The following is a 72089-nucleotide window of genomic DNA, read 5'->3' as shown; positions in this document are numbered from 1 at the left end:
TTTCCGGTCTGCACGCGCTTCATAGTAGCAATGAATGACAAGCTTTTCTGGTTCCCAATTTTATGGTTCAGTGGTGCACCCCAAGAAATGCTATCACTCCGGCAGAGGAAGGAACTTGTCCCTTTCACGTAAGTACCGTAGAAGTACTTTCGTCCAGCGAAGGTACTTCTAATTTGGAAGAAAGAGTTCAGCTTTAAGACTGTAAAGGTAACTCTATGAGCAGAGGTCTATTGGTTTTTGGACTATTTGAGATAAAGCAGGCACTTATTCGAGTTGGATTAGTTGATACCGGTATGTTTTTAAATATAATTTTGGACGAATTCAGTGTTAAAACACTAAGCTCTCTACGGGTCTTCGAATGGCTTGTTCTCAACCATTTTCTATTGCAGAATTAATGACTGTTTTATAAATGGAATGTTTAAAATTCGATCATTGTTAGCACACATTTATTGTCAATAATAATATTTATATATATGAACGAATAAATCTCAATATATATATATATATATATATATATATGTCATAGTAACAAACCAAACTAAGACAATTGAGGTTACAATAACAAATAAGACTACGAAGGTCTTAAAAACAAATAAGACAATTGAACAAATAAGACAATTGAGGTTACAATAACAAAAATGAGGTAATAAAAACAAATAACACGAATGAGGTAATAAGAACAAATAACATGTAATCACTTTCACTATAAAAATCATTTTTGGTCTGTGTAAAATTTGATAGTAAGACCATACCATCTGAATGAAACTTTTAATTCGCTTGTTATTCAGACGACTGCCACTTATTGCGAATATGCATGTGCATGTATTTAATTGTATGGAATAGACTTTATGTTGTAAACTGTTGAATCAGATGAATTTAATCCATTATTCATAAGGATTTGTAAATTTTGAACTATTTTGTCCCATGATGGGAAATTCAATAATAATAGGTATCATATAATATTGACTATCAGATACAATAGTTTCGCTGCAAAGATTAAAAGTATCTTCCATGGCCGAGAGTGTAAGATCATAAGTATCTTCCATGGCCGAGAGTGTAAGATCATCAGTATCTTCCATGGCCGAGAGTGTAAGATAGGTTCATCTTAACCCGAGCGTATGATGTTCTGCGGAAACGAAACGCATTTCTAACATGGTTAAATTATTGGATCTACTTATCTGAGGTGAGAGAAAAGAATTTCTAGCATGGTTAAGTTATTGGATATACTTATTTGAGGTGAAAGAAAAGAATTTCTAGCGTGGTTAAATCATTGGATCTACTTATCTGAGGTGGGAGAAAAGAATTTCTCCCACCTCAGATAAGTAGATCCAATAATTTAACCATGCTAGATATTCTTATCTTGCCCACGGGCGAAGATAAAATGCGGTATAGTTGCGGGTATCTGTCGTCCATCCACCTTCCAAGTAGCACATAACGGGTTTAAAATATGGCCTGTAGTCGCGATGATGAATGTCTTGCTTGTGGAATGCCTTGAAGAATTCGCGCATTTCTGCAATCTGGTCACTGACGTTGTGTTTGTTAAGAACTGATGGAGGAACGTTGGGGAACGGAATATCCTCTACCTCATTGTAATTCTTGCTTTTCGTCGATGGCATCTTGAGCTTGTAATCGTTGTGCCTGGTGCGGAACTCGACTCCATTCAGGACAACGATAAGCTCGCCAAGCCCTACTGTTCTGTCGTAATTGGAATGCTCGTGAATACCAGCAGCAGATCCAGCAGCATGAAGTGTGTGGTGGTAAGGTCTAGTCCCTGATCCACCGGCCCTGACCTGCTTAAGACCTGATCCACCTTCTGACCGTATTCGCTCTTCAACAAATAGTTGCTGCAACATCGTCTGTCTTGCAAGGCCTCCAACGGTCTGTTTAAGCTGTTTTAGCTCGTCATAAATGGTCTGCATCATGTGCATGTCCTGTTGGTGCTGGGTTGGAGCTTGGGTTGTTCCCGTGGCGCTGCCAATTGCCACGATGGCACTCGCCATCAATAGGCACATGAAATAATCCATGGCCTACCAATTTCTTCAAGAAGTATATTGAAAGAGTTGAATTAGAAAGATCCATACATATAGCGTACAGCTTATCTAAATGTATCGGCTTTAGTCTCGATCAGTTTTCATATGTAAACTCTTCGGTAGCTGTCAGAACCATTCAGTGAATACTACAAAATGTATATTAGGTTGAATCTATCAGAACATGTTTAAAGCGGTTTCTTCTAAGGAGTCAGGCACCAATTTTTGAGACTTTTAAAGTCTCTTATAACACGTTTAACCGAAGCTCGCGACTTTTTTTTTCTATAATTCAAATAATATATACTTCTTTTTAGACTTTAATTAGAATTATCTTTATGATAATCACGATAAACCACTTTTTATTTATCAACCCTAACCTAGAGTATGTATTTTGGCTAATTGAAATAGCTACTTAAGCCTGTTAAGCTTAAGAAGTTTCGATAAATTGGGACCGGACATCGAAATCTAGAGCTTGTGTTTCTACGTGAATAATTATTACAATAAGACCATGTCATACTAAGTTCAAAAATATTTTTCATAAATACATGATAATGGGGCAAAAAAAGGTTTTATTAACATTAAGTCCATTTTGAATGAGTCTATCTTTGAGTTAACCAAACAAAGTTAAAACAAAAATATATTCAAATGAAACTGTGCTAGAGTGAAAAAATGTTCTTTAATAAAACAAACTTTGAACAATATTAAACATTGATTGAGTAGCGTTATTGTATTTTGTTATTTTATCAAAGCAATTAAATCTAAAACAGTAAACATACGAACGTATATTAAAGTTTACTTACGTTGTGTTAACAAAGTGAATTTTTTCGAATGAGGCTACTTTGAAAGTGACGATCTTTTTGTTGTCAGCTAAGAGTGCATGGACTGATAAGGGAAAAATTATTTTAAATCGAGCTGAAGACAAAAAGATGACCTTTAAAGGACATTAAATGAGGTTCCAAAAGTACAGTAACATGGTCTACAATGCCCTCAGTCACACATTCAAAATGTATGCTGCTGTCTTTCCGATTAAATTTGTCAAAAGTCTAATCAAGATCATGGATTTGAAGCATTAAGGGGCACAACTATCTGTCGAAAGTACTTGGACCATCATGGGCTGGAAATTCAAACAATTGTAAAAAACAACAACATCTATTTACTTATGACAACAGCTCAGATATTGTTCAGGAAGCGTCCCGATTCAGCTGTTTCTAGCCGATTTCTTCCCGATTATCCGGTCCTCAGTCTGATTCTGATCCGATTTGCAAGTTTCCATGGTAAAAAAACGATCCAATCTGTCCAGAAAGCGCCCAGATTCCGATGAACGCGATCCGGAACTGATCAGACAGTAACCAAACAGTGAACCGACGCTGAAGGAATACATCTGCAAGCTCCGGACGCAATCTGGACCCAATTAGTGAGAAAAATGATATATATTTCCAGAGCATAAATGTTTTTAAAGGCAACGCCAAGACACCGTTCAGACAACACCGGATATAATTGCGATTTCGATCCGAAACAGCAGAATCATCCAAGACATAGTCACGATAGATATCCGACTATTGACACAATCGGCTGAGTTTCCAGAATGAAACGAAACGCACCTAACTGTCGGGAGTGCAAAAATCCAAGTTAATTATTTCTCGCTTCAAATGGCACCATAACAATGTTTGAATGCTGCATTCAAGAAATAATGCTGCACTCTCCTCAAAACTATTTTAAGAACGATTTGACTATTTACATAAACGGAATCACTGCGCGTATATCCATGACAACCACAAATTATCAGATATCTATACGCTAATTACTTTCACTAAGGACAAAAGAGTTCCAGCGAAAAAATACATTTTAACTTTAATTTGTTTAACTGAGATGGGAGAAAAAGCATCTACCATAGCCGCTCGTGCAAGATAGGTTCATCACAACCCTCGCGCATGGTGTTCTGCGGAAACACGGTAAACCTCGTTTCCATAAAACACCCTACGCTCGGGTTGGAATGAACCTTACACCTCGGCCATGGGAGATACTTACAATCTACCTCCCCGGACCATTTCCGATCCGAAGGACTCTGTAACGAGCGTATACGACTGCGTTTAGACAATGATGGGACTTTCCAGATCCTGCATCAAACAGTGTTTATTTCCACTCGCCCGACAGACCCTATTTTTCCGACCGACCCTATACTTTCTTTAGCCGAAGTGTGGATTTGTTTTTGTTAATTTCCATAAAGATGTGTATCTTTTGAGTTAACATGTTAAAACTTGACCATTTTATATTTAAAATTGTCTATAATAATGATATGACCATGATATAGGTTTATTTTGGACATCATGGTTGAAACAAAAAAACACACCTTTTTTGGCTTAATTGGTGGTATGCATATATGATCCTGTGGATCGTGCAACTGTTGCTTATGCTTCAAAACTAATCTGGAAACACTGTGTTTATAAACGAATTCTTTGCTGAATAATATATACATTTAAACAAGAATGGTATGGAAATGTTAGTAAAAAGTTTGTTTAAGCTATGTATAGAAATTTTAAAAGCGCGTGGCATATATAATTAGTACCTTAGGGTTAACGAATGGTTTCTGTACCCTATTGAGAATACAACATGTAATGATATTAAAATAATATACCTTGCTACAAACATATTTTTTTTATTTTTTTTTACGTCGTAATGGGATATGTCGCTTCGCACTGAAACGGGTTTGAATGTACATTGTATAATTATGCATTATGACCGTTCTTGGAAACTGTTTTACCGGAAATGTTTATGTACATGTAAAATTGTTTAAATTTTATGTAAGTTTTCATCGGACAATGTTTTTCGTAGAGAATGAAAAGAACATCAGCCAATATCAAACGTAACTGCTATGGTAATCAATCTGAGCTTAAGTCATGGTTAAAGATTATGTTAGTATACGTTCAAACAAAAATAACTGACTCAGTTGCATAACCGTCTATTTTGTGAGTGAAAGTACATACTATCAATCTTGAATTGCTTTTATGGTTTACAGTAGTTTGTGTATACGAGCCACTACCTTGACCAGCCACTGTTTATATCTACCGCTTCACTTAAATAAACTCAATAACGGCTGGCTGCTGATTTACCAAAATAAACGCTTTAGAAAACTTGAGAAATAATGCCTATCATTTGACAAAATATAATTTTTGCCGCTAAGATATTCTATACATATATGAAAGAAGCATTTTGTATTCGTCTTTTAGGTGAATACTACAGTGACCGCTTTAATAACTGGAGATAAGGTCTATCTATCTATATAAGGTCAATTGATAGTGCATACTCGACTTTCAAACGTCGGTAATTATGACACTGTACTGCATAAGGATTTGATATATATAGGTCAAAGAGGCGCAGGGAGGTAGGAAGTGAAGAACATGTCATTATATCTAGGAAAAATAAATAATAATCGATTCATTAAATAGTAAAATGTTGCAAAATACATAACCTTCTTTGTATACATAAAGTCGGTCGGTCCGTAAATTACTGTTTTTTGATAAAAAAAAAAAAACAGTTTGGTGACGTCAGCGGTCCACATCATATTTTTGACCGATCCGGACCTCGACAAAAATGTAATATGGACCGCTGACGTCATACAACTGGTAAGAGCGGCTTGCTATTTTCATAACTGAGAAAATTTGTGGCAAGTAAAATATAAAAGCTTTGTTCAATAAAACACATCTAACGCCTCGGTCCATATACCCTTTCGGTGGCTGACTGGCCAATCATTATCATGTCATATGACCCACAGTGGTGCGTAATATTTCTTAAACAGTCGGGCACTATACCGGGCGCCCATGCCATCTAGGTCTACAGTCGGGTACTATACCGGGCACCCATGCCATCTATGTCTACAGTCGGGCACTCTACCGGGCACCCTTGTCGTCTAGGTCTACAGTCGACTAGGTCTACAGTCGGGCACTGTACCGGGCACCCATGTCATCTAGGTCTACAGTCGGGCACTGTACCGGGCACTCATGTCATCTAGGTCTACAGTCGGGCACTGTACCGGGTACTCATGTCATCTAGGTCTACAGTCGGGCACAGTACCGGGCACTCATGTCATCTAGGTCTACAGTCGGGCACTGTACCGGGGCACTATACCGGGCACCCATGCCATCTAGACCTACAGTCGGGCACTATACCGTGCACCCTTGTCATCAAGACCTACAGTCGGACACTATACGGGCACCCCTGTCTTCTAGATCTACAGTCGGGCACTATACCGGGCACCCATGTCATCTAGGTCTACAGTCAGGCACTGTACTGGGCACCCATGTCATCTAGGTCAACAGTCAGGCCCTATACCGGGCACCCATGTCGTCTAGGTCTACAATCAGGCCCTATACCGGGCACCCATGTCATCTAGGTCTATAGTCGGGCACTGTACCGGGCACCCATGGCATCTAGGTCTACGGTCGGGTACTGTACCGGGCACCCTTGTCGTCTAGGTCTACAGTCGGCTAGGTCTACAGTCGGGCACTGTACCGGGCACCCATGGCATCAATGTCTACAGTCGGGCACTGTATCGGGCACCCATGTCGTCTAGGTCTACAGTCAGGCACTATACCGGGCACCCATGTCATCTAGGTCTACAGTCGGGCACAATACCGGGCACCCATGTCATCTAGGTCTACAGTCGGGCACTATACCGGGCACCCATGTCGTCTATGTCTAAAGTCAGGCACTATACCGTGCACACATGTCATCTAGGTCTACAGTCGGACACTATACCGTGCACACATGTCATCTATGTCTACAGTCAGGCACTATACCAGGCACCCATGTCATCTAGGTCTACAGTCAGGCACTGTACCGGGCACCCATGTCATCTAGGTCAGGCCCTATACCGGGCACCCATGTCGTCTAGGTCTTCAGTCAGGCCCTATACCGGGCACCCATGTCGTCTAGGTCTACAGTTAGGCCCTATACCGGGCACCCATGTCGTCTATGTCTACAGTCAGGCCCTATACCGGGCACCTATGTCGTCTAGGTCTACAGTCAGGCCCTATACCGGGCACCCATGTCATCTATGTCTACAGTCAGGCTCTATACCGGGCACCCATGTCGTCTAGGTCTACAGTCAGGACCGATACCGGGCATCCATGTCATCTAGGTCTACAGTCAGGCACTATACCGGGTACCCATGTCGTCTAGGTCTACAGTCAGGCCCTATACCGTGCACCCATGTCGTCTAGGTCTACAGTCAGGCATTATACCGTGCACCCATGTCGTCTAGGTCTACAGTCAGGCCCTATACCGGGCACCCATGTCATCTATGTCTACAGTCAGGCACTATACCGGGCACCCCTGTCGTCTATGTCTACAGTCGGGCACTATACCGGGCACTCATGTCATCTATGTCTACAGTCGGGCACTATACCGGGCACCCATGTCATCTAGGTCTACAGTCAGGCGTTATACTGGCCACCCCTGTCATCTAGGTCTACAGTCGGGCCCTATACCGGGCACACATGTCGTCTATGTCTACAGTCGGGCACTTTACCGGGCACTCATGTCATCTATGTCTACAGTCGGGCACTATACCGGGCACTCATGTCGTTTAGGTCTACAGTCAGGCCCTATACGGGCACCCATGTCGTCTAGGTCTACAGTCGGGCATTATACCGGGCACCCATGTCATCTAGGTCTACAGTCAGGCACTATACCGTGCACACATATCGTCTAGGTCTACAGTCAGGCACTATACCGGGCACCCATGTCATCTAGGTCTACAGTCAGGCCCTATACCGTGCACACATGTCATCTAGGTCTACAGTCAGGCACTATACCGGGCACACATGTCATCTAGGTCTACAGTCAGGCACTATACCGGGCACCCATGTCATCAATGTCTACAGTCGGGCACTGTACCGGGCACCCATGTCATCTATGTCTACAGTCAGGCACTGTACCGGGCACCCATGTCATCTAGGTCTACAGTCGGGCACTATACCGTGCACACATGTCATCTAGGTCTACAGTCGGGCCCTATACCGGGCACCCCTGTCGTCTATGTCTACAGTCAGGCATCATACCGTGCACACATGTCGTCTAGGTCTACAGTCAGGCCCTATACCGGGCACCCATGTCGTCTAGGTCTACAGTCAGGCACTATACCGTGCACACATGTCATCTAGGTCTACAGTCAGGCCCTATACCGGGCACCCCTGTCGTCTATGTCTACAGTCGGGCCCTATATCGGGCACACATGTCGTCTAGGTCTACAGTCAGGCACTATACCGTGCACACATGTCATCTAGGTCTACAGTCGGGCCCTATACCGGGCACCCATGTCATCTAGGTCTACAGTCAGGCCCTATACCGGGCACCCATGTCGTCTATGTCTACAGTCGGGCACTATACCGGGCACCCCTGTCGTCTATGTCTACAGTCGGGCACTGTACCGGGCACCCATGTCATCTAGGTTTACCGTCGGGCACTATACCGGGCACCCATGTCATCTAGGTCTACAATCGGGCACTATACCGGGCACCCTTGTCATCTAGGTCTAGAGCCGGGCACTCTACCGGGCACCCATGTCATCTAGGTGTACAGTCGGGCACTGTACCGGGCACCCAGGTCGTCTAGGTCTACAATCGGGCACTATACCGGGCACCCTTGTCATCTAGGTCTAGAGCCGGGCACTCTACCGGGCACCCATGTCATCTATGTCTACAGTCGGGCACTATACCGGGCACCCAGGTCGTCTAGGTCTACAGTCGGGTACGATACCGGGCACCCTTGTCATCTAGGTCTAGAGTCGGGCACTGTACTGAGCACCAATGTCATCTAGGTCTACAGTCGGGCCCTATACCGGGCACCCATGTCGTCTATGTCTACAGTCGGGCACTATACCTGGCACCCATGTCATCTAGATCTACAGTCAGGCCCTATACCGGGCACCCATGTCGTCTATGTTTACAGTCGGGCACTATACCGGGCACCCATGTCATCTAGATCTACAGTCAGGCCCTATACCGGGCACCCATGTCGTCTATGTCTACAGTCGGGCACTATACCGGGCACCCATGTCATCTAGATCTACAGTCAGGCCCTATACCGGGCACCCATGTCGTCAATGTCTACAGTCGGGCACTATACCGGGCACCCATGTCATCTAGATCTACAGTCGGGCACGGTACTGGGCACCAATGTCATCTAGGTCTACAGTCGAGCACTGTACCGGGCACCCTAGTCGTCTAGGTCTACAGTCGGGCACTGTACCGGGCACCAATGTCATCTAGGTCTACAGTCGGGCACTCTACTGGACACCCATGTCATCTAGGTCTACAGTCGGGCACTGTACTGGGTACCCTTGCCATCTAGGTCTACAGTCAGGCACTGTACCGGGTACACTTGTCGTCTAGGTCTACAGTCGGGCACTGTACCGGGCACCCTTGTCATCTAGGTCTACAGTCGGGCACTGTACCGGGCACCAATGTCGTCTAGGTCTACAGTCGGGCACTTTACCGTGCACACATGTCATCTAGGTCTACCGTCGGGCACTATACCGGGCACCCATGTCGTCTAGGTCTACAGTCAGGCACTGTACCGGGCACCCATGTCATCTAGATCTACAGGCGGGCACAATACCGGGCACCCTTGTCATCTATGTCTACATTCGGGTACTATACCGGGCACCCTTGCCATCTAGGTCTACAGTCGGGCACTGTACTGGGCACCAATGTCATCTAGGTCTACAGTCGGGCACTACACCGGGCACCCTTGTCATCTAGGTCTACAGTCGGGCACTTTACCGGGCACCCTAGTCGTCTAGGTCTACAGTCGGGCACTTTACCGGGCACCCTTGTCATCTAGGTCTACAGTCGGGCACTGTACTGGGCACCCATGTCATCTATGTCTACAGTCGGGCACAATACAGGGCACCCATATATAGCATCATATCTGTTATATTGTTAAGTTCTTTAGTAGTGCACTATATATCGGGCACCCCTTTAATAAAATATTGAAATATGTTTTAACAATTTAACAGTTTTCAAACAGAAAGACTTTCCTCATTTTTTGTTTATTAATTAGCGTAGGATAATAAAGTTCAAAAAAGGCAAATAAAATAAATAGGGCGAAATAATAATACCTTTCGAAAATGTAAAAACCAATGATGGAACGGTTCATTTGGACAACATAATGATTTAGTTGGTTGATGATATAGTTAGGAAGCTGAGTAAAATTTACTTTATTCTTGTGTGCTACCATTTTATGATTTGCAACAGTGATTTATGTTTTTACAGTATTCATATTTTTTAATATGATAAAATTTGGTATTATTGTGTCTGTCTTTAAAACCAAAAATGTAGAATTTCATTAATATTACATAAAAGGTATTTATATAGCTAGGTAAAGACACATTATACTCTCCCCTTGTTTCAACTTTGCCATTTATATACAAAGATTGCCTTAAGTTAAGTCTTAACTCAAGCTTCATTTCCAAGTATCCATGGTGTCATTTAATGACTTTAACCTTAAGCGATGATAAAGCAAGGTTTTGGTGTATGTATGATTTACTTTACATATTCAAACGATGCATACAAATCAACAATAATTGTAACAATGTGGTTTCCGGTGAGTATCAACGGCGGCTCCGTGATCGCTAGAGGGGGCCGCACTTTTGGGGCTCACCTCGAGGGCATGTACCCCCTTCCATGGGAACCCCCAAAATAGGCAGTAAACATGCCAAGGAAGGTTTAGGACCCCCTTAAAAATGGTTAATTTGTCTTAAGTGGTGCATTTTGTAATGTTTGGACGAGTGCCCCGCCAAATCTGTTACTGAGCCTTCAAGAAATTGCTCAGTTTGACATGTAAACTCGCAAAATCAGAGTGTACATTAGTGATTTTCAGTGACGCAAAAACTACAAAGATGTCAGGTGAGGAAATACGCCACATCGAGATCCCATTTCGGAAGTACGAGGGGACATCTCTGTTTTCCACATGCGAGATCGAGCAAATACAAGACATGACTGTCAGAGATGATGATGTGTGGGTTTTATCGTATCCCAGATCAGGTTAAACATTTGTCCAATATACTAAACCAAATAAATGTTTTTAAGTTCTCGTCGGATAAACCGCAACTTGTTTTTGGAAATTATAAACACAATTTGTATTGAAAAAAATAAGGGTCCCTGTAGCCCCCATTGTATTATCCTACAACACTGTAACTGCAACGCAACCATGGTTACAAATTATAGCTGGCTAAAACCCTGTTATATTCGGCCTCAATTATTTGGCACTATAAGTTGGTAATAATTGCTTATAAGTTCATACATGAATAACTTTGGACGATAGTTTATCTGACAGGAATTTGTTGTTCATGTCGCTGTGCGTTTACAAATTATACGTATTTTAATACAGTATCTATATGCCACATTAAGTATGATCCAAACAGTAGCGATTGTCATGAATCTTGCCCTTTGAAATTAACTAGTTGAACCAAGAAACCAGTTTATTTAAAGTGCAGTATTTGCCAGATGGTAATTCACATGTGTGCTTAATTTTCTCACTTAATATATATATAATCGTTTACATAAGACCGAATGGTACAAGTGCCGCTTCCGAATTATTGTTTTGTGTGACCCTCTTTTTCATTAAAGGGACAACGGTTACACAAGAGCTTGTTTGGTTATTGTTGAATGATGTGAACATCGATGCTGCGCGCGCAACACCTTTAGATATTCGGTTTCCTTTTTTGGACGTTAACCTACCGGATCTGCCCTTGTTTAAGGGTCTGAAGGTATTCGATAACACTAATATCACTTATTTTTTCAGAATTATAAAGTGTATTCACCTGCTTCCTGTATTTATTCAGTTGTAGCAGCTCTGTTGTGCTTCTGTATATCTGACCCACAACAATATATAAGAAAGTATCATGTGGATGGTATTTATCTTCCCTGGGAGTAGGAGGAACTTTGTTATTGGCCCCAGACCTAGCTTAAATTTAATTACATTGAAACACACATGGTCAATAATAATGCTCGTAGCAATATAAAAAGTCCTCTAATAGAACAATTTCCCTGGGAATATCCCCTCCAACCCTTATCCCCTATCAGGACGGGATCGTTACCCACGCCCCTGGTTTCAACCAAAGTTATCGTTCATTTCTTCGTCGTTTTGTAGCTGTTTTATTTAAACATAATTATGAGCATCATGAACTATTTCACCTTTTTTAAGTCGGAACGATGCTGTTAGCATTTTTTTTTACTTTAACGAAGTTCTGAACATTCGGCCCACTATTGGAAATAACTACTGTTCAACGTTCAGAGACACTCATGTTTTTTGTAAACAGGGTGTTGAAGACCAGACGCCACCTCGGCTTATAAAGTCTCATCTGCATTACCACGTTTTACCCAAGACCCTGTTTGAGAGCACGTGCAAGGTAGGAACTAAACGAAAGTGGCATGTCGTCGTTTGATAGACTTGCACGTCATCTAAAAAAAACTGTCGAGTACACTATCAAAATCAGACTAGTAATATAAAACTATGATCGCACATTGAAATATTACAAATAAGAAAGACGTGAGTTTTATGTAGGTCGCCATTATGGATACCAGCATCAGCACTTTCAAATATAATGCCACTGAGTTGGCTTGTTTGCGATTTCATCTTAGTAAAATACATGTATGAAAACATCATTTTATCATTATTTCATGTATTTCTTTCTCATTTATTATCTTTGTTTTAATCGAATGTATTGACTTCTCCTACATGCAGAAAGTCTACGTTCTGAGAAACCCGAAAGACGTGTTTGTATCGTGCTATATGCTGACCCAGTTCCTGCAGGAATACGGACATGAACAAACCATGGACGCCTTTCTCGACTCATGGATACAGGGCAACAGTAAGTTCACGTCTAAGGATCACAGGGTTAAATTGTATTTTGTATAAGCAACACATACAAAATGTAATAATACAGGGACAAGTCCAGGGGTTGATTTCTCGGACTAGAGCATGTAGCCCGATAATAATGATTTTTTTTGGTAACATTTTCAAGTGTACACTTTCTGTTAAAATGCACATGGATCAGAGACCAAAAGACGCTGAACGGGATATGAATATGACATGGACAGGTACAAATGACAACGACAAATGCACATAACAAAGAGAGATACCCATGACAACGACAAATGCACATAACAAAGAGAGATACCCATGACAACGACAAATGCACATAACAAAGAGAGATACCCATGACAACGACAAATGCACATAACAAAGAGAGATGCACATGACAACGACAAATGCACATAACAAAGAGAGATACACATGACAACGACAAATGCACATAACAAAGAGAGATACACATGACAACGACAAATGCACATAACAAAGAGAGATACACATGACAACGACAAATGCACATAACAAAGAGAGATACACATGACAACGAGACATGACACAGCAAGACAAATATAACACAGAAAGACACACTTGACAACGATCGACACACATGACTTATAAGTTACACACGCCACAGATATACACACGTGACAACTAGACATACCCTTGACACAGAGATACTCTTGACACAGAGAAATACACATGACACAGAGAGACATATATGACACAGAGAGAAACACGTGATACAGGGATACACAGGACAAAGAGAGATACACATGACGCACAGAGATACATACAAGACACAGAGATACATACCTGACACAGAGATACATATGACACAGATACACATGGCATGGATATATATATATATATATATATATATATATATATATATATATATATATATATATATATGTATGACACAGGGAGACACACATGACACAGAGACAAACACATGGCACGGAGAGACACACATGACACAGAGAGACATATATGACACAGAGATATACATGGCAAAGATAGATACACATGACACATGGATACAAACATGACACATAGAGACATATATGGCACAGATAGAGACATATATAACACAGAGAGATACACATGACAACGAGAGACACACATGACACCAAACACTAATTTATATTAAAATAGCGTCATCCATACCAATCGGAACACCTCGACCATTTTCTATCGAAAACAACCTAGGATGTATTCCGGTGCATTAGAAAAAAGATCTAGTTCGTAAAATAAATAATAACATATTTTTTTTATTGAACTAGATATAGTGTTTTAAAATTCCGCAGACTGCCCAAAATCGCAGTTCAGTGACCTATGCCATGACCAAGAGAAACTCTAATGCTTTACTAAAATTACACTTATAAATATGCTTTGGTAAAATTTCGGTGATTCGGTGATAGCACCGTGGTTTAATACGGTGATATCACCGCGGTGCTGCGGTGCTACGGTGCTAACTTCACGCACATTGTTGTAACTTGTAATTTTCATTTCTTAGTTCAAATTAATTACCAATAAAGTGTGTTATTACATAAATTATTTATTCCTATGTCTACTTAAGTCCTAAGTCTCAAGTGCATAATTGAGATTACTACGCGATCTACTTGCAGCGTAGTTAAGTAAAGAATTCTGAGATTGTAAACTTCATATACAGCCTATGTTGTTTTTGATGGAAAATGGCCGAGGTTCTCCGATTGGGATAACCGCCCTTGAATGGATAGAGAAAACAAGAGTTAAACCGCTGTCAATCTGATTAACGTTTTAATAGTGGTTGAATGTTCATGATCAATACAAGTATATGTTTTTGTAATACAAATTACACAAACTTAAGAAAGGGCAAATAAACCAACCAACACATTTTAAAGCAGTCCTAAATAGGGCTTATCAAAAGCTGGAAATAACCACATTTGAAAACAAATTCTACCGAGGGCTTATCAGTAGCAGAAAATAAACTCATATAAGAGTTGTACTAACTTATAAATAACAGAAGAAACGCATTTAAAAGCTGTTCGACCGCGGGCTTATCAATACCTGAAATTAAACACATTTAAAAGCTGTTCTTCCTGGGGATTATCAGTAGCAACAAAGTAACAGTAAAAATTTAACATCTATACCTGATAATTAAATAGGTGGATATTATTTCTAAATAACGAAACCAAAATGTGGTTTAGAAAATGAAGTGCGTTCATTTCCCTAAATACACACAGAAATTTAAATGCACTCAATTACTTATAAATATTCGTGATTTAATCTTCAGTACGAAGATAGAATGACAGTGATTATAATTTCGGCTGCTAAACCCGGTGACCGCATGACTATATAGATCAGTTTGGAAGAGTCTATTATAATTGCACAAAATAGTATAAATATAGTTTTGTTACAAAACTATATAATTTAAATCTGTATTACATACTGGTACATAGCAAACCTAATGTAAGTCGTGTTATTAATCAAAGCGCGAGGCGCTGAAAGACTATCTGCGGTCAAATATGCGAGAGTTGCAAATTGTATTTGAACTATGGGAATGGGTGAAGAGCACATAAATAAAAGTGAAAAATGTGCCGACAGCGCTTGTGCCCATACTGGGCGAAGAAACAAACATATCTATATCTTTATGGCGTCTTGTGTCATTTTGTTTTTTTGTAAATGTCACTTCAATCGTCGTAATCTCCCATCCATGCCATGTATTTAGTGTTACAATATGCCCCATTTCAATCGTTTCTAAAGGTTTTTCGTTGCTTTAATTAGATATCATACGATAGGTAAATACAATACATTATATATATCATATATCATTTCCTTTTATTAACATACACGTTTTGTTTAGGGAAAATCATTTGAAGTTACAGTAAATGCTCTTTTCAATCGCGTCTGAAGGTTTTTCGGTGCTTTGATTAGATAGCATACGTTAGACAAATTTTATGAACTTACACGTTTTAATTCTTTAAGGAAAATGATTTTATTTTTACGAGCAACTTTAGCAATAATACCTTTTAAAATGCAGAGTTTATCAGATGGTCGTTTTCCCGCGGTGAGGACAAACATGTGGGCAGTTAATGTATGTAGAAACTATGTTTAGAATATAGGTCAGTTCATGAAGTTGAAACTATTTTTTAGATTATCGGAACTAGTCTGTTATTATGAAAGAGAATATGATTGTGCTTTTTGTGCAAGTTTATTGATAAATTAAATGTTATTTATGTTTAATGTAAGTACATATGTAGAAACAGTACTAGTGATGTTATGAATGCTTCGTACTCTTTGGGTGTTAAACATGTTTAATCCGAACTACTTTGCTTCACCAAACGTATGCATGACTCACTGTCGTATCCGTGCATGTGTGCTTATATTAATTGAAAGCCTAATGTCTAAAACTATGCCAAGAATACACCGGAACGAAGCTTTTGTGCAAAAATGAAAACAGAAATAAAAATAAATTAGAACTATAAACGCCTAAAATCATAGAATGAATAGTATCTTGTTATTGTGTATTAGGTAAATTACAATTTAGTATTTGAAGCATTATCAATGCGAAACCTGAGATACAACTATTTTAACACTAAGGCAATAATTATATTTGTTTCTTATCTCATAAAAGTCAAATAAAAAATCGCCATTACAAATAATTAAGCGTGCTTCAGGGTCACGTCAGGTTTAAATAACAAATCCTGCAGGCGATGGGACACTTGCGGTCGGTAATAATTTCTGAAACATCATGGGCTAAACTAGAGTGAATATCAATACTGTGTGTTATCTTCCTACCAGAGCCTCCATTATATTGACCCTCATTAATCTGATAAATATAACGATCTAAAAATAGTTATATTCTGCTAAAAATAAAACGCCGGGATACAAAATCACAGTGCGGAAATAGCCGATGCGCGCATGCGCAGATAGTCTAAAAACCAAGCAGTATTCCGTCTATTTTCTTACCATGCAAATGTATGTATCTATCTTGTAGCCTATGCCAGTCCCTGGTGGTTACATGTTCGCGACTTTTGGCGTCATAGAAATGACAAGAACATACTGTTCGTATGGTATGAAGACATTGTTAAGGTGAGGGATAGAAGGATGTACATGACTGTGTATTTGTCTCTGCACAAACCACCCGAGTTATTGAATTTATGTAGTAAACACGGGTAGTGGGTGCGGTAACTGTGTTATGCCATAGGGCAAGCTTACCGTGCAATAAATTCTGATATGAAAGTTAATACATAAAGAAACACTCTCCAATACAGTGCATACACCATGGTAATGCTCCTTTAAAGATGTAAAGTTGCCAGACTAGTAGCAAAAACAATCCTAGGAAGTCACACTTCCACACTGAGAAAAAAAGTTAAATAAAATATGATATTTCGTAGAAAAATGTCTTTCCAAATTTTCGTTTAAATCGATAAAGTAACACTTAGTCCAAGTACGAATTTGGTTAATTCTAACTTACTAAACCAAAATACTTTAGGTGTTATGTAATTTAGAATAAATCATATTATGCCTGCACTCAAAACTAAAGTAAAAACCTCAAGTTGAAAAGCTTTAATTACAATGTATTACCAAATCATGCTGATACTTCAGGACATGCATTCAACTATCCGTAAGCTCGCCACCCATCTTGAGGTGAAGGTTAATGAACCGGACGTGACGAAACTAGCCGAGCACTGTAGTTTCCCCAATATGCAGGAAAACAAGGCAATCAATGCTGGCTGGATGGAAAATACTCGGACCTTAAACTGGAAATTTGGTGGACACATACGGAAAGGTAGGATAAACATTATCTCCCACTGAGGTAGAAGATTGATGCCTGGTTCTCCAATAAAGTGTTAAAAGGTTTTGTGCTAAAAATTGATGTTCTGTTGTCATTTTTAAACATTATTTAAACGCATTATTTTATAAATTGACAAGGAATATTTATACCGTAGATGGACTGTTCATGCTGCTTCTTGGATAAATGATAATAAAACATTATCTACATAAACCTTCATTAAAATGAAAAACCGATTAGCCGTATAATCGAAAACAAGACCGTACCCCTTTGTCTGCCATGGTTATTTTTCAGTAGATTTCATCGCATTATTTTTCGGAGTGCCAGGGTTAGAATAAGAATGTCTTTCTACTTTATAACCATACATTTCCTTCCAGAAACCCAACTTATTAGTGACCAGGATGTGAGCTACCTGTTGCACAATGAAAAGCCATTGTGTTAGGTAACGGAAAAATACAAATATAAAACAGGGGCGTAGCTAGCCCTCTATTCATGTGGATTCAAAATTGTGGTAGGGGGGTTCGGGGCATGCCCCCCCACCCCTTGGCAATGGTGCAATCTGGGGCACTCTTGGTGTTCTGTGGTGCTTTATTTAGTACTGGAAAATGGACATTTTAAGGATCATATATGAACAAATAAACCCTTAACTCGGTAGATGGTTGATCTTATTTTTGTCACAATGTTGATTCAGCCGCTTACTCGCGTATAGACAGCTACGCGTCTGTAAAAAATGTCGATTCATTTGTCCCTTTCAGGTATTGTGGGTGGATGGCGAGATCACGTGACACCAGAAATGAACACCAAGATAAACACCATGGTTCAAGAGAGACTTGGTGATATTGCATTACCATTCGACTACGGAGGCTAGCATCTTTCTGCTGCCTTTATGTACATATTATTTTATCCTTGTGGTAATAAATAGTGTCAAAAATATAGTTTTGTCCTTTGAGCATTTCTTTTCAGTAACAATGGATAGTTTATATAAAGCTACTATATTTGTCAATTATAGCTTGTACAATAATTGTATACCTGTCAAATTGGCCAGTTCAGCAATTATCAATAAAATATTTCCTTCTAAGACGTTGGTTGATTTCGGTCATTGAGCCTTGATTAATTTCGATCGAAGAGCCGTTATCACTCCTATTTCTATCAGCACCTTATATGACTATTTATAAATGAGACCTAACTTGCCTGGATAAAAGGCAAATGAACTTTACTAAGAGTACCACGAAGTACGTCCGTCCTAGAAGCAATCAGTACACGGCTATAATTAAAGGGCTCAATTAAATAGCTATATAATCGAACCCCTTTGGCTCGAACTCAAGGGACCGTCGAAAATACCTCGAGCCCCCGAAAACTCGAGCAAAGCGGGAATGCTTATCTTCAAATCGATCCTTCACATCCAGTTCGAGCCAACGAGGAATTCGAGTCAAGCAAGTTCGAGCCAACGGGGTTCGACTGTACTCCGGGAGTTACCTAAGCAAACTCACGGGTTATCACAGATATTATGACTATACAATAAGTTTGGTAAGAGAAGACCGGGAAAATGTGGTGTTAATATGACAGTTAAAGGACCATAACTCATGAGTGACTGAAGCGGTTCGGCTTTTTATCGAACCTGTCCACGATTTCATATTTTACAGTTTTTAAATTTAAGTTCGATAACGTTCGGTTTAAAAGTTAAAAACGCAAAAAAGACAATTTTATGACCATAGCACGAGAGTATTTGACTGAGATTAAGATCGATACAGACACAATAATATGCGTGCTTCATTTTGGATTTGGATGAAACTCGACTGAGTGTTTGGTACCTAGCCTAATTGTTCATACCATGATTTCGCTTGGATTTTTTCACAGAGTAATGGTCCTTTGTGTTTGTTTTACAATAAAGTTTGAATAGAGGTTTCTGTGCGCGCTTCATCATCGCAACCCCTGGATGGATCTATGATGAACTGGATGGGTTATGGCCATCTGATTGTTATAAAGTAGTATACAAAGATATGCTTGTGCGCGCTTTATCTCCAAAATCTCTGACTGGTCCTGGATGAAACTGTAGAAGAGTGGTAGTGGCGCATCCGGTCGGCAGGGTTCGCTCGGACTTGATTTCACAGATGATCATTTTTTTCTAAAACAAAATTATAACATATATTTAACATAGAGACCCTTATGTACATTTCATTTCCAAAACCCCTGGCTCAATCTGTATTAAACTGTAAAGGATAAGCATCAAGCCTTGTGTCTCATGCCGATGGGGCAGGGTTTGGTTGAATTATTTTTCACATGGTTATGGCCCATTTCTTTTTTGCTCAAGGTGAGCTATTACATGTGATCGGTCTTTGTCCGGCGTCCGTCCGTCAGTCAACAATTGCTTAAAAAAACATCTCCTCTGAATTTGCCTGGCCAAATTCAATGAAACTTCACAGGAAGTTTCCTTGGGTGACCCTCTACCAAAATACGTGAAGGGATCACGATTGATCAACAACAACAGCAACAACAACAAAATGGCTGACTTCCTGTTTTGCTTTAAAACATCTCCTCTGAAACTACCAGCCCAAATTCAATGAAACTTTACAGGAAGCTTCTTTGGACGACCTTCTACCAAAATACAACAAAGGGTCACGATTGATCAGCAGCAACAACAACAACAGCAACAACAACAAAATAGCTGACTTCCTGTTTTGCTTAAAAAACCCATCTCCTCTGAAACTACCACTCCAAATTCAATGAAACTTTACAGGAAGCTTCTTTGGACGACCTTCTACTAAAGTACAACAAAGGGTCACGATTGATCAGCAGCAACAAGAACAACAGGAACAACAACAAAATGGTTGACTTCCTGGTTTGCTTTAAAAAAAACATCTCCTCTGAAACTACCAGTCCAGATTCAATGAAACTTTACAGGAAGCTTCTTTAGGTGACCCTCTCTAAAAATACAACAAGGGGTCACGATTGATCATCAACAGCAGCAATAGCAAAAACAACAAAATGGCCAACTTCCTGTTTTGCTTTAAAAAATATCTCTCTAAAGCTTCCTTGGGTGACCCTCTACAAAAATGCAACAATGGGTAACGATTGATCAACAACAACAACAACAAAATGGCCGACTTCCTGTTTTTCTTTAATAAAACATCTCCTTTGAAACTACCAGTCCATATTCAATTTAACTATACTGGAAGCTTCCTTGGATGATCCTCTTCAAAAATATAACAAGGGGTCACGCTTGATCAACAACAACAATCTGACCAACTTTCTGTTTTGCTTTAAAAACATCGCCTCTGAAACTACCAGGCCAAATTCACTGAAACTTAACAGGAAGCTTGATTGAATGACCCTCTACAAAAATACAACAAGACATTGAGATTGATCAACAACAACAACAACAACAACAATAACAAAATGGCCCACTTACTACCAAGCCAAATTCAATGAAAATTTACATGTAGCTTCATTACATGACTTTTACAAATATAAAACAAGGCATCGTCATCAGTAGAGATATGTTTAAATTGCAACATTTTTATTAATGCTTTATCACAGAGTTGTGGCCTTTTCCTTAGGTGAGCGTTTTTTGGGGCCATCGTGGCCCTCTTGTTTATACAAAGTACTGTTATAGATATTCAATAAATATCATTCTGTCGCAAGGCTGTGTGTTGTGGAATTATCCTCATTCCTGTGAAATCTCTAGTTTCACCTGCCCGCGGTATAATGCTTATTCACATAGTGGCCTTAGTATGGTAAACAAAACGGATGTTTGTTTAGAAACGAGCTATTTGGTTAATACTTTACAATTAGCAAGAGCTATATTTCATTATTCAGACCAGGCATGACATGGAACTTATCTGAGAAACCATGCCTAAAATGTCCGGCCCGTAATCAATGTGACCAATATTGGTAAAGGTAATATGAAAAAAATGTATGGCCATTTATATAGCAGACAGCCTTTTTTTAAACTGTCTGCCCATCTAGCGCCCACAACCCACGCCGAATAAAGTTCAGTAGTCTTACAGAGGAAAGAAATGGAAAAAGGGCAGTAATTGAAAACAATATTGCATCCATAGTTTTGGATCTCGTGCTCTTTACTCATCTTTAGTTGTTCAATCTACGTATGGAGTTTGAAATCAATACCTCGAAGTCTTTTGGATTTACCCTCGGCACAAAAATAACGAAAAATGAACAAAGGGCAATAACTCGTAGCCAGAAGTATGGTTCGTTTTACACTGCATTTCCCATCATTATGATGTGATTTATCTTAATCCGAATTTTGAAGTAAAACCTAAAAATATTTAAAGTTATGCTTTGGACAAGAAATAAAGCATACAAAAGAACAAAGCGCAATAACTCGAAACATATAACTGCCAGAGCTATATTTCCTGTGAACTGCGCAACTCCGGACTATGATATATCTGTATATGAATTTTATGATCATGCCAAAAAAACAAAACAAATGAGTTATGCTCCGGACAAAACATATAAAAAAGAACAAGGGCAATAACTCAAAACATGTATCAGTTATAATCCCTGTGCACTACACATCTCCTCATTATGATATATCTGTATATGTAAGTAAGTAATGCTCCGAATTTGTTTTATGAAAGTACGTAAACAAAAATCATATAATAGCCGGGGTTATGGTTCTTGTGTACTGCACTTCTCCTCAATAGGATCCATCTATATGTGATGTTTGAATGCATTACCTCAAAAACTTGCAGTTATGCTTTCGGGTCATAAATAAAGTATGGATGTGAACAAAGAGAAATAACTAACATACTATCGCAGCCTGATGTATGGGTGCAGGTGTACATTGCACTTCTCCTCATTGTGAAATATTTGTACATTTGAAGTTTGAAGTCAATACCCGATAGTCAATTAAAACATCCACACGCCTACCATAATGTTTTCCCCTTTAAATTCGTAATAAAACTATTTGAGCTACAAACATTTAACAGAGTCAGCACTTCCTTATTTCCTTGTTGGGAAACCGAATACCCCTTTCTATACACGTGCTTTCATTTCCCACGATTGTTCAACTTCGAGTTTTAAATAATAGTGATGATAATAAATTTTATCTGGTGAATAAATTACACAAGCACATCTTATTGGTTTACTTCGTGGAATGCGAATATGACAAAATTTTAAACTCGTTAAAGTTGTGTTTCATAACATCTCAAATGTCTGTAAGTTTAAATAAAATATTCTGTTAACGTTTACAAATAATGTGTATAGCTCGGTGAAACAGTATAGTTAGTCCGGAAATGCTAACTTTCCTCATTTAATATTTATAACTGGATATTGCATGTCAGAATCATACTAAAAGCAGACGACAAATTACACTTAACATGAAGATTTACACAACAAACGGCAAGGAACCGTTATCGGATGTAATGAATTTGTCCAATACGTCTAATATATTCCTACGACGTAGCAACGCTTTTCGACGCGGTGGGTGCTCGGTACCACACGAACAGTTCTCAAAACATACTCAGAGAAATCCTAGCCGTATACGACCTGGCAAGCCGACGAGAAAAGCAGTCATAGTAAAAGTTGCGGAATGCGAAGAACAATGTGAGCGTTTTGATGAACACAGCCGTATTGAAAGTCGAACATGTAGAGGAGAAGCCAGGATTCTGTCTGCCGATTTGTCTATTACATTAAAGAAAACTGTTTTCTGTGAAGGGCCAGACCAAGAAGAAACAACAGACTTGCAAAGAAGTTTTCACAGGATGTCTTTAGGTACTTCAATGACATGCAGGAAAACGGTGTTTAGTGAAAATGGAGATAATAACTTGGATTTGTCTAATTGTCATCAGAATACAGCATTGTCACAGTGCAATTGTCCAGTGACCCCAACGTCTGATGTATCCAGGACAATGTCGTTTTTATCCGTCGGTATTACACAAAAGGACCGACGAAGTACCATCCGTCCCATTGGAATAAGGCTGAAAGGTCGTCGACGCAATGTTGTGTTTTTTGTTCAACAAAGAGAACGTAAAATGGTGGAGTGTCCAGGATGTGGTTGTAATTTAACAGTTGACGTGTCCAGCAGTTGTTCTTCGGGTTATTTTTCGGGCGATAGTGAGCATTCATTTGATTCACGGGGCAGTTCTTACCTTAGGGTAGGCGGTACAATGAACGCTACCAATGATGATGTATTCTACGACAGCAGCGATGTTTCTGACTCAGACTCGGAAAAAACAAGCACAGCCTTGAGGAAAGCTTTTTCCTGTGGTGAAATGACCTCAGTTATACATAACAGTTCTAAAGAGACGGAAATCTGGTAGTTTGTCTATTATCTTATATTTATAACAGTGTCGAAAATAGTTGAAATAATTATACCTGTACACTATCTTTTTTTTTCTTTTTGGAGTTAATACAACACGATAGATTAGTGTAAAGTTGACATTTTCCGTTTCAAAGCACAAATGTGAATGCAAACTTGATAATTTAAAAATGTGTTTGAATCTATATCATTTTCTATTATTAATTTGGTTAGATTTAAAATCGTGTCTTATGATAAGATATTTTCGTGATTACGTTGTGCATACACATAAACTCAACATTGGTAGCAGCTTTTTCTTCATGCATACATTGTGTAATTGGATATGGACAGCGATCATCTTCGCTGCCATATGAATACATTAGAGACGAGATGAAATAAAACAACTAGCAAACGATTAAGATGTTTCACTTTACCCTGTTCAATTACTTGCATGCAGTGGTGTTTCACTTAGACTTGTTTAATTGCTCGCATGTATTGGTGTTTCACTTGGGCCTGTTCAATTGCTCGCATGCAGCGGTGTTTCACTTGGGCCTGTTCAATTGCTCGCATGCAGCGGTGTTTCACTTGGGCCTGTTCAATTGCTCGCATGCAGCGGTGTTTCACTTGGGCCTGTTCAATTGCTCGCATGCAGTGGTGTTTCACTTGGTCCTGAGCAATTACTGGCTTGCAGCGGTGTTTCACTTGGGCCTGTTCAATTGCTGGCTTGCAGTGGTGTTTACTTAAGCCTTTTCGATTGCTCATATGCAAGGGTGTTTCACTTGAGCCTGTTCAATTGCTCGCTGCAGTGGTGTTTCACTTGGACCTATTCAACTGCTCGCATGCAGTGGTGTTTCACGTGGGCCTGTTCATTTGCTCGCTTGCAGTGGTGTTTCACTTGGGCCTGTTCAAATGCTCACATGCAGTGGTGTTTCACTTGGGCCTGTTCAATTGCTGGCTTGCAGTGGTGTTTACTTAAGCCTTTTCGATTGCTCACATGCAAGGGTGTTTCACTTGGGCCTGTTCAATTGCTCGCTTGCAGTGGTGTTTCACTTGGACCTATTCAATTGCTCGCATGCAGTGGTGTTTCACGTGGGCCTGTTCAATTGCTCCCTTGCAGTGGTGTTTCACTTGGGCCTGTTCAATTGCTCACATGCAGTGTGTTTCACTTGGGCCTGTTCAATTGCTCGCTTGCAGTGGTGTTTCACTTGGGCCTGTTCAATTGCTCGCTTGCAGTGTTGTTTCACTCGGGCCTGTTCAATTGCTCGCTTGCAGTGGTATTTCACTTGGGCCTGTTCAATTGCTCGCTTGCAGTGGTGTTTCACTTGGGCCTGTTCAATTGATTGCATGCAGTGGTGTTTCACTTAGGCTTGTTTAATTGCTCACATGCAGCGGTGTTTCACTTGGACCTGTTCAATTGCTCGCATGCAGTGGTGTTTCACTTGGGCCTGTTCAATTGCTCGCATGCAGTGGTGTTTCACTTGGGCCTGTTCAATTGCAGGCATGCAGTGATGTTTCACTTGGTCCTGAGCAATTGCTCGCTTGCAGCGGTGTTTCACTTGGGCCTGTTCAATTGCTCGCATGCAGTGGTGTTTCACTTGGTCCTGAGCAATTGCTCGCTTGCAGCGGTGTTTCACTTGGGCCTGTTCAATTGCTGGCGTGCAGTGGTGTTTCACTTAAGCCTTTTCGATTGCTCACATGCAAGGGTGTTTCACTTGGGCCTGTTCAATTGCTCGCTTGCAGTGTTGTTTCACTTGGACCTGTTCAATTGCTCGCATGCAGTGGTGTTTCACTTGGGCCTGTTCAACTGCTCACATGCAGTGGTGTTTCACTTGGGCCTGTTCAATTGATCGCTTGCAGTGGTGTTTCACTTGGACCTGTTCAATTGCTCGCATGCAGTGGTGTTTCACTTGAACCTGTTCAATTGCTCGCATGCAGTGGTGTTTCACTTGGACCTGTTCAATTGCTCGCATGCAGTGGTGTTTCACTTGGACCTGTTCAATTGCTCGCTTGCAGCGGTGTTTCACTTAGACCTGTTCAATTGCTCGCATGCAGTGTTTCAAAAACATTGTTAAATCAAGATATTTTTAATTGTCTAAAATCGTTTAAAGACTTTGTAAGACACAAAGGTTCAGGCGGCATTGGCAGTGACCTATATTGACTTTTTTGTACAATATGTTCACTCATACACCAATACTTAAAAAACAAATATTATGTAATACAAATAACAAGTACGCTATATAAATGTCTCATTGATATGTATATATATATATATATATATATATATATATATATATATATATATATATATATATATATATATATATATATATATATATATATATATGTTTGCAACGTTTTGTGTTGTATAATATTTGTCAATATTGAATACTAAAAAAAGGTTTGTGCGGTAATGAAATCATTCAGATTCATTTGACATAATAATTTTTATGCTAAAAAGTCATTATTCATGTTACACATCATAGGTCATTAGCTGAATCTTGTGTTATTTAAATGAAGTGAACGAAAACCAAGCCTTTCTAAATTATTAAGATATTGTATTGTATGACCAGTAAGGTTATTGACTTAGAAAAATGACTTAAGTAAAGAAAATAACTGAAGTTCAGAATTAATTCAGATGTTCAGGAATACCGGGCCGACATGTATGTCTGGTTTCACATAAAAACTTAGGTCGCACAGTGAGTGTGGTAATGGCGGCCAGTATCAGTCAGACAATTTATAAGCACGTGGGTTACACCATGGCCACTCACTTATACTAATAGTATATTCCTGTTTAGGTCATCTCTTGCAATTCGGGCAGCCTTGGTCCAGTTGTATTCTTTCTTGCAGGGTATGTTTGCTATTTCGAGCTGCCTTGGTCCCCGTAGAGGGTATGTTTCCTAATTAGGACTGCCTTGGTCCCCTTGTATTCTTTATTACAGAGGGTATGTTTGCTAATTCGGGCTGCCTTGGTCCCCCATTTTCTATTTCAGGTTGCCTTAGTCCTCATGCATTCTTTCTTGTAGATGGTATGTTTGCTCATTTTGGGCTGCATGCATTCTTTCTTGTAGATGGTATGTTTGCTCATTTTGGGCTGGCTTGGTCCCCGTAGAGGGTTTGTTTTCTATTTCGGGCTGCCGGTATACTTTCTTTTAGAGGGCATGTTTCGTTAAACGTTAAACGTGTTTATTTGATTAAACGCCTATTTATATACTAGTACATTATATTCAATGGCGTTGTACAATACATGCATACTCTATGTATCTAACATAATATTTGAATATATTTTGATATAAGACAATATAAAGCAGTTAAACAATACGATACTAAAACTTGCAACATTCATTAGATTAAAATTGACTAAAGTAGTAATATATGTACATCAAGTAAAAACATAATTGGTCAAAGCAACCGATAAAAAAAACCTCTAAGACGCTAAAAAATCAAATATAATATCAGCCATTTCTTATCGGAGTCGGTTTTAGAACAAGTCATAAAACTGTGTAAAATAGTGAGTTTTGAGGTTTTTCTTGAACACATCTATAGACACTGACTGCTTAATATACAATGGCAGATTATTCCATAGTTTTGGTCCGATTGTGCAAAAACTTCTATCGTTAAACATTGTTCTCTTGTTAAATGGTACATCAAACTTGATACCAGGGTCTCTAGCTGATCTTAATCCTTGTCTACGACTTACACTCTCAGACAATAACTCAGTCAAATAAGCAGGAGCCCTACCAGTGCCACAGTTGAACATAACTGTCAATATTTTGAAATTGATTCTAGCCTTTATTGGCAGCCAGTGCAGAGCATAGAGAGCTTGCTTGGCCCCGTCATAATTGCCTCGGTTAAGAACTAATTTTGCGCACATATTTTGGATGCGCTGCATTTTGGTTAACTCTATCGCAGAAATACCATACAATATAAGGTTACAGTAGTCCAAATGAGAGATAACAAGTGAAAGTAAAAGGATTTCGGTTGCAGCTCTGGTTAAATATTTTCGTATACACTTCACCCTGAAAAAGTTCAAAATTGCAGTGCGGCATTTACCTTCACATGTTCCTTAAAGGATAAGGTTTCGTCAAGAAAGGCACCTAAGCATCTAATGCAGCTTTCTCGGTGTACAGCATCACCAGCAATATCTATATTTGTAGTGACATATTTATTAAGTTGAGCCTTACTGCCAAACATAATGAATTCTGTTTTGGAAGTGTTCATTTTTAGTTTGTTTGCGTTCATCCACTTGTTGATCGTAGCTGCACATGTTTCTAGTTCGTGATTATTTTGCTGTTCATGTATTAGAAAAGCCGGACTAAAGCATGTATGGGCGATATGATCATCATGGCAGGTTTTTAGAAAAACCTATAATGCATGGTAAAGAAACTGCCGCGACCAGGTTCAATCCTATTCAGTGTCCTATGAACAGTACTCATTTCAACATTAGTCTCTTAGTGTGACCTTAACCTTTTAAGCTCAGTCCTTGCACTTGTAACAACACACAACCTCATCAGGGTAAACCTTCATGTCACTTTTTTTTTTAAATCCTATAATTGCAAGGTAATGAAACAGCCATGACATGGAACATTTCAACCTTTGACCTCTAAGCATGACCTTTGAGGTATAGACTTAGGTCTTCTCGCAAAATGCCACCTCATCATAGTGAACTTTCATGGCTATTTGTTTGAGGAAAATCCTATAATCCTATAATGCATGGTCAAAATACAGCCCAGACAATGACCATTTCAACATTTGACCTTTAAGTGTGACCTTGACCTTTCACGTACACCCCAGGGTCAATGTGGAACACACCGCAAGCAGGCTTGACAAGAAATACACAAATTCTTTTGGAAGTATTTTTTATTCAAAACATAAATTAAATTTAAAAAAAACGGTCACAAAAAGAAACATGTCTGTCTTTGTTAAGATCAAGCGGCAAAAAGAAAAGTGCAAACAAATTCTTAAAAAATGTAAAATTTCATTGGAATCTTTAAAACTCTTAAATACCAGCAGCCAATCATATAAAACTAAGATTATTTGTCCACAGGTTATCGTTAGATCAGTTTGCAGATCTAAATGACTGTATTTGTATACAGTGATTTTTAGATAAATATTCACCAATCAATAAACAATTTGGCTAACTTTAACCCAAAAAAAAGAAATAACCAATAGTTTAAACAAGTTTAAACAAAATTAAACCGTCGTTATATGCACACGTTACTTCGGAGACAATAGAGTCATTGGACTGTTACATGAATTTTAATAGCTCGATATTCACCTTTTATTTGTACCGGCATGGGAAAACCCAGTTAAGTTAATTCCGGGCTATATATATTAAATACGATTAGCTGCTGTTAAACAAGTTCAGACAAAGTATGGAGTAACAAACTAAAACATGTAGAAATAACAACTTTCATTAAGTTATTAAACTGAGAGGTTACGAAATTCTAGTTGTATGGGTACACAGGCATGTGAACTTTATTTTTGTGCCCTAAGTCTTCAGGTATGAGCGCATTAAAGGCATGTACTGTAGCATGAGATAGATTCATGCAAGTAATGCAAAAACATTCAGTGGACTTACCAGTGCATGACAAAGAGAAGTTTTACAATTGCTTTTAAGCTTGATAACTCAATAAACATGTACACGTAGCCACAGCCAGTCTACAGGTACACATGTACGCATACAAGTAGTTTTTCACAACCCCTCCAATGGTAGGTGGTACATGTACCAAACCAATTTATGGCATAAAACTCACTTCATAGACATTCAAATAACTTTGTAAGCTATGCAGCGTAGTACTAAGTAAATGTTAACCATGTATGGGGCTGGTGTCAGCTGCGAAAGCTGTCAAGGTAATAACCCCTTTAGTTAACTCAACACTGTTCACCATACAGAAAACTTAAAAGATTTCACAATTTGTTTACTTTGAAACTTTTGCTTTGATGGTAGGATTGAAGTTTTTGACTACTCGTTAACTTTTCAACAGCATTGAAACTTAGAAAAAAAGATTTTTGTATACAAAAATAAAATCACATTTTATTTCTTCCACTGAAACAATTCCCTTTAAAAAAAATTAACACTATTTCAAAATATACCTAGTTAAAGCTACAGAGTCTCATTGATTGATGTATATTTCACAATAGTTAGTTCCACAAAATAGTCTGCATTTTTTTCCTATATATTGAATGGAAAGGAATGCTTTTCAGGCATAAAATACAGTAATTAAATGCCCTAAATGTCAGATAGTTATGTAACACAAGTCAGCTCAACAAAACTGACACAGAAAGACATGGAAAGGGGGCAAATTTGTGCTCACTTCACCCAGCTCTTATACAATGACTTGATATTTCAATAATGTGGTTTTAACTACAAAGTAGTTTTAAATTTCTTTCAAAAAAATATCAATCTCAATGATTTAAACACAAAAGTAGAATTTTCAGCATACCTTTGCTGTGAAAAAACAATCCTTATTAAGGTCAACATTCTTCTCCTGTTGAAAGAAGGTAAAAACTTGAAGAATTATGCTTTAATTATTAACAAAATCTGAACATCAGTTAATTCATTTAGTTAATTGTAACTGCAGTTGTTCATCTGCTATTATGGTTTACAAACTTTGAATTTGCAAAAGAATCTTTGAAGAAAGATATCAATATAATAGTAAACTACTGTTTTTAAATAAATACATAAATATGAAATAATATTTAAAACCTGCTATATGAGCTCAATACATTTTTTTCGATTTCAAAAACAAAATTTTTGTGTCTGAAGATGGAAAAAAATCTAAGAAGTCTCAAAACAGAAAATAATACATCTGAGTATCAGTAAAAGTATTATATTATCATATGTAACCTTAGACAATGCAAGCTGTTTAATTTTCGTTTAAATTTCAAAATACCGAAATAAACTTTTCTTCTCTATAAAAAGCATTCTTCATAAATAATTGAAAAGACAAAAAACAAGTTTCTTAAAGGATCTTTTATAATGGACAAATCGCAATGGCTAAAAAACTCTTAATCATAAAAACACGCTGTCTTGAGTGTCAGGGAGATTGAAAAATTCATTGAAAAACACTGAAATGGACCCTTTCAGAGTCCAGGTCTGGAGAACCAAGCGTAGTACTTCTAATACTTTAATCCAATCGGATGCCTAGTAGTCATCGTCTTCTTCTTCTAAATCTTGGACAGTTTCGATAATACTTTCCACAACATAAGCCTTTTCTGTGTGCTTTGCAAGAATTCTCAAAAGCGAGCGAAGTTTCAGCCACCATTGATCCAGGGGAAGACGATGTCTGAAAAAAACAAAAAAACTAAGTCAGTGTTTTTTCCACTTGCATGGGCAAGGTGTCAGGGCCCTTTGATAAGGGAACACAGCGTACAGGATCCATATAATGTGATACTTGTTTTCAAACCTTTTATTCAATACAACTATTGACATATTTATGAATGGCATTTTATTGCTACAATTGGTAAATGTTCGGTGCTCAATGCTCCTCTTAAAAAAATTTTTTTTTTTTTTTTAATAGGGTATTTTTTCCCTGGTTAAGGGAAAAATGTATACTTTTTATAAGGAGAGGAATGGGGCTTTATTTTGGCCCCAAAAAGGGTTAAAAAACATGTAAGTTATCAAATATTAACACTATATGGCTTATGTCATTGGGGGATCCCTAGTCATCAATTATAGAGCAAATCAAAACAGATTTTTTAATGTAATGTTGATATTGTGTAACTTAAAGCAGTACAGTTGGGTGGTGGTTTATATAAATTTTAATTATGTCAATTATTGGTTGTTAACAAAATGGCAGCTGATAAGATGTTAGCAGAGAAATAAACTGCAGTTTGAGGCAGGTAAATTATTGCTGTGACAGATTTGAACTTGTCCCTGTAATCTAAAAATATCTACTGGATTTATTTCAGACAAGAGGGTCAAAATGGCCCTATATAGCTCACCTGATTGGACAAAGGTTAATGCAGAGGGTGAAACTATAATACGTCCCTTTTTTAAAACAGGCATAAAAAAAACATGAAAAGTATGAATTTGTTTAAAAATTACAATGGGTCATAACTATTACAATATCTAAGTTGGAGTTATATAACTTGTCACAAAAGAGCACATTGTTACTGTGATTCAGTTCATGAAGTTTTGAAGTTTATTAGTTTTGAAGTTTATTTCTAAAACAATACTCATAAAAAAAAAATGAAAACATTATTTTGATAAAATGGTCACAGCGGAAACATTTCTGTGAAAATACTTTAAAATCGGGTCAATGATTTCTGAAGAGAAGACTTTTTAAGTTTGTCATATAGACATATAACTAGCCCCGCCCCTGGAAATCATGTTTTTTTTATAAATCAACGTGGGGTGAAGGAATTTGACAGAGGGTCACCTTAGAACATTTGCATAAAATAATTTTGATATTGGGCTAAATGTTTCAGAAGAGAAGATTTTTATATACACATTTACCCGGTAGTGAAAAGGAGACCCACCCTCGCGACCATGTTTTTTACAAATCAACATGGTGCGAAGAAATTTGTTACAGTGTCACCTTAGGAACATTGCTGTGAAATTAATTGTAAATCGAGCCAGCAGTTTCTGACAAGAAGATTTTTTCAAAGATTTCCTTTCAGTTGCCATGGCAACCAGAGTTCTGCATGGAACCACTTTTATTGAAGGAATCTGTAAGAGGACCATCAAAGGAACATTCCTGTGAAGTTTGGTTGAAATTGTTCAAGCAGTTTAAGGGTTGTTAAGAGGAAAATGTTAAAGACAGACGATGGACAATCACGCTATCACGCTGTTCCCCCTTCCTGAATAATTAGAGTAAAAATCCTGAGCAATTCTCCCCTACGTATAATTTTAAAGAATTACCCTCCTTAAACTTTCATTCTATAAAACTTTAAGTGTAGTCTTCTTTAAATTGACATTTTGGCAAAAAATAATGGCACATAACTTTGGATATATAATATCAAGAAAGGTTTATTTAATTACAATAATTTCATGAAACTTGAAACTTTAGAATGTTTACATTTCAGCTTAAATGCTATAAAATTATCATACCAGGTATCTTTCAATAAAATAGGGTATTTCTATCATGCAAATGACAAATGATGCAAAAATATTTAAGTGTAGCGAAACCTAATTTGAATATGAACAGGATGATATTTAATAGCTCCCAAGAAAAGGAAAAGCATTTGTACTATACTGTCTTCCCTGGTATAAGGAATTAACAAGAGATGTTTGTCTGTAAACATGAATATCCGTCCAATGGTAGCTTATTAGGCATTTCGCATTAAATGTCTGTGAAGTACTTTAAGTAATGTCAAACAGCCCTTCCTTATAATTTTTAGAAAAACATGCTTGCATCCTCCTGAAAGCTCTAATTAGTCAAATGGATGAAATAAAGTAAGAAATGGGGAATGCACATTAAACAGATATACAGACAGCAGCTTAAAGGCCAACTGAAGTGGTATTAAACCACTACATTTATAATAATACATAAATGGATAATATCTTACAACTTTCAAGCAAAACACTGGAGTAATTATTTACGTTTTATTACAAACAGTAAACACCTGTTTTTAAATGATGACCATGACTGGTCAATCTGCTTATCTAAAAATCAATAGTGGCCCACAATAGGGATATAAGGTCATGACCCATCCCTCGTTCTATTTATATTGATCTGACAAGATTTTGTGTTCAAGGTCACTGTGACTTTGACCAGAGAAATCAATAGGGGACATCTGATGGTCATGACCAACCTTACTAACATGTTTGAGGAATGTAGGTCCAAGCATACTGTTATTAATTGGACAAGGTTTTTGTTTTAAAGTTCGCCACAACTTTAACCTCAAAATCAATGGAAGTCATCTGCAGGTCATAATCCTGACGTGCCCACCAAGCTTGAGAAACATAGGCCCATACATACTCTAGTTATCAAATGTAGGGTCTTCAAAAAATGTTCATCATAAGCAAAGAAGTTTAACTTGGAGGACAAGAGAAACTTTGTGTGCCTCAAGCTCTTTAAGAGCGCTTTATAAAAACTGAACATGAATGGTTGTTCAACGATGGCCACAATACTTACTCAAAGTCAGTGACCTTCTTCAGTTCAGACAGGGGAGTGAACTCTAGATGTCTTCTCCTCATTCCCAACAGAGTTGCGGTTTTTGGGCTGTTGCTGTATACACGACCTGTAACAAGTTAATACATTACAATAAATTAATGCCCTGATATAGACTGAACAGAACTGTATAGGAACATAAAACAAGTATTGTCTTTTGGGATAAATAGAGTTGTTTCAATACATGATTTATTTGTGTAGCCACCAGAACCAGATTTTTTTTTAAATTTAAATCCAGTTTGTGTTATCACTCTTTGTAGCTCATTGACAATAGCAAACGTAATTACTGTTGAATACCAAATCAGTACACACAAGCCTCCACAGATCTGTGTGAAGAAGAACAAATGTTACATGAAGTAGAACTCAAAATGGTTCAAACATACACATACCCATATAAATAAGTTTAGCAACAGATCTCATAACAGAAGCTTCCAAACCACTAAACATTTGAATAACAACACCTTACAATATTGATGATATGCCAATATATGATCAGCAAGCTAAGCATTTTCAATGAGGCTTTGGCTTTTAATTTCAATGGAAAATGTATGGTATGATCACCCGTACTAATATTGATCTTTAATAATCAACTATTACGTATTTGACGCCATACGAGGACAATCGCGATTCCGATACCAGACATTCGACAACAATATATGCCAAAACTCGGCCATTATCAACCAAACTCGGCCAATATGAGTTTCCTCCATTTTGATTGGCTAAAAAACTCGCCAAATATGGGATATGATAAATGGACCATTTTCATTGGCTGTCAAAACTCGCCTAATATGAGAAATATGCTGGAAATTATTTTAAAAGGTAGCCATTTTGTTTTCCATTTTTCATACTGTTTTGACAATTTGTTATTTGATATTACAGTTGTATTTAACCCGTTGGTGGTTTTTACGACTATTGTGTTTTTGTACAACGACAAAATGGACGACGAAGGTGAAACATTTGACGTTTTACGAATTATTTACAAAATTAACACGTAAAGACATGCTTCATTAGGCTGCACAGTGCTTTATTCATAAGTATGTGCAATGTCACTTTAAGGATGCATGCCAAAATCAGCAAAGTCAAGTCCAGAAAAGCAGACACTTGAATGCATGAGGGATAAATAAAGCTTCAATGTAAAGTTATTTGAATGTTTTTAACCAAAATGTCGTACCAAATGTAACAGTTTATTAATAAAATACTTATTAATTAGGTGATTTCATATTGGCCCAGTTATTTGTCCGAGGTTATACCAGACTATTGATGATAATATTTGCCAAAACTCAGACAATATCGACCGAACTCGGAGGTATATTCTCGGTCAGCAGTATTTGCCTGAGCCCAAGGCAGGCAAATACAGCTAACCTCAGACAAATAACTGGGCCAATATGAAATCACCTAATCAATAACATTATAATATGACCACCAGTACTAATATTAATCTAGGACAAGCACTTAGGATTGACACTTATCTGGCCAAATTCCTTGAAAATTCATTAGCAAAACAAGCTTTACAAACAAAAAAATAGTTTAACGTGATTATAATAAAGATAATTGCCTTTAAAAGTCTCTGAGCTAATTAAGTGGGAATATGACACAAATTAGCTTAGCTTGATACAGTTATAATGGACATCAGATGTTTCAAGAAATTGGGCAAATATCCTTTGAATAATAATCCTTCAAATGGAGCTAAAATATTTAATAAACTAATTTTATAGCCAATACAATCAAACAACTGACCGTCCTCCTTCAAACTGTCCTTCACTTGTTGATCAAGCATGGCCACAGCCTTGGCAGCCAGTTTCGTGCCATAGTTTCTGTCAAACACACTCGGGACTCCGCCCTGCTGCATGTGACCGAGGACGTTTTGACGGCAAGTAAACACGCCCTTACCCTCCTCTGAGAAAAGGCGCTCAATAAATTCTGTTGTGTAGTTGTGGCTAGCGTATTCATTTCTGAAACACATGTAGGCATTTATTGAAGTTTATTATTTGAAAGGGCCAAACAAACAAAACAAAAAAACAACAGGATGGTTTCACCAAACAATGCACATTATAAGTTTACAGCAGGTAGAAAAATAAAAATAGTCTGTAGTTAATTTCAGTTAAAACAAATTATTTCATGGATATAAAATATGTGACAGTGCATTTATCAGTCTGGGGTGATAACTTATTACACCATCTCGTACTGATCCTACCACGTATGGGTTATACCTTAGAATCAATCCCCGCTGCACTCCTGCATTGATAATTTTGTTCTTTATATGAAATACATCATCCTGAAATGGACATCAACTATATTTTTGAAACATGAAATGCTTTTTTAGAACAAGACTATTGACATAAATATTGTAATTCATAAAACATACATGAACATAAATGATAGAAGCTGTCTTATTGAATCTGCAGTAACCAGTAGGTTTCGATTTTATCTGCAAGTTCTATTTTTTAATCAAGATAAATAGATGAATATTTATTGATAGAAATAACTATTTAAACAAACCTAAGCTTAATAAACAATCAATACAGATCAAAATACCATATTTTATCTGTATGTTAATGAATAATATTGGAAGTATTCCTACATATGACAGTTATGACTGGTGCCAATCATAGTATGTATGTGAGATATCTAGGCTTATCAGTACAAGGAGCAAGTAAGGGGTACCAAGGGTTACCAAGTAAAGGGTACCAAGTAAGGGGTACCAAGTAAGGGGTACCAAGTAAGGGGTACCAAGTAAGGGTTACCAAGTAAGGGGTACCAAGTAAGGGGTACCAAGTAAGGGGTACCAAGTAAGGGGTACCAAGTAAGGGGTACCGGTACTGGCTTCAAATCTCGGACTGGCAGCATTGTTTTGAGATAAGGAAGTTTAATAATCATGGTTATTGCAAAATGATCACAACTTGAGTTTAAACACTGGCAAATCTTTTAAGAGACCACTCTTATATGATAATCAAATAATGGCATTGTCAATTTATAATCATCGAGAAATTTTAACCTCGAGAGTTTGGCTGAAACCAACGCTTTTTTTCAATTTAAGCAATATTATACACTAGATTTCTGGGCCTGTGATCCAAACCTACCCTCAGATCTGTAATGGAGAACTTATCCTCGAAGATGTACGCAGCATCTGCACCACCTGCCAAGCCACTCATAGTTGCCAGGTAACCACAGTACCCGCCCATCGTCTCAACAATAAACACGCGACGTTTCGTTCCCGTTGCACTCTGCTTGATGCGGTCACATATCTGTGGAGGGTACATGCATGTTTGTGAGAATATATATTTACAATCTCATATCTGTGGAGGGTACATGCATGTTTGTGAGAATATATATTTACAATCTCATATCTGTGGAGGGTACATACATGTTCGTGAGAATATATATTTACAATCTCATATCTGTGGAGGGTACATACATGTTCGTGAGAATATATATTTACAATCTCATATCTGTGGAGGGTACATGCATGTTTGTGAGAATACATATTTACAATCTCATATCTGTGGAGGGTACATGCATGTTCGTGAGAATATATATTTACAATCTCATATCTGTGGAGGGTACATGCATGTTCGTGAGAATATATATTTACAATCTCATATCTGTGGAGGGTACATACATGTTCGTGAGAATATATATTTACAATCTCATATCTGTGGAGGGTACATACATGTTCGTGAGAATATATATTTACAATCTCATATCTGTGGAGGGTACATGCATGTTCGTGAGAATATATATTTACAATCTCATATCTGTGGAGGGTACATGCATGTTTGTGAGAATACATATTTACAATCTCATATCTGTGGAGGGTACATACATGTTTGTGAGAATACATATTTACAATCTCATATCTGTGGAGGGTGTGAGAATACATATTTACAATCTTATTCAGTTGGAATGACATGGACATGTCTAGTAGTGAACAAGGGCATCGCCAGCGGATCGCCAGCGGATGTCAAGCAAGAATGCTTGTCAGTGTGATCACATAATATGTGAATTGAAATTGCAAACATGTACATTAAGTTTTATGTAAATATCTTCAATTGTTCAATGGTAATGTCGAATGTCAAATATTAAAGTCTTTGAAGACAACAGTGATGTTAACAATTTGTTAAGAAAAAGGTATAAAAATTGAAACTGTACATGATCATACAGTTTATTTTACATGATCATGTTAACACAACAGCAATAAAATATAATAGTTTCAACAATATTGGACTTACTATTTTTGAAATAAATTACACAAAACTATAGTTATTTTTTATACATATTATAACATGCGATACATACATCTGTGATTTCATTGAGAGCAGTATCGGCCCCCAGGCTGAAGTCAGACCCGGGCACGTTGTTACTGATGGTACACGGTATCACCATGATGGGTATACAAAATGCATCAAACTTGTCCCGCGCCTCCACCAGCTGTAACGCACTGTGGTATGCCTGTAGGCAAATGGTCAACATGTTGTTTATATAACCAACGAATGATATTTAATCCAGGACTCTGTATACAATGTGATACTATTGGTTTTTCACACTTAGTTTATACTAATTTACTCTAGTTCATTTAAAACAAAAGCTTATAGAATCATGCTGGAATCTGTTTCCTTGGTAGAAACCTGTTTTCACCCAGTAACATGGTGCAATTTCACTCTGCCACTTCAGAAATACGAAATGGCAGAAATGAGCCTCCATAGCTTTTTGTTATTTATTTAAAGTAAAATTTCACTTAAATTGCCACATCATAAAATGTTAACTTAGTCTGAGTATTATATTTCCAATAGTTGTAGTAACAATATATTACCAATAGTTGTAGTAACAATGTATTTCAATAGTTGTAGTAACAATGTATTTACCTCAAATCCTCCTACTATCACAAGGGCGTTGATCTCGTACTCCTTCATCTTTTCTGCAATCTTCTCGAGACCGTACTTGCTGGCTAGCACCCTGCAAGAATAGAGTATGTAGAATCAAGCTTGCAACACTTAACAGATAATGAAATGCACAAAACAAAACACAGCAAATGAATGTCAGCGCTCATCCATTTTCCACAGTTACAAAGGAGTCCAACTCTACAAACAACTGAACCAATTTCGTTATAGCTTCACAGTGTGTACAGTTGCCAGTATCTTTTATATCAACAGTTTCAGAGTAATGGCCAACATTCAAATGACTGCATTGATACCAAATATCTCAACTGTTTGTCTTCAGCACAAGCCTTGAGGCTTAAATGTCAACAACCATGTCTTGTTCATGGCATTACTCCACAGTTATTACAACCAAAGTTATGGGCCTTTTAAACTATTATTTAACCTTTGTGTTTTCTTCATTAAAACAACAATTTTGGAAGAACTCACTTTTTTGTTCCAAGGAGGGATCCTCCCTTTCCTGACCAGCCATGTACCTCAGTCCATGTCATTGGCTTTACCTGTTCATAAAATATACCCTACCAAGTTAAAAATAGTGCACAAATGGTTGATACTTTGGCTGTTAATTTCAGATCTAAAACAATTTCACATCAATAATGGTTTCTCCCTACATGTATTTTTATTATTTTTTGTTTTATTTTTATTTATTTCCAAACCATTTGAAATTGATGACTGATTCTCCTTTTTTGTTCAATAAATGGAATTAGAGTTACATGTATAAAATGGTTCAGAATATGACAATACATGGCAAAATCATTTAAAGTTTTTTAGGAATATAGAATCTATCAGTCACTGAGTTCTCAACAAAATGTCTCCATTTGATTCAATACTTTAATGAGATTTTAATGAAATCTAACAGCAGTAATTTTTCATGAAGACTACAACGCTTCATCTTATGCATGGTTATGAACATTAAAACAACAACTAAGCACCCATCACCGTTACATGTAAACAAAGCAATATAACAACAATGTGCCAGCACAACTTAGTGGAAAAGCAACAAAGAGTATGTCAATAACCAAGCAATATATATGAAGGCAAGGCAAGTTTTTAGAACATGTCAAATGCATGAATCAGTAAATTTGTTAGAAGAATAAAAGCAAGTCTTGATTTAAAGGAGATAGTAATTATTTATCTATTACCATGTGCTAAAGAGGTTATCTATGATTTATCATGCAGATAATAACAAATAACTACTTAATATACCATATACCAATTCCTTTCTTAAACCAAGTTCATCTGAATGTTATCATTATAAACACAAGCAAATAAGAATTGAGAACTCATCAAGTCCTTTTAAAACAAACTTTATCATTTTAAATGTTTTTGTTACCAACTATTCCCTGTACACAGTGATTTAATCATATACTTCAAAGGGAAATGAGCAAATGGCAAGTTTGCTAATGTTCAAGAAAACAATGGCAATGAGGATATTCTAAAAAAAAAAATATACATAGCTTGTTTATGACTAAAAATGCATCTTTAAGATGTTTTCTTGAGATGTCATTACTTTACAAATAGAAATTATACAACAAACTCTTAACTCTCTTGTTTTCTATTAATGCATTAATAGTCAGTAGGTGAAGCTCCTACTGTGCCATATAGCATGCCAAAAAATTACTAAGAGATTTCAATATATGCACCCCACTTACTGAAAGCTAATTATTACAATATGGTATAAATTAATAACTACACCAAACCTCATGATTAAAACTGTACATAACTCCGCTTCACACATGTTATGTATAATCTCAATAAGTTCGGTATTGAGTTTAGTAACTAGCACTTTGTCATATGATTTGATTTACCTCAAAAACATCTTAATCATATGCCAACACCCATCCATTTTCCTCTCTTAAACAAGGGGACAGGGGGGAGGGGACTGGGGGGGGGGTGCATGCAACCAGATATATAGATGTATGAACCTTTCTACAAATGTGCCTATTTTCATGGTAAATGTTTAAGATTGTAAACTATTTATTTCAATGACGCTACAGCAGTAACACTGTAACAATATGTCTTCCTTTTTTTTCAAAAGTTAAGCTAAATAGTTTCACAGCTATTCAAAATAAAAGTTTGGGCGAATGTAAACTTCTTACACAACTATACAATCCCATGGCATGGGCTTGACCCATTTCCTAGAAATGGAAAAACAAAAAATCAATGTAGTAGAATAGGAAGGTTAAACTTTTGATTGCATATACAGAAGAGGCATTTGATTGACATATACAGAAACACACTTCTTTGAAAAAAATAGGAGAAAACAGACACAGAGTAAAACGACATGAACAAAGCATTAATGTAAAAGAAACATGACAAAATTTAACTGTAGGGGTTGGGTGCAGGCTGTGTTAAGGTTAAATGTCCACTCCTCCTCATTATAATTCTTTTTACAGATAAAGTTGATAGGGGTTTTCATTTCTTGTGAATAAAAAACAATACACCAGTAGTTGGTAAGATATTTATGAAATCCAGCACGGGACTCTTTGTATTATGCGGACAAAGACTTTTCATAGGTCACATAAACAAGATTTGTGCTGGCATTTATTATACGTAGAAGTAATCACTTTCAATGTAAGCATTTTACCCTTTATAAAATGTTAAATGGCACATTGAAAAACATGCAAGCCTTTTTCAGTAATTGTTCCATTTATGATCAGGATTAGCCTAACCATGAGGGGCATGATAGTTACACCATTTTTTTTCATAAATGTATCAAACAACATATTGCAAGTAATACCAATAATGCCACACTAAACAATTCCAGATGAAGCACTCAACACTTTTCAGGCATAACTAAGAAGCAACTATCTACAGCTTGTGACATAAACTTCATATAACTGAAGAATGTGGAATGAAAAAGTTAAGAATGAAATGATAGGTGATTATAAGTATATATATGGGGAATGTATGTATCTTACCGGGTCAATCAATTCAGTTGACTGTCAGCAGAGATAAAAACACATATATCTTAATAACAATAAACAAACATGTATAAGGTACTTGAAATATTCAACATCTTGTCATTAGTGTAGATTTACTCCCAAGCATGGTACAAATCTTACACATGGGGTAAGTTTCATTCATAGATCGGTATGGTTTAAACCCCCTTCAGAAAGTAAGAGTTTTGTATTTCTAGATTAATAAACTTAAAAACCCTTCAATGGGACTTGAACCATTCACTCCTACAGCAAATACCTAGCTGCAAAATAACATCAACTTTTGACCATATAGCTGGGCAACTTTAAATGCATTGCTAAACTAGCCTATATAGGTTTGATGTTGTCCCACAACACTTGAAACATGGGAAATTGTTCTGAACACTTCATTTCATTCATGTAGCTTTCTTATGCCCTTCTGAAACTTCTCTTTCCTGTGTTAATTGTATGTTTATCATCATTATATGAAGTTTTAAGAATAAAAATTAAATGTTCTGCTTTTACAGGTATTATAAAAATAAGAAATTGTTAAATTTAAGAAAATTAAAAGAACTGACCAAATGGATAAGAGATGAAAATGTTGTGTTAGCTAAAAAAAACATTTTATATAAAACTACTTAAAAGCCAGAGGTAGCATAAATCTACACGATATTTCAATTCTAGTCACTTAGGTAGTCATTAGAAGTTTTATAAGCAGAGTCAGGTGAAGAGCGATCACATCAAATCAAACTGAACACTACAGAAGATTATCTCCCAATGTTACAAATAACAGACTTGCACTCTTCGGCCGTATTTATTCACTTTAATTATAAGTAATTTTTAACTTTGAAATTGATATTGTTTATTTTATGAACTGTAACAAATCTGAGGAAAAACGATTTACTCAAGAATTACCCATGAAAAGTGAAATGTATTGTAAATGATGGATAATCCCACAATTTTCCTAAAATATCAATAAATTAAACTCAGTCATGATCCATTATCAAATTGAAAAAATACTAAATATTGGTATGAAAATAATCCTAATGTTTATTGCAAGCATTTCAGTGCAACATATCAAATGACAAAACAGAAAAAGAAAACTTCTTCTCATACTAGTAGCACAAATTTTGATCACATGTTGTTTTGACTCCACACGTGATTTTAAACACATGTTTTTTTTAGCAAAAAAAACAACATTGAAGATCATTATCGACAACCATTAGATAATATTGGATCATTGTGCTATCACTATATATCATGATATTGATCATTCTTATAAAACTTCATTTGCAAAAAACAACTTAAAATTTTATAAACCAAATTGGATCATCCAAAGTCAAGTACATGTAAGTTATTGTAACATTTGAGCCCAACAATAATGTGTTTGTGTGTTCGAAGATGTCACCTCTTCAAACAGTTCAAGTACACTCATTTTCTGGGGATCCTTTTTCTCAAGGCGTTCCTTTAATCATCAATAAATCATTGAATACAACAGTTATAGCTAGAATACCAAATGCTCAAACAGAAGCTATGGTGACCAACCAACTTGGTCATGACAACATGATTGGACTTTTTTGGCCTAAATAAAAAAAAGTAGTTGATTCATATAAGCATCAATAATAAACACTTGAATCTTATAAGCATCAATAATAAACACTATCTGGTTTTGAATAAAAAAAAAATGAGTCTTACCATCATCTGGCTTTTATAAATAAAACCCCACATAAACTAAACCCATAAACTAGACTTTTTTTATCCACCTTTAGTTTTATTAACCCCTTTGACAAATATTCCCGGTAAAAAACAGATTGGGGCACTGTTATCCCAAACAACACATTAAGAAATGCAGCATGATTCAAAACAGGGTAACTATATCAGAATCTACATGAAAAACATGAACATAAAATATGTCTAAACTGTAACTTGTCATCTGCAAACTTAGGCACTATTAGCTTTTTCCATCATATCAAAACAATAACCATACAAATCAAATAACAATTTTGCACCATCTTAATTTTCAATGATGACGCTGTCTAAAATAATATTTCTTTTGCCTAATAATAGAATATTATTACATATTTAATATCCCTTTAATTACACTTACCCGTCCATAAAGTAGACCATCAAAGCTGTCATGGATACCAAGAACAGTGTAGCCGCTAGCAAGAGACAGACGGACAAACGAGCGAACCACTGCATTCATTCCACAGGCCGGCGCTCCGATATTCATTATGGCAAACTTCTGCTTGTTCTGAATGAAAATCACTGATGTACTTTTGCATGTCTGAATTAAATCAGTTAAGCAAATTTAGAACTTAATTCTATATAAAAATATTATTACATACTTCCTATATAAATGGCAACTTTATTTACTAACAAAATTTATTTGCAAATCGGCAAATAGCCCTAAACCGAGACAATAATTTATCATACACATATCACACTTACAGAAACATAAATTCTAGAACTTAATTGATGTCATCTTATTTAGGTAAGGCCAAATTTACAAGGCATTTCAATGCTATTCTTGAAAAAGCACTAGCCCAATCCGGCTACGGTGAGGAAATTTCTGCTAGCTCTAAACCCAAATCATCAGCCCCAGGCTTATAGAGCTAGTGGGTTACGTCCATTTGATTCAAGTTGACCGATAAATTATCTGCTCATTTGTTTAATGATATGAAGTATTAAAATCTGGGTTACTCCGTTCCATGTCATAATCACACAATTTCTGACATGTTCACACCAGAATTTCTAATTTAGAGAGAACGGAACACCTTAAAATGACCAAAAAACACTGTTACAACACCTTTCTTTGGTGGCTGCAGTTTATGGTTAAATGCTATTCTAACTATGACAACGCCATTCTTAAGTGGCTGCAGTGTATGTTTTTATTACTGTGACAAAGTCTTTCTTTGGTGGCTGCAGTTTATGGTTAAATGCTATTCTAACTATGACAACGCCATTCTTAAGTGGCTGCAGTGTATGTTTTTATTACTGTGACAAAGTCTTTCTTTGGTGGCTGCAGTTTATGGTTTAATGCTACACTTACAGTGACAACGTCTTTCTTTGGTGGTTGTAGTTTATGGTTTAATGCTACACTTACTGTGACAACGCCCTTCTTTGGTGGCTGAAGTTTATGGTTTAATGCTACACTTACTGTGACAACGCCATTCTTTGGTGGTTGTAGTTTATGGTTTAATGCTACACTTACTGTGACAACGTCTTTCTTTGGTGGCTGCAGTTTATGGTTTAATGCTACACTTACTGTGACAACGTCTTTCTTTGGTGGCTGAAGTTGACGGTTTAATGCTACACTTACTGTGACAACGTCTTTCTTTGGTGGTTGTAGTTGACGGTTTAATGCTACACTTACTGTGACAACGTCTTTCTTTGGTGGTTGTAGTTGACGGTTTAATGCTACACATACTGTGACAAAGTCTTTCTCTGGTGGTTGTAGTTTATGGTTTCATGCTACACATACTGTGACAACGTCTTTCTTTGGTGGTTGTAGTTTATGGTTTAATGCTACACTTACTGTGACAACGTCTTTCTTTGGTGGTTGTAGTTGATGGTTTAATGCTACACATACTGTGACAGCGCCATTCCTTGGTGGTTGTAGTTTACGGTTTCATGCTACACATACTGTGACAGCGCCATTCTTTGGTGGTTGTAGTTGATGGTTTAATGCTACACATACTGTGACAAAGTCTTTCTTTGGTGGTTGTAGTTGACGGTTTAATGCTACACTTACTGTGACAACGTCTTTCTTTGGTGGTTGTAGTTGATGGTTTAATGCTACACATACTGTGACAAAGTCTTTCTTTGGTGGTTGTAGTTGATGGTTTAATGCTACACTTACTGTGACAACGTCTTTCTTTGGTGGTTGTAGTTGACGGTTTAATGCTACACTTACTGTGACAACGTCTTTCTTTGGTGGTTGTAGTTGATGGTTTAATGCTACACATACTGTGACAAAGTCTTTCTTTGGTGGTTGTAGTTTACGGTTTCATGCTACACATACTGTGACAGCGCCATTCTTTGGTGGTTGTAGTTGATGGTTTAATGCTACACATACTGTGACAAAGTCTTTCTTTGGTGGTTGTAGTTGATGGTTTAATGCTACACATACTGTGACAAAGTCTTTCTTTGGTGGTTGTAGTTGACGGTTTCATGCTACACTTACTGTGACAAAGTCTTTCTTTGGTGGTTGTAGTTGATGGTTTAATGCTACACATACTGTGACAACGTCTTTCTTTGGTGGTTGTAGTTGATGGTTTAATGCTACACATACTGTGACAACGTCTTTCTTTGGTGGTTGTAGTTGATGGTTTAATGCTACACATACTGTGACAAAGTCTTTCTTTGGTGGTTGTAGTTGATGGTTTAATGCTACACATACTGTGACAACGTCTTTCTTTGGTGGTTGTAGTTGATGGTTTAATGCTACACATACTGTGACAACGTCTTTCTTTGGTGGTTGTAGTTGACGGTTTAATGCTACACTTACTGTGACAACGTCTTTCTTTGGTGGTTGTAGTTGATGGTTTAATGCTACACATACTGTGACAACGTCTTTCTTTGGTGGTTGTAGTTGATGGTTTAATGCTACACATACTGTGACAACGTCTTTCTTTGGTGGTTGTAGTTGATGGTTTAATGCTACACATACTGTGACAAAGTCTTTCTTTGGTGGTTGTAGTTTACGGTTTAATGCTACACTTACTGTGACAACACCATTCTTTGGTGGTTGTAGTTGATGGTTTAATGCTACACATACTGTGACAAAGTCTTTCTTTGGTGGTTGTAGTTGACGGTTTAATGCTACACTTACTGTGACAAAGTCTTTCTTTGGTGGTTGTAGTTTACGGTTTAATGCTACACTTACAGTGACAACGTCTTTCTTTGGTGGTTGTAGTTTATGGTTTAATGCTACACTTACTGTGACAACGCCCTTCTTTGGTGGCTGAAGTTTATTGTTTCATGCTACACATACTGTGACAGCGCCATTCTTTGGTGGTTGTAGTTTATGGTTTAATGCTACACATACTGTGACAAAGTCTTTCTCTGGTGGTTGTAGTTTATGGTTTAATGCTACACATACTGTGACAGCGCCATTCTTTGGTGGTTGTAGTTTACGGTTTAATGCTACACATACTGTGACAGCGCCATTCTTTGGTGGTTTTAGTTGATGGTTTAATGCTACACTTACTGTGACAACGTCTTTCTTTGGTGGCTGAAGTTATTGTTTTATGCTACACTTACTGTGACAATGCCATTCTTTGGTGGTTGTAGTTTATGGTTTCATGCTACACATACTGTGACAACGCCATTCTTTGGTGGTTGTAGTTTATGGTTTAATGCTACACTTACTGTGACAACGTCTTTCTTTGGTGGCTGCAGTTTATGGTTTAATGCTACACGTACTGTGACAACGCCATTCTTTGGTGGTTGTAGTTTATGGTTTCATGCTACACTTATTGTGACGTCTTTCTTTGGTGGCTGCAGTTTATGGTTTAATGCTACACGTACTGTGACAACGCCATTCTTGGTGGTTGTAGTTTATGGTTTAATGCTACACATACTGTGACAATGCCATTTTTTGGTGGCTGCAGTTTATGGTTTAATGCTACACTTACTGTGACAACGCCATTCTTTGGTGGTTGTAGTTTATGGTTTAATTCTACACATACTGTGACAACGCCATTCTTAGGTGGTTGTAGTGTATGGTTTCATGCTACACTTACTGTGACAACGCCATTCTTTGGTGGTTGTAGTTTATGGTTTCATGCTACACATACTGTGACAACGCCATTCTTTGGTGGTTGTAGTTTATGGTTTCATGCTACACATACTGTGACAACGCCATTCTTTGGTGGTTGTAGTTTATGGTTTCATGCTACACATACTGTGACAACGCCATTCTTTGGTGGTTGTAGTTTATGGTTTTATGCTACACATACTGTGACAACACCATTCTTTGGTGGTTGTAGTTTATGGTTTAATGCTACACATACTGTGACAACGCCATTCTTTGGTGGCTGAAGTTTATGGTTTCATGCTACACTTACTGTGACAACGCCATTCTTTGGTGGCTGAAGTTCATGGTTTCATGCTACCCTTACTGTGACAACGCCATTCTTTGGTGGCTGAAGTTTATGGTTTCATGCTACACATACTGTGACAACGCCATTCTTTGGTGGTTGTAGTTTATGGTTTAATGCTACACTTACTGTGACAACGCCATTCTTTGGTGGTTGAAGTTTATGGTTTCATGCTACACATACTGTGACAACGCCATTCTTTGGTGGTTGTAGTTTATGGTTTAATGCTACACATACTGTGACAACGCCATTCTTTGGTGGTTGTAGTTTATGGTTTCATGCTACACTTACTGTGACAACGCCATTCTTTGGTGGTTGAAGTTTATGGTTTCATGCTACACATACTGTGACAACGCCATTCTTTGGTGGCTGAAGTTCATGGTTTCATGCTACACTTACTGTGACAACGCCATTCTTTGGTGGTTGTAGTTTATGGTTTCATGCTACACATACTGTGACAACGCCATTCTTTGGTGGTTGTAGTTTATGGTTTCATGCTACACATACTGTGACAACGCCATTCTTTGGTGGCTGAAGTTCATGGTATCATGCTACCCTTACTGTGACAACGCCATTCTTTGGTGGCTGAAGTTTATGGTTTCATGCTACACATACTGTGACAACGCCATTCTTTGGTGGCTGAAGTTTATGGTTTGACAACGCCATTCTTTGGTGGTTGTAGTTTATGGTTTAATGCTACACATACTGTGACAATGCCATTCTTTGGTGGCTGAAGTTTATGGTTTCATGCTACACTTACTGTGACAATGCCATTCTTTGGTGGTTGTAGTTTATGGTTTAATGCTACACATACTGTGACAACGCCATTCTTTGGTGGTTTTAGTTTATGGTTTCATGCTACACTTACTGTGACAACGTCTTTCTATGGTGGCTGAAGATTATGGTTTCATGCTACACATACTGTGACAACCCCATTCTTTGGTGGCTGAAGTTTATGGTTTAATACTACACTTACTGTGACAACGCCATTCTTTGGTTGCTGAAGTTTATGGTTTAATGCTACACTTACTGTGACAACGCCATTCTTTGGTGGCTGAAGTTTATGGTTTCATGCTACACTTACTGTGACAAGGCCATTCTTTGGTGGCTGAAGTTTATTGTTTTATGCTACACTTACTGTGACAACGCCATTCTTTGGTGGTTGTAGTTTATGGTTTAATGCTACACATACTGTGACAACGCCATTCTTTGGTGGTTGTAGTTTATGGTTTAATGCTACACATACTGTGACAACGCCATTCTTTGGTGGTTGTAGTTTATGGTTTAATGCTACACATACTGTGACAACGCCATTCTTTGGTGGTTGCAGTTTATGGTTTAATGCTACACATACTGTGACAACGCCATTCTTTGGTGGTTGTAGTTTATGGTTTAATGCTACACATACTGTGACAACGCCATTCTTTGGTTGCTGAAGTTTATGGTTTCATGCTACACTTACTGTGACAACGCCATTCTTTGGTTGCTGAAGTTTATGGTTTCATGCTACACTTACTGTGACAAGGCCATTCTTTGGTGGCTGAAGTTTATTGTTTTATGCTACACTTACTGTGACAACGCCATTCTTTGGTGGTTGTAGTTTATGGTTTAATGCTACACATACTGTGACAACGCCATTCTTTGGTGGCTGCAGTTTATGGTTTAATGCTACACTAACTGTGACAACGCTCTTCTTTGGTGGTTGTAGTTTATGGTTTCATGCTACACTTACTGTGACAACGCTCTTCTTTGGTGGCTGAAGTTTATTGTTTTATGCTACACTTACTGTGACAACGCCCTTCTTTGGTGGCTGCAGTTTATGGTTTAATGCTACACTTACAGTGACAACGTCTTTCTTTGGTGGTTGTAGTTTATGGTTTAATGCTACACTTACTGTGACAACGCCCTTCTTTGGTGGCTGAAGTTTATTGTTTTATGCTACACTTACTGTGACAACGCCCTTCTTTGGTGGCTGAAGTTTATTGTTTTATGCTACACTTACTGTGACAACGCCCTTCTTTGGTGGCTGAAGTTTATTGTTTTATGCTACACTTACTGTGACAACGCCCTTCTTTGGTGGCTGAAGTTTATTGTTTTATGCTACACTTACTGTGACAACGCCCTTCTTTGGTGGCTGAAGTTTATTGTTTTATGCTACACTTACTGTGACAACGCCCTTCTTTGGTGGCTGAAGTTTATTGTTTTATGCTACACTTACTGTGACAACGCCTTTCTTTGGTGGTTGTAGTTTACTCAGCAGACGGTAGGTAGTCAGGTTATTCTGGAAACTCCTGAAAAGTAGACCGACAGGTGTGGATTGTAATTTTAACAGCCAATGCTGTCTGTCTTGTGATTTTGGAGTTTTTGTTACCATCCATGTTATTCTGGATATTTTCTTAATTTCTTATCAATCTGATGCATAAACAATTTTCCCAAACCATAAAGTCGTAAAAACAAGAACACCCAAAGTAAATGCCAAAACTCATCTCATCTTTTTATAAGTCAAGAAAGGGGTAAAACCAGTGACTGGAAAAGCAATCCTATTGGCAATACATGCCCCACAGAATAAGAAAGTATTGCATAGAATTTGCTACCAATGTATTCTTTGTTACACCATTTTCCATCGGTTTGATGCATTTTCTGTATGAATGTCTACTTGTAAAATTGGTAAGAAAGAGTTGCCATATAATACAAGAACGTTAGGACTGATAAGCATCATTGCGGTGAGTATCCTTAATCAATAATGTCTATAAACCGATCTTTGATAGAAAATGCATAACTTAGCAACCAGACACTCTTTGCAATAAGTGTTTACAAGCAAGTGTCATTACAATATTATTGTTGCTGGTATTCTGTCCAAGTTAATATTATGATTATGAAAATCAGTTGTACCAGTGTGTGTATACCACGTGATAAATTACTTCTACGATTTATGACAATTACTTAACGCGACTTATTTCCACTACATTAATAGTGTATGTTTCACATGACTTGATTGTTTAAAAATACTCAGGTAAATCATCAAACTTTACTTTACTTATATTCCATAAACATTCCGTTTAAGGATAATTATGACATCATGTTTGTGAGATTTTTCTATTTTATATCTTATTACACTATGTATGGTCTTACCTGTTAACACGTTTATTTTGCAAATTTAGAGATATCATCATGGTGTTGCAAATAAAGCAAAATTAACATCTTAAGGTCCAAAACCATGCAATATGCCTCAAATATCAAGGGACTGTACAGTAAGGAAATGTAATGATAAGAATGTAGTTACCGGTACCATTTTTTCTCAGTTCTCAAAAAACTGTTAAATGCAATTCTGAATCAAATTCTTTAAATAAAACTAAGTGTTGTACACATTACAACACACATTAATTAATACATTAATTAATGTACCATTTGTAGCATTTAAATAAACTTTTTGTTTATGTTTGTAGTTTTTAAAGGCGGGTTTCTGATTTCTCATCAAATTAGGAGAAATCCCATAACATTTTTTAAAAATCCTATAGATTTTTCTTGACATGCTATTTTCTCATAGGGAATACTTCCTTCTTAGTCACTGTTTTAATTCGACATTGAGTCATTTGGTATATATATATGAATATTGTCTCTGGCAACATGTGTACCAAGTTTCATTTGAATAACCTCGAGGTTTTAAACTATTGCCATGGTTAGAATGTATGTGCTATGATGACTATTGACGCCATCATGACAATATCTCAACTTTTTGTTCAAAAATCAGACAAGCTAATTAATCTAAAAACAAAACAGTCTAATTAGTAATAAGTTATACTTACTTTCCTCTAAGTCTAACAGCCTCGTCAAAGTTGCGCTGATCCATAGCCTTCTGTACTTGTTTTGTCTGCAAGTATTTCACTTGTTTTTACAATGTATATATCATTGCACTTAAAAATACTTACTGTAAATGATTTAAATTCATATGGTTTTTAATGAAATTGTTTTGACTTTATAACATGATATGCTTTTCACATAATAATGAATACTTAGGAATGCTTTTTATTTGCAATGTGATGGAATCACTATCTCCCATAAAAGCAACCTATAAGGTATTTAGAAAGCAGAATTAAATTTTCAACCTTTATTCTTTTTGTAGATTTTGAGAAGTTGCATAATTATCTTGAGCTCTACAGGAACATATAGGTAAATTCTGTCTTAAAACATCTTAATATTTGCCATGGTTTGAGGGGTTTATAAGGAATGAATTGCGTGACTGATGTCATTATCTGCGTATGAATGCAGTTGGGCTGCTTAAAGCATGTTGAATCAGAATTGTATTCCCAATTGCCGAAAGTCATTTCCTTTAAGGAATGGATGTTAAGGTGTAAAAAATATAGAGAAGTAGACAATGACCATATCTTATTAAGCCCATGAACAATGTGATGGTGAAATACACAAACCTTTTCAACACACTCCATGAGGGGAACACGTACAGCCTGGTTTCCATCAAGGGAGATAACACAGGCTGGGGTGTCTGGTGTGGCATCCATCAACGCTAGAACTGCCTCCGCACCCATACGCGCGCCCTATCAGTATGAAAACAAGGTCTTATCAGCGTACAAACTTTCACATTGATTTTAAAAGTATCTAACAGTAAAACCTCATCCCTTTGAATACCTACATGCAATCAATTGCCTACCTTACACAGCCATTACAATCCTTACAATGTTGTACGCCTGATGACATTGGATCAAAAGTCATACAAAATTGTCTCCCTATATAACTTCCATTACAAAGTTGTGGTGGAGTTTCACCTACTATAATGTGATCAAATGTCTTACCAAGTTGTTTCCCTTAATAATCTCTGAAATGTTGTTTACAAAACAATTACATTTAAGAATTTTCCTTCAATACTATACACTGGTAGAATGTTTCCCTTACTTCACAATGTGACAAACATTGTGAAGATGTTTCCTTTACTTTACATTGTGAAGGTGCTTTCCTTCCTCTACCTTCTTATACATTCCCAAGTTGTTTCCCTTATTATACACTGCAGAGTTGTTTCCCTTTCTAAATATTGCAAAAAAAAAAAAATCTTATAAAAACATCATGAAGATGTCTCTTTTACTAATAATTACAAGGTTGTCTGCCTTATGAATCAGTTCATAATTCTCAATTACTAATCATTACAAGATTGTCTCCCTTACTAATCATTGCAAAGTTGTCTTCCTTACTAATCATCACAAAGTTGTCTACCCTACTATTCAATACAAATGTGTTTACCAGAATGCGATCAAATGCTGTGGGACTGCCTCCTCTCTGCACATGGCCAAGAACCGTAACTCTGGTATCATACTTCAGACGCTTGATGATCAGCTGAAGGTTAAATTATACATGTATAGTAGAGATTCATTGACGATTGGGTATTGTTGAAAACAAATTGTTTATTATTGAGATAGCATAATTTCCAAATGTGGCATAAATCTCTATATATGGAAAAATATGGTAGAACAACAGTATACCGGTAAGTTATTTTGTATTCAGCTACGAAACTAAATATTAACATTAAAAAATACTTAAAAATAAGAAAAAAAGCAACTTAAGAATGTACATACTTGTCAGTTTTCTTTTTTATTTATCAAAACTGATTTTTTTATTAACTTTGGACTCGGATTGAATATTCAATCCAAATATAATACAAATGGCTTGGCCGATGATATCTAATGATTTATTATTATTTTTAACTTGTTTTTAAACCCTAATGTACATATGAAATATTTAAAAACAATTCATTGTACCAGTACAAATATAGGTGATTAAGAAAACTTAGCAGCTCTTACAGTTCAATTCCAAGTTTAAATATATTTATATTTAAAGATGTAAGATTTTGTGATACAAATATTTGATGTTATTGTGCAGCATTATAAGCAGGGTCTTCCCTTACATTTTCAGCTGGTAGTCCCTGTCATGGTTTTGAAAGTTTGGGAGTATTTGGTAATTCTATGCAGGTCAAATATGGTAGTAAATACTCAATTAAAGACTGTTTTATGGTTCAAGGGTTGCACAGTAAGATGGGAATGTGGATCTCTAAGCCAGAAGAGCCATTGCAAGAGTAATTAAAGTTTAATGTGTCAAGTAGTCAGTTACATATTTCAAATTGACAGAGTTCTCTCACTTACATCCTGCACTTGTGTGGCAGTAATTGGGTTGCCATGGCGATCAATCGAGCCCTCAGCAACCAGGATGACATTCAATCTTTGGCCTGTCCCTCGCTCCTGTTTCCAAGGTAACAAATAAACAAATGTAAATCTACACATCTTTAGCAGAACTTATCATGATTCATGAACATTAAATATTAAATAAACAGGGGTTAATTGTTTGTTTCTGGTAACCTGGCAATGTATTTCACAGAGGAGCACCAAAAGTGGCTATACCATGAGTGAAATATTTACTTTTAGTGTTCACAAGGGGAAATATACTGCAAACTTTCACTGAAGCAAACAACTTTCATTTTTATTTTATGCTGAGAGAATCAATACTTGTTTATAATAAAGTGAAAAATTGTGTTTAATTTAAACAAAATGACTTATACTGGAAATGATGTCATTGCATTTTCTTCAAAGCACTGTTTGCGATAACATTTGTTTATAACATTGAAACAGGCTTAAATAAGTGAAATTGTAAAATTATTTTTCGATAAACACAGTGTTTTAAACAAGAAAAGTTTGTCAAACATTACGCCCCCTCTGAGTGCCATGTTGTCAGGAATATTTGGAGAATTGAATAAAATATGCATGGACTGAAATGACAATTGATTTGTCAGTGACACTGGATGCCTTTGAGGCAGTTTTAAGATGACCATTCAAAGTGTGAAGATAGTAGTTTTGAATCATCAACTGATATTTGCAGAGAAACACGCATCCTGGTAGCAGCAGGAAATAAGGTAATATGACATAAATTTTAATGACCTGTATCAGTTGTGAACTTGGCCTTTCACTATATGACCTCAAAATCAATAGGGGCCATCTACTAACCACACCCAACCTAAAAGTCAAGTTTGAGGGCCATTGACAAGTTATCAATCAGACAAGTATTTTGCATTCATGGTCACTGTGACCTTGACTTCTGATGATATGACCCCTAAAATCAATAGGGTTCATCTAAGGCATTGTCAAGTTATGACACCGACAACCTTTTCACATTCATGGTAACTTTGACCTTTACCTTTGACAAGATGATCCCTAAAACATTAAGGGCCATCTACTGGTCAGGCCCAGCCTCCATGTGAAGTTTGATGACCATAGGTACAAACATTGTTGAGTTATCACTCAGAGAGGATCTGTCAACCTTTTTGTGTTAAAGGTCACTGTGACCTTGACCTTTGACCTGATAACCCCTTATCACAAAAAGGGTTATCTACTGGTCAGACCCAGCCTCTGTGTCAAATTTGATGACCATAGGTCCAGGCATTGTTGAGTTTTCACTCAAACAAGCTTTGACAACCTTCTCCCGTTAAAAGTCACTGTAACCTTGACCTTTGACCTGATGACCCCTAAAATTAAGAGGGCTCATCTACCGATCAGGCCCAACCTCCATGTCAAGTGTGATGACCATAGGTTCAAAATTGTCGAGTTATCACTCAGACTAGCTTTGATCTACTGACAGACGGACGGACCAACCTACCACCCGACGGACTGACATTCACACAGCAATATAGCCTTCTTCTTCGAAGGGGGGCATAATTATGAGTTTATCAAAATTGATATATTCCATCATTATTTTTCAATAGATTGCCAAAAAGCATTAAATAAATAAAAACATTTAAAATTCTTAAGAAATTATTTATTTATATCAAGTATCAATGTCAGGCATTGTCTTCTAAATGTTTGTTTTTTTATAAACATGTATGAAGAAATACTAATTCATTAAAGAATGCTTATAATCTAGTGTGTTTGACTAATAATTATAATAATCCATTCAAAAAGACACTGAATTTATAATTGTTACATGAATTAACCATGCGATTAGCATGCAGATTATCAAAGCATATATATATATACTAGCTGTATGTTCAATAAATACCAAGTATATGGAAAGAAGTATATAAAGACAAATATTAATTAGATAATTATTCATTTAACATGTATGTAGAAACTGTTAGCAAAAAGCTTCCCTAAACACACAGCAACGAGAGGACAACAAGCTGATGAGCATGCACAGAAAATGTGCATGCAAGGTTAATATTGACAATAAGTTTGCACACAAGAATGGTAAGATATGGCAGAAAGTGTGCACACAAAGAAGACATACAGCAGGAAGTTTGCACACAAAGAAGACATACAGTAGAAAGTTTGCACACAAGGTCAACATACAGTAGAAACTAGAAAGTATGCATACAAGGTCAACATACATTTGAAAGTTTGCACACAAAGAAGACATACAGTTGAAAGTTAGCACACAAGGTCAACATACAGCGGCATGTTTGCACACAAAGAAGACATACAGTAGAAAGTTTGCACACAAGGTCAGCACACAGCAGAAAGTTTGCACACAAGGTAAACATGAGGCAGAAAGTTTGCACACAAGGTAAACATGTGGCAGAAATTTTGAACACAAGGTAAAGATACAGCAGAAAGATTACACACAAAGTAAACATTCGGCAGAACATTCACACCCAAGAAGGTCAACATACGGCAGAAAAATTACACACATGGTTAACATATGGCAAAAAGTTTACACAGTAGGTTAGCATATGGCAGAAAGTTTGCACACCTGGTCAACATACAGCAGAAAGTTTGCACACCAGGTCAATTTACAGCAGAAAGTTTCCCCACAAGTTACGCATATGGGAGAAAGTTTGCCCACAAGTTACACATATGGCAGAAAGTTTGCCAAGAAATTACTCATACGCAGTGTTCGACACTAACGGGGTCCCGGGATCCCGAGGACACCAATTTTTCGGGAGGGACACCTAAACTTCGAAGTGCGGTATTCCGTCGGAACACTTAAATTTCTGACCGATAAACGCTAAATATCAATAAATAAGTAGCATTTCATTAATTTATTACCTATATTCAGGTCCCCCTAAATTCCTTGACAGTGCATGACAAAATGATATTATTATTATTATCGCACACACCAAAGCAAAAGTATAGCTGACTTTTTTACTATACTGTAGTTGCGTCATATATCTATAAATAAACAGGTCATGTCACAGGGCGCGTGCAGGTTAACGCTTCCGTTTAGTTGTTTACATTATTAACAAGGTCAGGGGTGACAGAGATTTATTATCGGCAAACTACTTATGTGGAATTGTTATGCGTATGTGTCAGAACCACCCAAAAAAGATGCCAACACTGCTGACTTTGATGCCTTAATGATGTGACCTTCGAGTAGTTACAGTAACATTTACGGCACAAAAGACCGACATCCTACATTCAGCATTTTTTGTTAATTGGCATTCAACTTATCAGTATTATTTGTTAATTTTAAAGACATTTATTTTAATGATTTGATAAAAACAAAATAGTAATAAAATTTGCAAAGTTTAATTAATTATCTAGAATCAATTTATAAAATTTTACGACTTTTTGGCGCGAAAATTAACATACACAATTTTTGGTCGTCTGCTCTTCAAGTATGCATGACACCTGTTGGGCAGTCTGATTGTTTTTTCAGCAGCTCTACTAAATATTGACTTGAGTTTTCACAAGCCAGATGTAACATTCCTACTGTTTCTCAATGAAAGGCACCGACATATGACAAGACCCTGGACCATGATGTATTTTATGCGTATTTCCCGAAAGTCTAAAAATAGTAACAACATCAAGTTTTTGTTTACATTGTATTCATCTTTGTTTTTGACTGGGACATTCTACCGCTTTTGAACCCAATCCACCGACTTAGAGACCCAAATACACCTCACTGCCATTGCCAGAGGTTCACATGTCTGACATTCAGTGCTACTAACTTGTCATTACATGCTGTTAAAAACATGTATAATAGGGTGTATACTTGAATTACAAATTGAAAAGTAAAAGTCACTTTATGTTGAATTAAATATTAAAACAGGCTCAACAATGATAAAACAAAATAAAAAGTGGAAGGGACTCCTAATTTCAGGAAGGGACACCTGATTTCAAATGTTGGTGTCCCTTCGGGATCCCTAGGAAAAATGGTTAGTGTCGACCCCTGCATACGGAAGAAAGTATTCCCACAAGTTACCCTTATGGCAGAAAGTTTGCACTCATATGGCTGATTTTGCCCACAAGTTACCCATATTGGCAGAGAGTTTGCACTCATATGGCTGATTTTGCCCATAAGCTACCCATATGGCAGAAAGTTTTCACATAAGTTACCCATATGGCAGAAAGTTTGCCCACAAGTTACCCATATGGCAGAAAGTTTTCATACAAGTTACCCATATGGCAGAAAGTTTGCCCACAAGTTGCCCATATGGCAGAAAGTTTGCCCATAAGTTACCCATATGGCAGACAGTTTGCCCACAAGTTACCCATATGACAGAAAGTTTGCCCACAAGTTGCCCATATGGCAGAAAGTTTGCCCATAAGTTACCCATATGACAGAAAGTTTGCCCATAAGTTACCCATATGACAGAAAGTTTGCCCACAAGTTACCCATATGACAGAAAGTTTGCCCACAAGTTACCCATATGGCAGAGGGTTTGCCCATAAGTTACTCATATGACAGAAAGTTTGCCCACAAGTTACCCATATGACAGAAAGTTTTCACATAAGTTACCCATATGACAGAAAGTTTGCCCACAAGTTACCCATATGGCAGAGGGTTTGCCCATAAGTTACTCATATGACAGAAAGTTTGCCCACAAGTTACCCATATGGCAGAGGGTTTGCACACAAGTTACTCATATGACAGAAAGTTTGCCCACAAGTTACCCATATGGCAGAAAGTTTTCACATAAGTTACCCATATGGCAGAGGGTTTGCCCATAAGTTACTCATATGACAGAAAGTTTGCCCACAAGTTACCCATATGGCAGAGGGTTTGCACACAAGTTACTCATATTGCAGACAGTTTGCCCATAAGTTACCCATATGGCATTAAGTTTGCACACAAGTTACTCATATGGCAGATTGTTTGCCCACAAGTTACCTATATGGCAGAAAGCTTGTCCACAAGTTACCCATATGGCAGATAGTTTGCACACAAGTTACCCATATGGCAGAAAGCTTTCACACAGGGTACCCATATGACAGAAAAACACGAAGTTACTCATATGGAACAAGGTTTGAACACAAGTTACTCATATGGCAGAAAGTTAACCCACAAGTTACACATATGACAGAAACTATTCTCACAAGATACACATATGACAGAAGGTTTGCACACAAGTTACACATACGGCAGAAAGTTTGCGGCACAAGGTGTCTTCCCATCCATCCTCTGGCGGCCATTCTGGGATAAACACCCAGTCAGCTTCACAGGCAAGGGAAGCAACCAGCGCTAAATACCTGCAGGATGTGATTGAAAGGTTAGATGAAGTTGTTATGAATTTAGCACTTGTCGTAATGCTGAATACTGCATCTGCTTGTTGGCAAGGGAAGCCATCAATGCTAAATTCATGAGAAAGCCATTTATAAGCGGGATGATGATTTAGAACTGGTTTGATGCTCTGTTTATTATTTAGCTAGCATGCAAATGTGCTTCCTGTTATGCTTTATCAGGAGTATATTGCCTTGGCCTGAACAAGTGCATGCCTAATCAGCTTCAAACAAGAGGGCAGCTGCCAGAGCTTAATACCTGTCAAAGAAGAATCAGTAAGCTGAATGAGATCAAGATCTGATAACACCTGTACATACACATGACATACCCGCTACCATGTAAAGTATTATGAGATCTGTGAACACCTGTACATACACATAACATACCGGCTACCATGTAACGTATTATGAGATCTGTGAACACCTGTACAAACACATGACATACCCGCTACCATGTAAAGTATTATGAGATCTGTGAACACCTGTACAAACACATGACATACCCGCTTCCATGTAAAGTATTATGAGATCTGTGAACACCTGTACAGACACATAACATACCCGCTACCATGTAAAGTATTATGAGATCTGTGAACACCTGTACAAACACATAACATACCCGCTACCATGTAACGTATTATGAGATCTGTGAACACCTGTACAAACACATGACATACCCGCTACCATGTAAAGTATTATGAGATCTGTGAACACCTGTACAGACACATGACATACCCGCTACCATGTAAAGTATTATGAGATCTGTGAACACCTGTACAGACACATGACATACCTCCTACCATGTAACATATTTTGTATTATATGTGAACACATGTACAGACACATGACATACCTGCTACCATGCAATGTATTATGATATCTGTGAACACCTGTATATACACATGACATAACCGCTACCATGTAACTAATTATTAGATCTGTGAACACCTGTACATACACATGACATACCCGCTACCATGTAACTAATTATTAGATCTGTGAACACCTGTACATACACATGACATACCCGCTACCATGTAACTAATTATTAGATCTGTGAACACCTGTACATACACATGACATACCCGCTACCATGTAACTAATTATTAGATCTGTGAACACCTGTACATACACATGACATACCCGCTACCATGTAACTAATTATTAGATCTGTGAACACCTGTACATACACATGACATACCAGCTACCATGTAACGAATTATTAGATCTGTGAACACCTGTACATACACATGACATACCAGCTACCATGTAACGTATTATTAGATCTGTGAACACCTGTACATACACATGACATACCAGCTACCATGTAACGTATTATTAGATCTGTGAACACCTGTACATACACATGACATACCAGCTACCATGTAACATATTATGAGATCTGTGAACATCTGTACAGACACATGACATACCCGCTACCATGCAATGTATTATGAGATCTGTGAACATCTGTACATACACATGACATACACGCTACCATGCAATGTATTATGAGATCTGTGAACATCTGTACATACACATGACATACCCGCTACCATGCAATGTATTATGAGATCTGTGAACATCTGTACATACACATGACATACACGCTACCATGTCCTTACATTGCACATATATATATGTAGTTTCATATTTGCTATACTTAAAACATAAACATTATATACATTGTTGTTGTTGACCTATATTCAAACGTTTATGTAATGGCAAGAAATGCATTGAATGTTTCTCAGAATACTCTCATCATAATATTTGGCAACTCTTGAAACTTGTAATTAACAGTGCAGCATGTACTGCTACAAAACATGTGTACACCTGTAGGATGTAGAACTGCTTCACATAATTAACGATAGTGTATTTGCAATGTAATGCCAGTGTCCTCACAAAACAGTTCATAACAAAATATAGCATTGAGTCTGATTGTCTAAATGGTAAATGCAATTCTAGAAGGAAATAGTGTAACTAATTGCAATTACCAACCAAACTATTCCCATCAACTATCAAATGTTTAAGAAGCCATCTTTTAAATCCTAACTTACAGAAAAATATCTGCAAATACAGTCTAACTATTATGTCATAAATGGTATTTCTACAAATCTGATCATTTTTCAGCTTATATAACCCTCCTTTTCTGCAAATAAAAATGGCATTTCTAAACTAGCAAATGGGAATAAAAACTCCTTGCTGTCAGAGAATTACTAAAGCCCCTAGAAAGTCTGGTTAGCTGATATGTATACATGTATACATACATTGGTCATTATTGGTTATCATAATTATATACCTGTAGGCGAGTTGTTCTTCGACACTTTTTTGAGAATCCTTACTTTAAAGATATCTGCATAAGCTTTTCTTTATAGTAAACTTATGGATGTGGAGTAACATAATTTCGCTTTGTTTTCATTGGTTCCAAAACAAAAAGAGAGGTCAAATTATAGTTTGAAAGCAATAGATATCAGACACTTTATAAAATTTACAACACAATCAAGAATAGGCCTAAAAAAAAATACATTAGGTTCGGGTTACCCGACCCTACCTACGGAAAAGGCGCCGTCCCTACCGATTTTATAGTCAGTTTGAAATAAAAATTTAAAAACTAAAAAAAAAAAAAAAATATATTCTTTAAATTGCTTTTCACTTTGTAGTAGAAAACCTTAAATTCTTATACAGAAGATAACTTTAACACCATTATCCAATGATGAAAATGACATTCTTAAATAAAGCCTAATAAAAAAAAAAAAATTAAAAAAAGCCTACCTACCCGACCTATTTTTTAAAAGGATGTAACCCTAACCAAACAATTTTTTTTTAGGCCATATCATCGTTTTTCTGAATTTCATCTGAGTAAAAGTATGATTAAACCTGATTTAATAGTTTTGAATCATTCATTTGCCATTTAAATACTTTTCCTAGGCACAGCAAACAAATATACATTATTATACATGTCATATAGACTATATACATCCCCTAATAGCAGGGGGAGTAATATCCGAATATGTTAAAAATTGTGTATTGTAAGAATTTTCTTTCTTTAATAAAACATAATAAAACATTAAGTCCACATCTGAAGGTATTATTGTGCCCCTTCACAGTGCACTTAACGTTGCAAGCGCACTTAACGTTGCAAGCACAAGTAAAAATGTGATTTTGTAAACTGTGGTCATATTTTGATTTTTATTACCTGGTGGAAAGTAAATGTAGCTACAGAAACATTTTAAGAACTTGACTGATTATAAGCAGGCACTTGATATATAACTTCCAAAATGATGTGAAAATGGCATGCCACTGCTGTCTGTACTACTGTCGGTGAACTCCTCGCCTACTTGTATACAGTATATTAACAAAGAATTAGGAAAAGAAATTGCTCATAAATGTAAGTATTTTCTTCTTGGTTTACAAAAAAAACATGTACATTAAAGTAAGACTATGATTATGTACCGTATCAGATGTACCACCAATCTTTTTTCTAGTAAAGGTCACAATGACCTTGACCTTTGGTCATTAAGGTTATATATGGACCATGGCCATTGTACACACCAAGTTAAGGACTGAACAACAAGTCATTCAAACATTTTTTATTTAAAACTAAAGTGATTCGCTGCAGACAATGATGCCACAGCCAGTGATGATGTCAAAACTGGATTATGGACAATTTCTTTTCCTTAAACGCCCAAAACCCACATTTAAAATGATGGGTATGGTTAACATACACGTGATATTTTATGACACAGCACGTCTTCCCAGTTGTCCTCTGGGGGCCACTCTGGCAGGAAAACCCAGTCGGCCTCGCAACTGAGGGCCCCCACCAACGCTAGGTACCTACAACATTGCCCCATTAGAAATGACATAACACTGAAACTGCCATTTCGTTATTGACTAGATGTTAAAATCAAGTTGATATTGCCCGTTAAAAATTGAAATGATGCCAATTCAAAAGCCTGAAAACCAGTACAGTGACAAAACAAGAACAGTCTCATCTGGCCAATATCTAAAATTTCTATAGGCCAGAGCCTTTACACAGGCTGGACAATCTGAGACCTTAATGCTTATCAAGGAAAGTAAATGTAAAGTTCTTGTGAACTTCTTATTTCTTGAATGTTTGTTATCAATTTTTGTTTTTGTCTAACATAATGACTTATATGCACAATTTCATTTTTTGTCAATCTTGAATATTAACTTGTCAGTGTCATCATGTCAATTTCGTGGTTGCATTATATAATGGTTTAAGAATATCACTACCTTTCTAATTTGCTGTACTGGTTAACCTTTATATTTCCAGGTGATATAGTTACAAAATGTACCTTTATGCCTACCACAACCATTCTTCATTTTCATACTTTAACATGTCAGCATTAAAAAAAAATGTTTTAAAGACAAAAGAATATATTATGTTGGCCAGACGATATCATGTTGACCATACAACAGGACCATTATCTAGTTACATTTTCTTTAGATATTGTTGGTTTGTGTTCTCCCAAATGCATCTTTTTAAGACATTAAAGGAACTAGACACCAGATGGTCCCAAAATCAGCACATACAGCATTTAATCAAAATAGGCCAAAAAATTGATTAGTACAAATTCAAATACCTACGTTTTTTGTGTGTGTTTTTTTTTTCTGGTATTTACATTGTAAACAAACCCAGTAAATTTCAAATTGGAAAAATACACAAAAACTGTGAAAGAAACATGTGTCGTAAGCAATGTGATACATCATAACATTCAATGCATTATACACAACAATAGCAATTTAATGGAAGTTTTTGACAATTATCTTTTTTTCTTGCAATTCTATCCACTGGTGTCTGGTCCCTTTAAGATATTTATTAGTATGTTTTCTCTTGTCCACGTCAATTCATCTCCCTGTCATTAAAAGTTCCTAATCTACCAACCCGCTGAAAACAACAACATGGCTCAAAGCTGCATTCTCACAGATTGAATGTTTTGACAATTTTTTTATTTTTTGTCTTGAAACGAGCCATTTTTTGCGAAAATGTATGGACACCAGTTATACAAGACTGCTGACAAAAAATTAAATCGCAGATTTTTATATTTAAGTTCAAAAATTGATGTTTTAAGCATTTTTCTTAACTGCCATAAAACATAAATTTTTGAAGGGAAATACGGTATGAAAATCTGCGATCTGATCTTTTGTCAGCAATCTTTAATCATTGGTTTGCAGATATTTACGTAAAAATTTGCTCTTTCCAAGACAAAAAATAAAAAAGTTGTAAAAACAGTAAATCTGTGAGTGTGCAGCTTTAAGAATGACCATAATGTGAAAAAACTTACCCACAATGTCTGCCCATAACTTCTAGGACAAAGGCCCTCTGGTGACTGAAAATAGTGAAATACATGCATCAAACTCAAGAAATCACAGGTCTACAATTTTACAGAATCCGATGGGATGTCAAAAATACTATTACTAATTGGTAAAGAAAATAATGGGATAGGAAATGCCAAAGACAGGTGACAAGGTAATTTAAAAATTGAAGTGAAGAACACATAATTTACTAGAATAATGGATGGTTATTGAACCTGTCCAATATATTAGGCAATTAGGTATAGTTACCAAGTTTGGTGCAGATTTGACAATTAGTTATTATGTTGGATTCAGTGGCAGGTCAAAGGAGCCATAGCCCTAAATGTATTTATACTGATGTGATGAAAGCAGATAGCTTAAATTATCATGCTTGAGTTTGTTCCCGAGTAAAAATTAGACCTGGCGTCCATTTTCAAAGGCCATGAAAAGTTCCACTGGTGGGGATAGACACATCAGCCTCTTTAGTGGAGGGTAAACACCAATACTACAAGAACCCTCCCGACCTTATGATTGACACAAGCAATATACCTTGAGGCCGTGGTTGAAATGGTATCCACAGATTCCATGATCCTGTGGAGAGCGGTGTCCGTACCAATGGTCATGTCCGTACCACAGAAGTCATTGTCGATGGACCCGACCATTCCCACGATGTTCAAGTGCTGGCAAGTCTCTTGTTGGGTCTGGGTTATACGCTCTGAATGAACAAAATATTCATGAAAGTGAAACATACACAGTTTTTGACTGTTACCATTTAGATGAAAATTAATTCGATTTGAACCACTTCACCATGGATTATTTATCTCTACACATTGTGGGCATTAGAGATACATGTACACACTGAAAATCTGTGAAACCATCTCTGTTTTGTTAAATTTAAAATCCTGCAAATATACCTCAAAATGTTTGCAGTAAATGATTAAATAAGAATACAGGAATCAATATGATTATTAAAATTAGAAAAATGGCCTTCCTGCATTGTGTCTGACTATATGTGTTCTAGATCTCAATAGAATATCCAAAATATCTTGAACAACTTTTGAGTTATGAACAACTTTAAAGTGAAGAATACCCCAAATGCAATTGACAATGACTACAAAGCTATCATTCTTTTTCTTCAATAAATAAACAAGTTGAAATTCCTACTCTGGTTTCTCAGCTCCCCCAGAAGGTCCGGCCACTCCTGCCTGAACAGGTTTGCCCCAGTCAGCGATCCATCCCCACCGATCACCACAAGGTTTGTTATTTCCCTATCTATCAGGTTCTGGGCGGCCATCAGACGACCCTCCCGGGTACGGAACGCAGCACAGCGTGCGCTGCCAATCACTGTACCACCCTGCAGAATTACAAGTTGTTCATGTATTGAAGTGAAGATTATAGGTGAAATATAGCTTAAATGTGTTAAAAATGAACTGAAACAGCACATACAAAATTGCACAGTAATAAGACATGTTTCTCTTAACACCTTCCCCTATCACTACCGATCTAGATATGAGCAGCAGGCTGAATGACAATCAAATTCATTGAGATAGATATTTTTAATAATATTAAGACTGTGTAAACTTGCTATTATATACAAACTATACCACCCAAAACAAATCGCTAATTATCTGACATGGATGTTTGTAACACAAGTGTGATAAAAGTCATTTCTTTAACAAGCACTTATTTTGCCTCATTATCACCTCAGTCTGTGTCCCTGAGCTATCACAGTATGGTGTAAAACTATGAGATGACCGAGTTCGAAACAATGATTAATAAATAGGTGTGAAATACCAAACTGGGACGATTATTTTAATTAAACAAAGAAGAAATAAATCAGGACCAAAAAATAAATTCAAAACAAAGATAAATTCAGATAAAAGGTATTCAGATTAACAGTGTTTAAATGTGGATTTATAAATAGTTTGAGTTATGAAAAAAAAAACCTCACCAGCTGCATAATGCCAGAGGAGCTGCCCCAAGTTGCTTCAATGATATTATCACCTCCGTCCACCATACCTTGGTAACCCTGAAAAATTGTGGACAAATATATATCTCCAATGATCCCTAAAAAACATTTGTCAGGTTTTAGTAATCATGAGCATCTTTGGTTATTAAACTTAGGACAAATGCTAATCACTATCTCTTTCATTGAATAAAAAATACACATACATGCTTATATTTCAATGTATACATTAATGAATGACACCAGTATGCAGAATACACTTTACAAAATTGCATTATGGTGTACTTGTTGAGAAGCAATTTTTTCACTTACTTTCTTTAGATATACATGAAGAAGGTACTGCAAATCAATTCTATGGTTACTAGGCAATCAAAAGCTGGAGTTTATAGGGAACAAGATAGAAAATATTATCATTATAGGAATCTGCCTCTTAACCAGTACAATGCACTTTAAGACAAAAACTAATTTGAAAACTTGTGAAGTAATACCATATTATATTACCTCTTTGATATAGTATGTCTTGCACCCAAGGTAATATCCCATCCTGACAACAGCTCTGACAGCCGAGTTCATTCCTGAAAGGTTATCATTCAAATGATTCCATTTAAACAAGGCAAATAATTAAAAAAAAATATGCATGTTTATTTGTTACATGTAAGTTAATTATGAAATAAATGAAAGCATAAATATCAGTTGTGTATTTATTCACCTATTGAAATAAATGATAATGTATTGAATCTCAATGTCTTAGGAAACATGCTATTTGTCCCAATTAAATAGCATATGTATAAGACCATCCCATATTGAGTCAGGGATTTGTGCAGTCTGCATTGTGCAAGCTACGTTTTTAGAGTATAAAATGCAGCGGCGCAGCAAATTTAGATATATAGGGAAAAAGCAACTTTGTAACAATACATAGGTACTGCTTAAAAAAAGTAAGTTTGTAGTAATTTTCTTTACATCAAATATTATGAAGATATTGGTAGTAAAGACCATACTCAGAAATTCATGTATAATGCCATGTATATATACATGTAGGTAAGCTTTTTTTTAGAAATATAAGATAAATTGTTTCTTAAAACAATAACATTAGTTTATTTTCTTTTAACTTGTAACAGTTTGCAAGAGCGTATGGGTTTCACACAAATACATCATTTGAATAATAATTCCACATTAAAATTGTATTTATTTATTGTTTGTTCTTCATATCGGTAACTTGAAAGATGTTTAATGTCTTGAAATAAAGTGTGTCAATGAGAATAGTAATTGTTTTGAAAATTATATTTTGACAAGTTCTATTGTAATTTAATTAATTTTATCACTCAATAAATCAAGAATGGACTCAGCTGCAATGTATCAATCAGTTATGTTCAAGTCACTCTGCTCTCAAACTTAGTTTCAAACATATATATCTAATTTCAAATTATATATTGTCAGTGATTGTTTTACTAACAATTTGACGCCGAATATCGGCCTTTTCACAATTGCCAAAAAACGCTAAATTCACAAAAATATGGAGAAAAATTCACAATTCCCAAGAGCAACTTGTGAACAAATTGTTTTTCTATTAACCGGCATAAAAACTCGTAAAAGTTGTGTAAAACTTTGAAGATTTTAGTGGAAATATTTACCGATCAGCGATTGCGAATTCGCATACATATAAAATACCGTATGACAGCTTTTATCGATACCCGATCAAGTAGACGCACGCTCCTAAGTAAAGCGCTGGCCGTATAGTGCTCGGTCACGCGGAGCAAAATGAAACATCAAAATTTGTAAACAATTTGAGATTTATCGCCAAAATGTCAAGTATTGTCAGAAATTTTTTATAAAACACCATATGACACCAACAATATTTGCCGCCTTTAAACAGATGACATTTATCTGTAACTCTTTGCAATTAATAAATATGCAATTATCTAAGTTTCATTGTTGTCTATTTTCATTTTAATGTCTATACAGACACTAAATCAGGCTGTATGTACGAGTATAACACAATTGTATTTCAGAATTAAGATTTTAATGTTTTGTTAATTTTTCACAATTTTGAACTTTAACGCCCTAAAATTTCACAAAAAAAAGGCATGGGCTGTTTCACAAATAAGTGAAAACAATCACTGATTGTTATTTGTTAGCAAATTTTCAAAACGGATATATCTAATTATATATCTAATTCTGTCATACGAACATCTGCGGAGGGAAACAAAAAGTGTGTCTAATTCGTTGAGTGTACTGTACATAGTTCACTTGTATTTTGAATTCATACATATTTTGTGCTTGGAATAATCATGGCTCTAGTATTCGGACACAGTCAAGTTAAGTATTTACATGAGCACTTTGATACTGAAAATGTTGTGACTCTTTGCTATCCAAGATACAAAATCAAAGACTTTATGGACCTTGATATATATTGTGTTTGACATGGTATCAACAGTCGGTATGTAGGCTAAACATAGGGCAACAAAATAGGGCCATTAACACCTTTTTCCTATATGTCTATATTGGCTGCGTTTACTCTTTGTTACATATTGGCTGTGCAAATGGCTCTGCAAATACAATGTAGGTGTGTTTTATACCCGATATACACCCCAGACAATAGGATTGTCTGACCAAGGAAAAAACCCTGATAAGCCAACCATATAATCCAGATTACAAAAAAAAGACAAAACATAAATATGGCCAAGTACCACATGGCTGGTGGTCCACTGATATTGTATCAGAAACATGGGATTGGGATGTACATGTATCATGTGTATGGATTTTGATTCTGTGTCATACCGAGTATTAACAGTCACGTATCATTCATATCCGCAAATGACATTTAAAGATTTTAGAAACGATTTTTGACTGAAATTGCCTTACATCTTTAATGCACGTTATGTTTTTTTTCAATTTATTTTATATCTTTAAATGAGTAACCCTGAGAGTCTCCGCCGCTAGTGAAGACACCGACGGCTTTCCCGGCGAAACTCCCGGCCTGTATTTGCTCTCCTTCCTTCCCCAAGACGCCCGCCATGCTGTATTTTCTGCTCGTTGGAGACGAATCCATATCGCCAAATATGTAAGATTATACGACTTAAACCAATAATTTCATTGGAAGATGCTGATTTTGTGGTTTCTGCAGCCTATCGACCTTCCCGAGTGAAGCGTCCTTGACATTGACTTGCTACCGGCTTTTAATTACGGTGCCATATAAAGCTGAGAACAAATGTTTGAGCTCAAAGAAAATATATATGAAAGAAACTATACCGCGGTTTCTTCGGTGCCTTTGTCAAAACAAATTGACATCTTTACTAGGACAATATTTTTCTACCGTTTGTGTACGAATATTTAATAAAATTTCTTCGAGGTTAACGTATATCCTATAATCTCCATTTAAGTGTTAATTTCATAATAATAATGTCACTTTTAACACCAACAAGTACTGTTTTTTTTAATTAATATTTATAGTCATAGCCATTGTTTAGTCCAAGGCAAAGCACCAACGCTACGATCAATGAAATAAGAGAGACTTTTTTATTTTGTGTAACAAATTGTAAATTGTAGCGTGCTCGCCGAATGGGTGCGGGGTGAGTGAATCCCACTCGAAAAGTGAAATTTTATCGCTTTGAAATATACCAGTTCAAGTGGCCTTACGACATAATTTCATCTAATATTTCGAAACTACATCAAAACCGTTTTAAAAAAACTCTCGACTAACGACTCTTTTTAAAATGGACATTTAACACCATTACGAAAACAAGGTATACTCACTTTAATACCCAAACCTGAGACAGATTAAGAAAACCTCTCAACACTGGACACATATAAGCTTACTTAGTATTGCTTATAAAACAGCAGCCAAATGGAATCGGACACCGAATAAAAAGCTTCTTATAAAAAGAACCGATTTCAAACAAACATAATTTATAAAAGGAAGGTACATTGGTGAAACTGTTTATAGATTATAGAAGTAAATTTTCTAGAGGAAAATAACTTACCACCTGTCTAATATTCTTTGCCGACTTTCAAAAAGCATTCGATATCATTGATCACTCATTCAAAGTTGATAGATTGAACACGTTAATTTGACTTCGACTCAGATATCATACAATGGACTAAACTCTTGTATACTGATATACAAAGTTTAATACTAGTATACAAATGCACACGTATCAGACACGTTTGTCATGGAAAAAGACGTAGGACAGGGATGCATGTCCACTGTCTTCGATATTAATTATCATTTGTCTACAATTTTTATCAGGTTATATACATCAAAACTCATATAAAAGGAATACATGTAAGTAAAACAGAAATCAAACAATCCTTGTTTGCTGGTGACGCGACATACTTTAATAACGGCTAATTTTATAAGATATTCGGCCACATGGGTTTTTGATCTTCTGGTAAATAAATGTCCTGTACTATTCGTAAACAACACCATTTGAATCCTTAATCAACACATTAAATTCATTTTCAAAATGTTCTGGTCTAAAACCCAACACGAACAAGTCAATGATTGTGACAGTAGATACATTCAAAAACACAACATGGGAATTAAAAAAAGATCGAAGAGTTCTATAAACACTAAAGCAATGGGAACGCATCCAAAAATACACGCATGGGTAAAGTAACTGAGGTAACCATATAAGTATCTATCATGTGTTTCCGGTACGGATAGAAAAATCCGACCCGAGGGCACGTGCGTAAGCCGGTAACGAGGCTTGCCGAGTTACTGGTCACGCAACGTACCCGAGGGTCGGATTTTTCCATCCGTACTGGAAACACATGATTTGATATTTTTTCTTGCATATCTAAATTTACCAAATTGTGGAAAAAATGACGTTGAAAACGAACTTTTGTATAATTACACCAAAAAGCGCGTGCGACGTTGTTTACTGACGTCATAGAGCGCAGTAATTTTGAATGATAATTTATTTTCAATTTTAATTAAAAGTCTTGCAAACATATATATTTGATTGCGCTGTATTCAAATGGCATAATATATTTTTCATAAACCATACAATAGATGAAATAAGAAGTGGCGCGTTGTTGCGCGTGACTCGTCTTATATGGGGTATGTAAGATGGGTTTTTCCAGCACTGGTCACATGACCGGAAACACACGTCCGGTATGCAAGAAAAACTTATATATCCATTTACAATCGTAACAAATCCAAGTAAAACATAGTTGATAATATTATAAGAAAGACATATTCCTGGGGATGAAAGGCAGACAAGATCAAAAGAGAACTATTATACCAAACACTTGAAAATGGTAGACAAAAAATAACAAATATTGAAAATTTACTTGCTTCATTAAAAGCTGTT

The 72089-nt window shown here is 36.7% G+C and overlaps 3 protein-coding genes across 6 annotated transcripts; 1 reads left to right on the top strand and 2 right to left on the bottom strand.

Moving 5' to 3' along the window:
- Positions 1 to 571: 571 nt before the first annotated feature.
- Positions 572 to 2875, bottom strand: LOC128204753 (uncharacterized). Its single transcript, XM_052906159.1, has 3 exons — positions 2828 to 2875; positions 1369 to 2037; positions 572 to 581 (listed from the first exon to the last, which is right to left on the bottom strand). The coding sequence occupies exons 2-3, from the start codon at positions 2022 to 2024 to the stop codon at positions 572 to 574; spliced, it is 666 nt and encodes a 221-aa protein (XP_052762119.1). The 5' UTR covers positions 2025 to 2037; positions 2828 to 2875.
- A 7564-nt stretch (positions 2876 to 10439) lies between these two features.
- LOC128206984 (amine sulfotransferase-like) lies at positions 10440 to 18759 on the top strand. 3 transcript variants are annotated; one of them, XM_052909750.1, is made up of 8 exons: positions 10440 to 10559; positions 10908 to 11071; positions 11657 to 11796; positions 12349 to 12438; positions 12774 to 12900; positions 16882 to 16976; positions 17493 to 17676; positions 18435 to 18759. In XM_052909750.1, exons 2-8 carry the CDS (start codon positions 10927 to 10929, stop codon positions 18545 to 18547), a joined length of 894 nt encoding a protein of 297 aa, XP_052765710.1. In that variant the 5' UTR covers positions 10440 to 10559; positions 10908 to 10926; the 3' UTR covers positions 18548 to 18759. The 3 variants fall into 3 exon arrangements, with proteins under 3 accessions (XP_052765710.1, XP_052765709.1, XP_052765711.1); XM_052909749.1 differs by having other exon boundaries at positions 10446 to 10559; positions 10898 to 11071; XM_052909751.1 differs by lacking the exon at positions 10440 to 10559 and having other exon boundaries at positions 10570 to 11071.
- A 12242-nt stretch (positions 18760 to 31001) lies between these two features.
- On the bottom strand, positions 31002 to 69935 carry LOC128205382 (ATP-dependent 6-phosphofructokinase, platelet type-like). 2 transcript variants are annotated; one of them, XM_052906965.1, is made up of 22 exons: positions 69697 to 69935; positions 67279 to 67352; positions 66763 to 66840; positions 65976 to 66165; positions 65361 to 65526; positions 64802 to 64846; positions 63221 to 63329; positions 54153 to 54248; positions 53257 to 53349; positions 52434 to 52559; positions 51813 to 51877; positions 50225 to 50297; positions 44010 to 44156; positions 41906 to 41926; positions 39414 to 39484; positions 38913 to 39003; positions 38347 to 38499; positions 37131 to 37295; positions 36261 to 36325; positions 35788 to 36002; positions 34015 to 34120; positions 31002 to 31221 (listed from the first exon to the last, which is right to left on the bottom strand). In XM_052906965.1, exons 1-22 carry the CDS (start codon positions 69824 to 69826, stop codon positions 31080 to 31082), a joined length of 2421 nt encoding a protein of 806 aa, XP_052762925.1. In that variant the 5' UTR covers positions 69827 to 69935; the 3' UTR covers positions 31002 to 31079. The 2 variants fall into 2 exon arrangements, with proteins under 2 accessions (XP_052762925.1, XP_052762924.1); XM_052906964.1 differs by lacking the exon at positions 63221 to 63329 and adding an exon at positions 59357 to 59465.
- Between the last annotated feature and the right edge of the window lie 2154 nt (positions 69936 to 72089).

Source organism: Mya arenaria, chromosome 10, assembly GCF_026914265.1.
Source record: "Mya arenaria isolate MELC-2E11 chromosome 10, ASM2691426v1".
Lineage (NCBI taxonomy): Eukaryota > Metazoa > Mollusca > Bivalvia > Myida > Myidae > Mya > Mya arenaria.
Note: the sequence above shows the minus strand (reverse complement) of the source record. Positions and strands in the feature narration are given on the sequence as shown.

Coding starts and splice junctions, on each gene's coding strand:
- LOC128204753 (XM_052906159.1), bottom strand. CDS start 2,024: ATGGATTATTTCATGTGCCTATTGATGGCGAGTGCCATCGTGGCAATT.
- LOC128206984 (XM_052909749.1), top strand. CDS start 10,520: ATGACTTTAACCTTAAGCGATGATAAAGCAAGGTTTTGGT. Junction 16,977..17,492: donor GGTATGAAGACATTGTTAAG/GTGAGGGATAGA, acceptor CTGATACTTCAG/GACATGCATTCAACTATCCG. Junction 17,677..18,434: donor TGGTGGACACATACGGAAAG/GTAGGATAAACA, acceptor TGTCCCTTTCAG/GTATTGTGGGTGGATGGCGA.
- LOC128205382 (XM_052906965.1), bottom strand. CDS start 69,826: ATGGATTCGTCTCCAACGAGCAGAAAATACAGCATGGCGGGCGTCTTG. Junction 66,166..66,762: donor CCTCTGGCATTATGCAGCTG/GTGAGGTTTTTT, acceptor GTAATTCTGCAG/GGTGGTACAGTGATTGGCAG. Junction 54,249..63,220: donor TGTGTCATAAAATATCACGT/GTATGTTAACCA, acceptor CCTTGGAAACAG/GAGCGAGGGACAGGCCAAAG.